The 68,950-nt window shown below is 51.1% G+C and overlaps 2 protein-coding genes and 1 long non-coding RNA gene across 8 annotated transcripts in view; all 3 read left to right on the top strand.

The window, feature by feature from the left end:
* Nucleotides 1-1,577, top strand: part of LOC120240214 — a 3,896-nt gene extending 2,319 nt beyond the window's left edge. The window contains exons 3-4 of the long non-coding RNA XR_005530595.1: nt 1-112; nt 1,392-1,577. The exon at nt 1-112 is cut by the window's left edge and continues 29 nt beyond it. This is a non-coding gene — a long non-coding RNA (uncharacterized LOC120240214). The remainder of the gene's footprint in view (nt 113-1,391) is intronic.
* A 10,413-nt stretch (nt 1,578-11,990) lies between these two features.
* Nucleotides 11,991-52,275, top strand: SPTBN2 (spectrin beta, non-erythrocytic 2). Of its 2 annotated transcripts, none has more exons than XM_039244758.1 (37): nt 11,991-12,057; nt 19,309-19,487; nt 23,956-24,107; nt 24,558-24,731; nt 25,552-25,643; nt 25,802-25,882; nt 26,214-26,329; nt 29,049-29,161; nt 29,295-29,482; nt 30,723-30,840; nt 31,400-31,558; nt 31,888-32,190; nt 33,437-33,590; nt 33,823-34,693; nt 36,629-36,766; nt 37,132-37,888; nt 38,771-38,973; nt 39,349-39,439; nt 39,663-39,809; nt 42,196-42,459; nt 43,846-44,070; nt 44,381-44,470; nt 44,817-45,077; nt 45,163-45,293; nt 45,526-45,730; nt 46,257-46,631; nt 47,311-47,555; nt 47,651-47,789; nt 48,052-48,136; nt 48,411-48,607; nt 48,926-49,068; nt 49,160-49,235; nt 49,316-49,366; nt 49,589-49,809; nt 50,329-50,502; nt 51,044-51,086; nt 51,395-52,275. In XM_039244758.1, exons 2-37 carry the CDS (start codon nt 19,331-19,333, stop codon nt 51,626-51,628), a joined length of 7,173 nt encoding a protein of 2,390 aa, XP_039100689.1. In that variant the 5' UTR covers nt 11,991-12,057; nt 19,309-19,330; the 3' UTR covers nt 51,629-52,275. The 2 variants fall into 2 exon arrangements, with proteins under 2 accessions (XP_039100689.1, XP_039100690.1); XM_039244759.1 differs by lacking the exon at nt 11,991-12,057 and adding an exon at nt 12,687-12,743.
* A 5,966-nt stretch (nt 52,276-58,241) lies between these two features.
* LOC120240159 (RNA-binding protein 4B) lies at nt 58,242-68,171 on the top strand. 5 transcript variants are annotated; one of them, XR_005530590.1, is made up of 5 exons: nt 58,242-58,411; nt 59,071-59,494; nt 64,663-65,336; nt 67,153-67,314; nt 67,967-68,171. XR_005530590.1 is itself a non-coding variant. In XM_039244834.1 (4 exons), the coding sequence occupies exons 2-3, from the start codon at nt 59,083-59,085 to the stop codon at nt 65,325-65,327; spliced, it is 1,077 nt and encodes a 358-aa protein (XP_039100765.1). In that variant the 5' UTR covers nt 58,242-58,411; nt 59,071-59,082; the 3' UTR covers nt 65,328-65,336; nt 67,967-68,171. The 5 variants fall into 5 exon arrangements, 3 of the variants coding, with proteins under 3 accessions (XP_039100765.1, XP_039100764.1, XP_039100763.1); XR_005530589.1 differs by having other exon boundaries at nt 67,153-67,375; XM_039244834.1 differs by lacking the exon at nt 67,153-67,314.
* The last annotated feature ends 779 nt before the right edge of the window (nt 68,172-68,950 follow it).

Raw genomic sequence — 68,950 nt, 5'->3', positions numbered from 1 at the left:
ACTGCTTGTCTCAGAGTCCTGTAGAATGGGAACATTGACATTACTGTGAAAAGCCAATACCATCCAAAAACAAAGGAGCCAATGAACATGGCCTCGTCTCCCAGAAACTAAGGTTTGAATGAGCCACAGCTCCCAACCCTTCTCTAACCCATCAATGTGTGCTCCATCCTGCTTGAGGTCTAGTAACTAATATACTATTGCACTCCACATTATTTAAATGGTTTTTACTCAGACCCCATCCTCAGAGCAGTAGAATGTCAGAGCCAGAAGGGACTGCAGAGGTTATCAATTATCTTCAATAGATGAAGAAATTTGAGGCCCAAAGAAATTAAATGACCTGCCCAACGTTAAGGTCACTTTTGTCAACCAGGTCGACCAAGGAGCTTTTGGATGCTTCTCTGGACATTCTCAGCCTGGTGTTCAGGGTCTTATGATCAGTGTTACCATGGGCCCAGTATTCCCCAGTCCTTAGATTTTGTCGCGTATTAATTCTGCTTGCATTCCTTCCCCCACCTCAGGATTTGGAATACTGTTGCATGTCTGCTTTGGACATCCTGTTTATTCTGAAAAGAAACCCCATCTAAAGAGCCCCAGGTTGATTCTGACCCAAACCCAAGGGTTTAAGCGGAACCAGAACAACCTAAAGAATGCCCCCAGGTGAACATTGACATTTTAGGAACTTTTGAGCATTCTTTCCCTTTTGAATGTGCCCTCTCTGTGTATATGATTCCTAGACACCTTGTAGGTCTACCTTGTTCTCAGGCTCCCCTAGAGCATTCAGAGGCCCTGAAGAGATTGACCATAGGAACTTAAGTGGAAACTATCCTTGAGATCCACCTTATTAGGCTGATGCAAAACTATATCCATTTGAGAATTCTCTTTCCCCCTGGGAAACAATTAAAAGAGGCTGTTTCCCATACATACAACAGGAAAGGGTTAACTGTTTCTCTCGGGTCCTGAGCCAAGTCTGTCCCCTACCAGTTCCCATAACCGGGTTTCCTGAAATGGAGCAGGTCCCAGGTGCCTCTCCACTAATCACATCCTTGGAAATGGGGCCAGGAAGCTCAGATTAGCTCATCCCTTCACCTTCTTGAGGCCTTCTCCACCTGGAGCACAGAATCTGGGGCAGCTTCTCTACTTACCTCCCTCTGCTTCCCTATCCAGGGTCAGACAGGGATGTGCTCACGGAGGTATGTTAGGTTGTGGGGGCACTAAAAGCCACGGTGGTGCTGACTTTTGTGCCAATTCTTAGACTACAGCATTTGTCCTTCCTCATTCTAATACTTATGGGCAAAGGAAAGATTCTCCCCCAAGACAGTACTAGAGTTTGTATAACTAGAGTATTTTTTTCTTCACCCCTTTTCCCTATGTTTTCTTCCACTACTTCTTAGAATGACTGACTATGGTACCAGATAGCTTCCTGTTTTTCCTGGCTGACAATCCCCCTGTGTACAGAGTCTGATGCCTCATCCATCAGTAGCAGGTTCTGGGCCCAACCCAGGAGATTTCATTCCTTCCCTGTTAGTGTCTAATTTCTACTCTTCCTTGATAACCAATAAAATCTGTATCACAAAGCTTGTCCTGCTCTCTAATTGGCTTTTAACTGTCTTTCTAGGCAGGTCTGGATTTGTCCCACTAGGCTGATGTCCACTACAAGGGAGGTATTCTTTGTGGCATAGAAGCCTTGGGAGTGGAAACAGCAGTGTATCTGGTCACACACAACTGAGTAAACCTATAGATCCAAAGGCAAAATGATCAACTTTATAGATGAGTAGGCTAACTGGGGGAAAAAGGTTCTTCTTCTAGGAGCCCCATTCAAGAGCACACTGGCTCCACATGTTTAGCCTTGGTTCTGCCTTTGTATAACTATAGTACTCTAAGGACTTGATCGTGGATATTGGTGTATGGGGTCTTTAAAGCTAGTAATATGGGGCCGTGGTGGAGCTGATTTTCCACTGATCTCTGAAGTTGACTTGATTTCATCCATTCTAGCTTTAAAGCCACTACTATCTTCTGGTTCTGCAACTTCCTTTCTCACCAGCTGAAAAGAAGTTATGGGATCGAAAGTCTAAAAGGGAGAGGATGTCTGAACTTTTTTCCTATTTTACCACTCACTTTCAGTGTTAGGTTTCAGTTTTCCTCAACTAAAATAGGAGAGTTGTCCAAGGACTATAGTTAAAATAACATCTGTGAAACAATTTGAGAGTCTTAGAATCTTTTTTTAAAGATTTTTTAAATTTTAAGTGATCTTTATACCCAACATGGAGTTCGAACTCATAACCCTAAGATCAACAGATTCATGCTGTACCTGAGCCAGCCAGGCACCCCTAGAATCTTTAAATTAGAGGAAATCTTAGAGGTCGTTTCACCTAGTATTTCCCAACCAGAGGAATAATTGTTTTTTTCCAATTCATTTCCTTTATCTCCAACCCTCCTCCCGAACAGCCTATCTCTACCTTCTTTCTCAACCCCTTCCTAGTATCCAAGGTAGAGAACTGATCTAGTTTGCACAATATATTTCATGTGCTTAGGGTTGTGAAATACTGCTCTAATTCAGCTCCCTGTTTCATGTAATAGTCATTCTAACAGCCCCAACAAGTTGATAACTCGCTTTTACTTGAATAACTCGTGTTGGGAAAGTTGCCACCTCAGAGGCAACCCACTCCAGTTTTAGACAGCAGTGGTTTGGCAGGGAGTTTTTCATTATTTGAACTGGAACTCCCCCACTATATCTTCCACCCGTTAGTCCCTGCTCTGCCCTTTGAAGCCACAGGGAAGTCATCTAATCCCTTTATAAAGGGCAGAAGGGAATACCCAGGATTGTTATTGTTAACCTGTCACAGTGGTTCAGACCTGGCCTAAATGATTGTATTACAAATGTCCTGTGCTTTGTACACTAGCTATGTTCCTAACACATTGTGTAAACGTAGTTGTGTGTGACTCAAATCATTTTAGACACACTGAGAAGTTGTCTAAAAGCAACCCTGTTACCTGTCCTTTCACAGACTGAAGAATTTTGTTGTAATGCAAAGAACCTCCCCCATTAAACTTTTCTGCAAATCTGGATTTTTCATACATCATGTTTTACCTAAGCCAAGATTTGCCTGGGTACAAGACAAGCAAAATAATGACAACAGCAATAGCTAACATTCACTGAGCCTTTTCTGTACCTGACATGCGTTAATTAATTTCTCACCACAACTCCTTGAAAATGATCCCCGGTTTATGGGTGAGGAAACCAAGGCTTGAAGAAGTTAAATAACTTATCCAAGATCACACACTTAGAAAATGATGGGCCAGGATTCCAACAAGGTCATAGGACTCCAGAATCTTGTGTCTTAACCACCAGGAAGTTTCAGATGCCAATAATAATTGAAATGACTGGCTACTTAGGTGCATAGCTCAGCACAAGTAAATTAGGCTACAATACAGAAAACTGACCTAAAATTGTTGCAGGTTCAAAGATGTACACTAATGCTACTCATTTTGGGTTCCGGCACCCAAAATCTACTCTTTTGTAGGTTTCCTGCACAACCCACATTTTTCAGTGCCATTTGATCAAGGAGCTCCAAAGACTTCCCTTCAGCTGTTAGTATGAAGCAGATGCTGCCAAAATTTATTTCAGGCAGAAGGGTGTGATCAGACACTTTTTCACAGGATTTGTGTATTCCCAGGGGTATGTGGCATAAGCTTCTTAGAAGAAAGAAGTGGTTCATCATTGACAGGGACCATCAAAAGTACTAGAATCATGGTTGATCCCAGTCTGCTCCCAGATGGGTTGAAATCGCTCAAATGTGTTTTTAGGTCCCGTTTTTAATGGTGTTTAGGTTTGCAAGATAAAAATAGTTTGGGAGGGATGGTCCATAAATAAAGCGCTGTTTTGAATCCAAACTGGACAAAGATAAATGGATGTAATAGTCCTGTGTCCTCAAATCAGTTCCAGTTTCTCCAATTTTAGTCAACAACAGCAAGCCCTCACAACATTGCTCAGCTCAGAGCACACCCCTCAAGGCTCCTGGAACCTCGGACTTTCCTACACTAAATAAGGGAGCTCCAGGTAGTACTCTTCTGTCCTCTGTGCCCCTCCTCCACCGGCCCCAACATCGGAACTCCCCGTTTGATGTGAGACTTTATCTTGGCTCATCTGCAGACTTTTGTTTTCAAATACATGATCGTTCTTTGCAAATCTCATCCCCAGCTGATGTTACGCAGGCCTCCTGGGCCACAGCTGTCTGGAAATCAGGCCAGTCCTTGTAAGACACCAGAACTCTCCTTGCAAGTCCACCTTTCTGACCTTTACTTTGTACACCAGGACACCAGGCTTGTTTATAACCTCAAGGCATAGACCCAGGTGAGGAAATACACAATTTTCCTTATTTCTTAACCTAGCTCTTCAGCCCCCATTCCTTCTAATGGCAGCAAAATAATGAATTTTGCCAATTCCAGACAACTCAATCATTTCAAGTTTTAAACTCAGTCTCTCAGGATTCTCCTTCCTTCTCCTCACAATGTTCTAGTCGGGGGTTCACATTTCATTCTGACATCAGGGAAGGGCACCAAGGTCAAGTGCGGACTTCTATTCCTCTTGCCTTACTTGGTTGCTCTTGGCCATTGGACTCTATCACCATTGCATCTGCTGCTGAGTTCTCTGGTGGGTTGCACCTGCAGCCTTGGTATAGAAAGGCACAGTGACCATTTTGCAAGGAGCTCAGTGGCTCCCATCTCAGCTCTTCCTGGTACTACTGAGCCTCCATCTGGCTCCTGGCTTGGGTCACGCAGCCCTTAGGCTCTACTGTGGGGTTCATTCCTCCCCCCCCCAAACACCCTCCACAGCAATCCCCACAGCCACCTGGCTCTCAGCTCACCTTCACACTCCTCTTGGAGGCTGGGCACCAAGGCACTTTTCAGATCTCCTCCAAATGTCAAGGAGCCAAGTAGACTTGGCTTAGAGAGTGAGAAGGTTGTGGGTAGTGAGGAAATGCAACATATCTCAGACCTGCTTTGCCTACATGGGTGACAATGCCATTTCTACTCTGCAGCAGTTGTCCCTTGGTAGCACAGGGGGCTTTGAAATGCTGGGTCTTCTCAGATTTCTAGGAATGGAATGGAGCATAAACCTCTTCTGCCTGCTCTTATTTGGTGGTGAGCACAGAAAACAGAGCCCAAGGTGCATCTAAACCCTCTCTCCTCTTTTCTCAGTCTTTTCCAATCCAGGCTTGGAAAGGATTGTATTTCTGTGTGGAGGGGAAACTCACATGCCCTTTCCATTTCACAGTTAATGGCATAAACTCTAAATTTTAGGTTTATCAGGTTCTGTCTCTTGATGTTTAAAAGAAACTTCTAAAAATCCCTCTCAAGAACCCAGCCCTTACAATTTAAAACTGGAGCTTTCAAGAATATCTCTTCTGCAACACAGGAAACAACAGGTGTTGGCGAGGATGCAGAGAAAGGGGAACCCTCTTACATTGTTCATGGGAATGCAAACTGGTGCAGTCACTGTGGAAAATAGTACAGAGGTTCCTCAAAAAGTTAAAAATAGAACTATCCTACAATCTAGCAATTGCACTACTAGGTATTTACCTAAAGGATACAAAAATACTGATTCAAAGAGAAACATGAACCCCAGTAATAAATTTATAGCAGCATTATCCATAATAGCCAAATTATAGAAATGATTTCACTTGTGGAGTTTAAGAAACAAAATAAATGAACATGGATGTGGGCAAGCCAAGAAATAAACTTTTAACTATAGAGAACCCTAACAGATGGTTACAGGAGGGGAGGTGGGCAGGGCATGGGTTAAATGGGTGATGGTAATTGTGATGAGCACCGGGTATTATATGTAAGTGTTGAATCACTAAATTCTACACCCAAAACTAATATTACACTGTTATGTTAACTAACTGGAATTTAAATAAAAACTTGGAGGAGAAAAAGAACATCTCCTCTGTGATACATTTGAAAAGGTCGAGTTAGGAATTCAAAAGCCCAAGACTTTGACTCTGATCATTCTGTATCATCCCTCTGCAGAGGATGCTGCATCTAGAAAGCACTTGCTGCTTCTTAATGATGGGAGATCAATTCAGGGTAAAAGAAATGGAAAATGCATTGTTTGATGTGAAAACATCTAGTTTTATCTTTGTATAACAAGGAGTCACCTTCTCTCCCAAAATCTTTTCTGTCACTCATTAATTTATTGCACAGATATCTACATGTCTGCTCTAGTAGGGACACAACCAGGAACTGGAAGTGCTCTCTTCTTTCACAAGTTCACGATCTAAGAGGGAACACAACCAATGGGTAGTGACAATCACATGCTGTCGGAAGGCCCCTATCGCAGACTTGAAGCCCATGGGAGGTTTTCTGGAGGAAATGATACCTACATTTAGACCTAAAGAGTAAATCCTAGCTGAATGGAAAAGGAAGAGTTTCCAACCAAAGGGAACACCATGTCCAAAATCTCACACACACTGGAAAAACTCCAACAGACTCCTTATGTCTAGGAGTGTCAAGTGAGCAGTGGTGAACAAAAGAGGCTGGAGAGGTAAGCAAGGTGTGTAAACTCTGTTAAGAATTCTGGACTTGATCCCAAAGGCATTGGGGAGCCACTGAAGGGTTTTCAGCAGAGGAGTGATCTGTCAGATTGTTGTATTAAAATGATGCTCTGGGGGTGCCTGGGTGGCTCAGTTGGTTAAGCGTCAGACTTGGGCTCAGGTCATGATCTCCTGGTTCATGAGTTCAAGCCCCAGTTCAGGCTCTGTGCTGACAGCTTGGAGCCTGGAGCCTGCTTCAGATTCTCTCTCTCTCTCTCTCTCTCTCTCTCTCTCTCTCTCTCTCTCTCTCCCCCTCTGTCTCTCTCTCTCCCCCTCTCAAAAATAAATAAAACATTAAAAATAATAAAAATAAAAGACTCTCTGGCTGCAGAGTGGTAGATAAGGTGACCCAGGAAGAATGCACAGAATGAGAAAAGGGCCTAGAAGAAAACAACACAATTAAGTGACAAGCAGAAAGGAGCTCACAAAAGAAAACGGAGAGAGACCACAGGGGCTAAAGGAAAACCAGGAGTGGGACAACCCTAAACCAGAGGAAGAAAATTTCAAGAAGCAGGCATAATGAGAGCCAACCACTGCCAAGAGAAGCGGTAAGAAAGCAACTGGAAATTAACATTGGATTTAGCAAATGGATTTCTGACAACCTTGTTTGAAAGCAGCTGCAGAAGAATAGAAGTTATGTTGCATTGGACTAAATCAATTGCATCAGTGCTCATTGTCTCCTTCACTCACAATCTGTCTCTGCACTGATGTGTCCCAAATCTGTATCAAAAGTTTAGATCTCCACTTTTAGCTTCACACCGAGGTACAATCGACTACTCAGTATGTCTACTTCATTGTTTCAAAGGTATCTCAGACCCAGCAGGTTCTGAAACCTACACTCTCCCCACCCAAACCTGGTCTTCCTCCTGTGTGCCTCGTCTCAGCAAATGGTACTTTCAGTCTTCCAGCCACACAATCCTCCCTCAACAAACCCTTTCCTCACCCTATATCTATCTAACCCACTGTCCCATCTTGTCAATTCTTTCTACCTATGTGTTCCTCTATCTCCACTGCCAGCATTCAAGTTCAAGCTACCATCTTCTGTCTCGTCTAAACCACAGTGGTAGCCTCCTCATTGGTTTCTCATATCAACTTGCACACCCCTCCAACCCATTCCCCACACATAAGCTGGAGTAATCATCTTGTTTTTTTTTTAATTTTTTTTAATGTTTTATTTATTTCTAGGAGAGAGAGAGAGACAGCGTGAGCAGGGGAGGGTCAGAGAGAGAGGGAATCACAGACTCCGAAATAGGCTCCAGGCTCTGAGCTGGCAGTCAGCACAGAGCCCGACACGGGGCTCGAACCCACGAACCGCGAGATCATGACCTAAGCGAAAGTTGGACGCTTAACCGACTAAGCCACCCAGGCGCCCCTCATCTTGTATTTTTTTAATGTTTATTTATTTTTGAGAGAGAGAGAAAGAGAGAGAGAGAGCATGAGCAGAGGAGGGACAAAGACAGAAGGGGACAGAGGATCCAAAGTGGGCTCCATGCTGACAGCAGAGAGCCTGATGCAGGGCTCAAACTCACAAACGATGACATCATGACCTGAGCCAAAGTCAGAGGCTTAACTGACTGAGCCACCCAAGTGCCCTGGAGTAATCTTTTTAAAATACATAGCTGATCACTTCACTTTTTTGCTTCAAATCCTTCATTAGTTTTTCCAGGACTCCAAAGGTGAAAAACAAAATTCTTTAAATAATCTAGAAAGCCCTGCACGATCTAGGCCTTGCCTATTTTCCCAGCCAGAATTCACCACACATTTGTCTTGCCCACTGTTTGCCCTCCCTTCTCTCCATTCCTCACATGCACCATGAATGCTGCTGCTCCAGGCCTGGTGTCCACATACCATGTCTCTATAGCTAAGAACACGGTTCAAGTGTCAGATGTCTGGGTTGAAAATCCCAGCTCTACCCCAGCCTGGTTAAACGACCCTGGGCAAGGCACTTCATCTCTCAATGTCTCCATTTTCTCTTTGAAATAAGGTTAATATTTACCTGTCAGAGTTTTTACAAGAATGAAATGAAATGATATGTGGAAGGTGCTAAAAATATAGTCCCCAATTAGTGTTAGTTACCACCACTGTTATCTCCCATTCTCAGCCTGGTTAACATTTCTCATATTTCAGATCTCAGCTCAAATGAGATGAGGGAGGTCACCCTTGACACCCTCTCTCCAACCAGGTTATAACTCTCTGTTAAATTCTCACCTAGCATCCTGAACTTTTCGTTCTTTACATTTTGTGATTATAGATCTGAGGAGTTATTTTATTAATGTCTGTCAACCCTACCAGAATATAAGCTCCAAGAAGATAGAAATATCCCATTTTACTCATCATTAGATCCCCAGATCTCAGCACAGTGCCTGGCCCATAAGCCAGATAGTTTGGTTTGTTTATTTATTTTGAGAGAGAGGGAGAGAGAGAGAGAGAGAGAGAGAGAGCGAGCGAGCACATGCAAGTGGGGGAAGGGCAGAGAGAAAGGGAGAAAGAATTCCGATGCAGGGCTCAATGCAGGACTCAAACTCAAGAAACCGTGGGATCATTATCTGAGCTTCAATCAAGAATCTGATGTTGGGGCATTTGGGTGGCTCAGTCGGTTAAGCGTCTGACTTTGGCTCAGGTCATGATCTCATGGTTCGTGGGTTCAAGCCCTGCATTGGGCTGTGTGCTGACAGCTAGCTCAGAGCCTGGAGCCTGTCTTCAGGTTCTGTATCTCCCTCTCTCTTTGACCCTCCCCTGCTCTCTCTCTCTCTTTCTCAAAAAATAAATTAAAAAGAAAACATTTTAAAAATAAAAAAAAATAAATGTTTGACTAAAGGGAAGGCAAGGTAGTGGAGCCAATGCATTCAAATCATTCAAGAAAACTGTGATCATAAAGAGTAAGGGCCAAACATAGAGGAGGATCAGGGTTTGTCACTTACTTTTTAAGCTGGCAGATACTTGAGCATGTTCAAATGCTTATGGGAAGGAGCCAGAAAAGAGAGAACTCACCAGAATGACTAGAAGCCATGAGACTGCAGGAGGGGATGGCACTTAGTGCAGGAGCCAGAAGAATCGGTCTCAGAGAGGAGAGACACCTCTTCCATGGTACAGGAATAAAAGAAGAAAATTCAGCTACATTCTGCAGGTTTGGAAGTGCTACCAAGACCTCTCTACGAATTTTGGTAATATAGACATCAAATCTGGATTCTCCAAGAAGCTCAGCATACTTGGTGGATTTCATTCCATGCACTTTTGCAACTCATGTAAAAAGGAAGCAGGTGTTCTTTTTTCCTTCATCAATGACTATACTGATGCACACAGAGCAAAATAACAAGTTTCCAAAGCAACTGAGACCAGCGAACTCAGCGTTCTCTTTATCGAGCATGCTTCCTCCCCAGATTAGGAAACAGTATAGAAAAATGATAATGTGATAAAATACTAATGGCTGACACTGGTTGAGGGCTACTATGTGCCAGGTGCTGTTCTAGTACTTTACCTACAATAACTCATCTGATCCCCACCGATACCATTTTGCAGGTAAGGACTGAATCCCAGAGACGTTAAGTAACTTTCCCAAGGTCATCAGCAAGTAGGTGGCAAAACTACTTTCAAACCTAAAGAGTCTAACTCCAAAATTGATTTTTTTTTTTTAAAGAATGAGAGCAGAGGAAGGGGCAGAGAGAGAAAGAACCTTAAGCAGACTCCATGATCAACACGGAGCCCAATGAGGGACTCCATCCCATGGCCCTGGGATCGTGACCTGAGCTGAAATCAAGAGTCAAATGCTCAACCCATTGAGCTACCCAGCCACCCCCAAAATTGATGCTTTACTCACTAGGAGAAGGGAAAGATCAAATTAGGAATCAGAAGACCTGATGTCTCTACTATGAACTAACTCTAAACTTGGGCATTCACTTAAGTGAACATCAGTATGCTCATCAACAAAATGAGAGTGATAGTGTTTCCCTTCATAAGGCTTTTTAAAGGATTATGAAATGCTGAAAATGGGAAATACTATATAGATGATCTTGTGAGTATACTGATCATAAGACCTAATATCCTTATCTTCTTATTGGGTCACAATCCAATAGCTGTTGTTGAGGCCCTTGGTTCCCATACCAGTACAGCAGCAGCAGTTTGAGTGTTCTGGTGCCTTTGGCAGATCAGCTGATTCTCATCCCATCAGCTTTAACATCCCCAGCCAGGTCTCCTTGATAACCAAAACACATCTTGCTGCCCCCTCCCCCCTGAACACACTCACCCCTACCCTTGGGAACAGTTGCAGCTTATGCTCTCACTTCTTTGATTCCATTGGCCAAAGGAGTGACTGTTAAAAAGTAAGCAGTAAATAGCCTGAACGGTAGCTACTGGTGAGGTACACCCCAGAAGGTCAAGTTCTAGTTTGGTGGTAGAAGCACTATTCTAGTTTAGTGGTGGAATCGGACTATCAGAGTTAGAAGAGAACTTCAAGGTCATGTTTTAGTGCAACTCCCTGACACTCCTCCCGACCCATTTTATACTAGGAAAACCAAGGTCAGGTAAGTGAGGTGATACAACCAGATAGGATTGGTAGCAGTACTTTTTTTTTCCTCTTGAAAACATTTTCAAATAATTTTAAAACAAATAATTTCACTTTGCCAAAATCATAACTGGGAAGTACTTCAATCACTTATAAATTTGTTTTGGTATATGTACCTTTTCAGAAAGGAACAAAATCCTAAAATTCCGTTACCCATAAATAAAACCTGAAACCCAATAATTCACGCAAAGCGCATGCTTCACATTGCCCTTACTTGGTCATTTAAGGCATCTTCCAGGCGGAAACAGGCCCACATCTTCAGGGACGGCATAATCTGATGGTTAAATTCGGATTGCTCTGCAAAGCCCAATCTATTATTACTAGTTCATCTCTGAGCTTCCTTTCCTAGTCTGGAAGAACAGTATCCACCTCCTAGAGCTGAAGTGGGGGGTGGGGGTGGGGGAGTGTCACATGAGATAATGCACTTTTAGCACCCAGCGGGCACTCTATAACTTTATTATTATTTGAGCGTAATTGTTTTCTCTCTCAAGCAGATAGCAGTTCACCTTGCTTAACGACCATAGACCTTCGACCACTCAGATGCTACTAAACCAAGGAGAAACCCAGCTGTGCCAGGCCTAGAAATGTCCATCCCCACCCCCACTCCCTTTTAAGACAGTGAGTAGGCCGGAATTCTCCTGGCTGATAAATGAGAGGAGCCGAGAAGGAGCAGAGAGAAGCTGCAGTGATGACTATTCTGAGAATCTGATCTGCGAGCAGGCGAATCTCCACCACGTACACCATGGAGACGCTTTGGGAAAGAGAGCCGGCCTACCTGCCTGAAGAAGGATGCTCGAGAGAGGGGATGGATGACCGAATTGCTTAAAGGGAGATGAACTGGAGGTGCCCAAAGAGGAAAATCTGAAACGGAAAACAGAGGCTGAATTTGGGGAAACCTGGGCGGTGAGTGACATTAAAGGAAGGATTGCGTGCCTCGGGGAGACAGATTTCGGAGGAAATGAGGAGTAGGGACAAAGGTGGGGGTCCTGGAGCTGCGGAGCCCGAGCCCCGCAAGCTGTGGGGGATCTCCGGATGGCCCAGCGGTGACCGGAAGGCGGCATTATCGGGGGAAGGGGGGGCACCCACAGGGAAGGTGGCGGGATCGGGAGCCGGCCGCAGAGCGGCCGCGGCGTTCGCCCCGGGGAAGGTCAGCGACCCCCGGCCGGGGGACTTGCGGAGAACTGAGAGGGGCCGCGGTTGCCATGGCGCCGGGCGGGGAGGGGGTGATCCGGGCCCCGCCCCGAGCCCCGAGGGGCCGCCGGCTCCAGATGGTCCCGGGCCTCCCGCGGGAGCCGGCGGCCTGCGGCAGGGGGAGGCTATTGTCCTCCTTCCGCGGCGCCGCAGTCCCGCCGCTCGCGCCCGCGCGCCGCCACGCGCCCCGCCGCCGCCGGCACCGCGCGCCCCCCGCGCCGCTCGCGCCGCTCGCGCCCGGTGACAGCGCCCGCCGCCGCTCGCCGTGCGCCCCGCCGCCGTCCGGCCACCCGCCGCCGCCCGCAACCGCCCCTCGCGGCCGGGCTGCGGGCGCGGCGACAACCGGTGCGCCCCCGCCCGCCGCGCTCCCGCTTGCCCGGCCGGCGCTCCGCACCGAGGTATGTGCCGGCGCCCGGGCCCGCTTTGTCCCGGCGGCGGGGCGGCGCGCTTTGTGCAGCCGCGTGCGGGCGGCGGGGTTGGGGTCGGGGTCGGGGTCGGGCCGGCCAGGGGAGCCCGGGAGGGAGGATGCGGCGCCTGGCCCTCCCTGCCGCCGGGTCCGGGGACAGGATGGAGAGTCATGTGCCAGCCACCCAGGTACCGCGGGTGAGGGTCAAGGCGTGGGGGACGCGGGCCTTTCCGGAGCGAAGGGAAGAGTCTTGCAAGAGTTGGGACTGACAAACGCGTTGAGGGATCGGGTCGGCTGGGCTGCGAGCGTCTGACAGCGCCGGCTGTTCCCGGAGGCTCCTCCGCCGACCGGCCGGCGCTGATCCAGGTGCTGCAGACACGCTCTGCCATCTGTGCCCGGCGTGTGCGAGCGCCCGGCTCCCTCTCGGGAGCTTGTTGGGGGCTTCTCTGGAGCTGAAGGGGCTCCTCCTCACCTCTTTGGTAGCTAGCTCCGTGCCCTCCTTTATGCTTCCTCAGTGTGTGCGAGAGGGGACGCAGCTGGCTGTAGTGACCAGAACACTGGCAGAGAGAGAATGAAGCCCCTTCGGGCGGTGGGAAAGGAGCGGTGTAAGGTGTTTCGGTGTCCCAGACATCCGGAGGGCTGAGAGTCCACCCCGCACAGAATTCCTGGGCAAGGCCTCCTGGCTGGAGGGGGGGGGGGGTACCAACTCCAGCATGTAGTGTCCACTCTGGGGCCGAAAGACCCCATGGCGTTGCATGCTCGTCTGCGCTGCAGGCTGGTCCCTCTCCTAACCTGCTGCATGTTGTCTCGTGGGTTGTTTCTCAGCTGCCCACCTCCTCTCCCTGGAGCAGACGCAATTCCAGCGCTGGAGAGCCTGTCGGTTCAGGCAGGCATAGGCAGGGTATCCACAAACCAGTTTTCCTTGAAGGTGAAGGGGGCAGAGTGAGTTCCAAATATGTCTTGGCTTTGGGTGCTGGACAAACCTCTTGGCCAATTCAGAAGAGGAAAGGATTAGAGAGGAAAAAGTTAATACAGATCTTAGTCCCTTGGAGAAACTGATGTAACCCGTCAGTTACCGCTTGGGGGAGGGGCATAGCAAGGGAGTGAAAATTAGTCTGAATAATCCTGCCCTGAGTAGAGGATTCTAAAGAAGATCAAGCAAAAATTCAGTGCCATTCTTCAGCTCAGTCCCTAAGTTCCTCGGAGCAGAGTCCCTGTGTTTCACCAGAAATATAGCCTTGAGGGAAATGGGTTAGAGGTTTGTTTCTCCATGAGGGTCTCCTGAGTGCAAGGGTCTCCAAGATTGCCCTGAGTGCATCTTCCTTTTGCTCTCCTAGGATCCCTGACTTTATTTGTGATCTCTTTCCTTTTATGTCTCTGCCAGTCCACTCATACTTTGAGTCAAATAAGATTTTTTACTTGGCCAAGGTCCCCATTATTTCTCATTTATTATTCATCCTGCTGTCATTTGTTCAACTCGGCTACCTCCCCCCACTCCCCCCAGCGTCTCCAGCCTTATCGTCCTTCTTCTGTACATTTGTGATTCGCCTGTGTTGGGGCATCAGCTCTATTTGTCTCCTTAGATCTAGAGACCATTCCATCTTCACTTCCTCTCTCGCCGCCAGAGGCTTCCGGCTCTTTATGGGTCTTGGGGTTTCTCAGGGAAATTATATTTGAGTTTAGCATTGGATAGAGCCTAAAGCCACCCAGAAGCCAACCTCAGGTCACACTCACCCCTGAACCTTTGTGTCTCTCCAGTCCTCCTAGCCTCCCCTAACCAACAGTGGCCCTTGAAGTGTAGTCCCCAAACCATTACTTTAGTGTCAGCTGGAAACAGGTTAGAAATGCACATTTCTGAGCCACATCCCAGATCAACTGAATCAGAAACCCTTGGGGCTGGGGTGGGGGGGGGGTGGCTGCAGGCAGGCCCAGTGGTCTAAGTTTTAATAGCCTTCCAGGATCACTGGAATTCATGCAAGTCTGAGAATTCGTGATCCTGAACTGTAGAGCTTAACCCCGAGAGTACTCCAGCAGGTCTTCTCCAATCCCGTCTTTCCTTGAGTTTTTCTCCAGTTCTCAGAAAGACATCGATTTGCTGGAAGAAAGAAAAAGAAAGAAAGAAAGAAAGAAAGAAAGAAAGAAAGAAAGAAAGAAAGAAAGAAAGAAAGAAAGAAAAAGGAAGGAAGGAAGGAAGGAAGAAGAAAAAAAGAATTACTGTTGAGTCACTCACTAATTCTTCACTGAATACCTATTGTACTGAGCTTGGAAAAGACAAAACATGAGTAGAATGGTCCTTGTCCTCAATGGGTTAAAAGTGGAGCAGGCAGAGAGACACATAAACAACTAAGTGTAATACAATGTGATGAAAGCAATAATAGCCACATGCTGAAGTGCTGTGGGAGCAGCAGAGGAGGGAACCAGCAACTCTCTCCGAGGGAGGTAAAGAATTAATCAGGAGCAGGATGTGGCCAGAGTAGGAATTAGGCGACAAGACAGGCTCTAGCCGGGGCCAGGATTTCTAGCTTTATATGCCAGCTAAAACAGGAGGAAAGAGGAACTGGGGCGTCTGCCCCTGAGGATCGGCATGCGGCTGAACAGAGTCTGCATCCAGCAACGCTTGGGTGGAGAATGGAGCAGGACCCCAAGCTTGCAGCTGGTGGGAGTTGGCTTTATTCTGGCATGAACAATGTAAGCTACTTGGGTCTGGCCTCGAGGTCAGTGGCTAAGAATAAGGTGCTGGTGAAACTGTAATCTGGATTAGCTGCTGTACCGTCCTATTGCCAGAGTTCAGGAATCCATGAGGGGAATACAGAGAGACAGGGCGGCATGGGGCTGGTGGACAGGCCGACTCTGGAAATGTGAGTATGGAGACCCAGATCATAGGTGAGGAATGAGATACTCAGTGAAAAGAAACCAGAGCGGGGTCTATGTAAAGAAACTCAAATAGAAAACCGTAGGAACCTAGAGATGGGGGTAGGGAACAGAGAACACAGGGTATCGTCCAAAAGGCCAGGAGACTGCAGAGCCCAAATGCATAAAAACCAAATCTCAGAGGCCCTCGGAACCACCGTGCTGAACAACACCAGAGAGCACCATTCACGTCCAAGTCCATGGGAACAAATTCCTTGGAGTGCCAACATAAAGCCCTATCGGGATCCGTGATCTAAGGACACCTGTGTCATCTTCGTTCCTTATCTGTATGACAGGATCCCTGGAAACTCAGGACACAAAGCGTGTATGTCCAAATTTTATTTGGCCAAAGGAGCATTTAAGAGGCTGAATTTTTATTTGGGAAGAAGGAGAAGTTCCAAATGCATACTTCCCCTCCCCCCAAGTTGTAGGATTCCATGGAAAGGCTCTAACAACCAGACCTTGCTGGGATGCCTGGATCCCATGCCTGGGTCCCTTGGGAGGATCAAGTTGGATCACCAAAAGGAAGCCAGAGTAATACATGTTTAGGTTTTGTACAGTTTTGGGGGGCCCCAGGGATACACAGTGGTTTGGAGACAGGATTGGACAGTCTGCTTCTTTAAAGTGTCTGCTCTTTGTGGAGCACAAAGATCTAAAGCAGGATTCGAAAACCTCAGAGGCCTTCAGGGCCCAGGCAGGTAACAAAAGTACATGGCGTGGCTGGAAAAGAGACAAAAGGGAATGGTGGGGCCTGTAGAGAACTGGAAAGTACCTTCAGGCCCACCTAAAGGAATCCAAAATCAAATATATAGTTTTTTCAGTTTTTTAAAAATGTTCCTTATTTTTGAGAGGGTGTGAGCGGGAAAGGAGCAGAGACAGGGAAACACAGAATCCGAAGCTGAGCTGTCAGCACAGAACTGTGAGATCATGACCTGAGCCAAAGTCGGATGCTTAACCAACTGAGCCACCCAGGAGCCCCTAAGTTTTATTAATTTAAGTAATCTCTGTACCCAGCGCGGGGCTTGAACTCATGACCCTGAGATCAAGAGTCACATGCCCTTCCGGCTGAGCCAGCCAAATGCCCCCAAAATCAGTTATTTGCAAACAGCTTATTGGACATAGTCCTGGGGGCTGGCTTCAGTAGGTTGTGACTCCTGATAAAAGGAAAGGGGTCATGGGAACAAAAGGTTAAAGGGCATTGCATGTAGGAGTTTTTGTAGGGAGGTCTGAGTGTATGAGTACTTGAAATGTCAATCCCGGGGGCGCCTGGGTGGCTTAGTCGGTTAAGCATCCGACTTTCGCTTAGGTCATGATCTCGCGGTTCATGGGTTTGAGCCCCGCGTCGGGCTCTGTGCTGATTGCCAGCTCAGAGCCTGGAGCCTATTTCAGAGTCTGTGTCTCCCTCTCTCTCTAACCCTCCCCTGCTCATGCTGTCTTTCTCTCTCTCTCCTAGAAATAAATAATAAAAATATTAAAAAAAAAAAAAAAAAAGAAATGTCAATCCCGGAGCTAAGTGTGAGTGTGGCTACAGGTGAGGAAGCCTTAATCTGAAGGGCTGAGAGAAATGTAATTAGCGCTGGTCCTGGGGCTTGAGCTGCTTCCCTGTTCCAGCACCTGCCAGTACTAGGTGACTCTGGTTCAGATCACACCTTGCCCACAGCAGTCTTTGCTCAGGGTGACTCAACTCTGCCCTAGAATTTATTTTTACATAAATATTTACAGAGCAAATTCAAAGAATCTGTTGGGTTGGGGATTAGGAGAAATGATGGATTTTGAATGAGAAAGTTGTCCCAGGCTAGTGGAAATTAAGCTCTCTTTCCTATTACAGGGAATGGAAAACTGAATCTAGGAACCTTAGATCTTAGCTCCCTCGTACCTCATTAATGCTACTCCCAGGGAAATCCTTGTGCCTGCTTTCTCTTGCACAGAAAGGGGAAGAGCAGACAATCCTGGCTTCGTGTAGGTCAGGTTCAGGTTCAGCTTCATGGAACCAGTAAATGACAGAAGCCAAGCTCTGCCTTTGTGTGCCCACGGGAACACACCTGCCTATCTTCCCACAACTCACCACGCATCCCTTCTTCCTTCCCCCAAACTGCACACGAGGTTCTCCCGACCGACCTCCTTTCCAGAACCAGAGACTGCCAAGACCATAGCCTCGACCCTAGGACGTAGTGCTAAGGGGTTAAAATGTGTTTTGTTTGAGAGGTACTAGGAAAAATAGAAATGCAGAATTGGGGGTTCTAATAAAGTTACAGACCCAGCCCCCTCCATTCCCTTGAATGGCTGCTGCATGCTGAATTACCCCGAGAACTTTGGACGGTAGAGGTTTTTGTTGTTGTTTTTTTAAAATCCCTAGCAGCTAATCTGAAGCTCATTTGTTAGTTTTGAAAAGGACAGAGTTTGTTTGCATAACGTAGAGTCGCAAGGAGTGCTGGCAAGCATATGTGGTCCTAATTTCCCTAGCCTCTGCCCTAGAAGGGAGCCATGAGTGCTGATCTCTCCCATGGAGAGCTCTGAAGGGCTCCAGTAAGTTTGAACAATGTGTAAATGTTGTGATTAAGAGCTTGTTCCCCAAAGTGAGAAAGAACCTCTCTTTAAAACCCAGCTCAGAGCGCCTGGGTAGCTTAGTTGGTTAAGCGTCCGACTTCGGCTCAGGTCATGATCTCACGGTTCGTGGGTTCGAGCCCCGCGTCAGGCTCTGTACTGACAGCTCAGAGCCTGGAGCCTGTTTCAGATTCTGGTGTCTCCCTCTCTCTCTGACCCTCCCCTGCTCACGCTGTCTCTCTCTCTCTCCTAGAAATAAAAAAATTAAAAAAAAAAAAACAAAAACCAGCACTGCTCCTTCCACCTGTGTGACCTTGAACCATGACTTAACTTTCACCGTGCAGCTTCTATGAATGGGGATGACAATGAACCCTTGCCCCATGGGGGTTGTGACGGGTGATGCATGTAAATAGCAGGGACACATATCACAGCTGACACTTATCTAGGTATATCCTGTACAAACAAAAGGAAACAAAGGGGAGAGAACCATACTGTGTCCTCCTCTGAACTCCTGGGCACTTTGTCTGTACTTACCTAACAGTGCACCACGGTCTTCCCGGTGTATCATAAATGCCTCTTAGCTCAAGAGCAGGATTAGGGTCTTTCCATCTCAAATCACCCACTGGGTATAGGAGGCCGTCTTATGTGGAGTGGGAGCTCAGAACAGTTTGTGGAATCAAGGAATCAAAGAACTCCAGTTTATACTCACTATTGCCCATGGGGTCCCATGCCTGCTCCCTTCGTTACCCTGGTTTGTACACTGCTGTGCTGAGCCACCCTATTAGCCGTGGCCACTTTCAGCCGCCAGCCTTGCCCACCTGTCCCTCTCTGGCCTGAGACTCTGGAGCCCTTGCTCTCCACGGCACCACTCTGGGTGCCATCGTGTTTCACTCCATGTTCATCTCTTGGTTCCTGTCCTGCTTCCCCGCCATGGCTCCCCGTCTCTCCCACCCAGGGCTGATTTTCATTGACAGAGGAACCAACCACAGCCTTCGGCCCTCAGGACAGCAGAGCAGATCTAGGGCAAGAGAAGAGAAGGACATGGTGAGTAGTGGGTTCCGTGGTCCTGAGATGCCCCTCACCAGCCACGTTCCCCCTTGCAGGAGCGGGAGGCCACCTACCATCATGAGCAGCACCCTGTCACCCACAGACTTCGACAGCTTGGAGATCCAGGGCCAGTACAGCGACATCAACAACCGCTGGGACCTGCCCGACTCGGACTGGGACAATGACAGCAGCTCAGCCCGCCTCTTTGAGAGGTCTCGAATTAAGGCCCTGGCAGGTGAGGCCCAGGGGAGGGCCAGGGGAGATGCTGAGGAGGCTGAGGAAAGAAGCTTGTCGGGAAGAGTCCAACTTTCTTTCTAAACTGCTACACTAGAGCAGGAAATCCAGATCACCCCCATCAAGCCCCTGGTCCCCAGCGTAGCACCGAGAGCAAACATCATACAACCAGGAATATTCCTTAGCTTCCCTTCCCCCAAGCACAGGACTTGGCTCTGTCCCTGAGTCACGCGTGGTTCCTAGTTCCTTTGCACTTACTACTCCTGCTGTCTCCACCCACCCATCTCCCTTACCTTCGATCCCCTTGCTGTGTCTTCCTTGGTCTTCACTGTCCCCTCTCACACCCGTCCTCCCTCCCAGTCCATTATCCTCCCCCCTCCCTCCCTGCCGGTCCCTTCCACCTGACACCTGTTCCTCCCTTTATTTCATCTACCTGTTCCCTTGAAGCAGGTACCCTCCACCCGCTTCTGGTTTCTACAGCCGCCCATTCTCCCGGGTCTGCTCTCCACCCACCACGGCCTCAGCCCTCCCCTAAGGCTTGGGCTCTTCCCTCAGCTTCTCTGAGCGCAAACAAACCCGTCGGACGGGCCTCCCCGCGTTCCGGGGAGGGGTTGTCATGGCAACAAGAGCGCAGCTGCCACCTGACACCACCAGGGGCTGGCGTGGGGCTGAGTCACCCACACACCCTAAGGCCACCAACCCCGTCTGGCTTCCCTCCTTCATCCCACCCTTGTCTCTTCTGCCCACCTGCTGGCCTCCCAGCCCAGCGCAGTGGGAGAGGCCGCAACTATTAATCCCCCCCGCCCAGAGGCAGTGCTCCCAGCATGAGTGGGTGGCCTGCTGGAAGAAGGGAGACACTGAGGGGGTGGTTCCCAAACCGGGCCGCACTTTTTACAGGATCACCCAGGGACATTTTTACAAATACAGGTTCCCAAGTCCCTCCCCTTCTCAGCCCCACTGAATTAGGATCTTTGAACATATGGTCCAGAAGTCAGGATTTTTAAAAAGCTCTCCAGGTAACTCTTCTCAGGCAGCCCAGCATCCATCTGAGGACCCTTGTGTGATGGCCTTAGCTCGGGCCATCCCTTATCATTGTCTCCTGGACCTCACTGCCTTTCCGGTGGGGTCTTCAGGCTGGCTTGTGACACACTCCTGGCTTGTGTTTCTAGAGATGAGAACAGTGGGTTATGGACAGTGTCACCTCTTCGAGGAAGGTTCCCTGGTACCTTGGTTTTGGATGTATGCTGCCTCTCGAGCTGTCATGGTGTCGGGGTGCACATGACTCGTGCCACCCCAGACTGTTTCGATGTCTGCGCACATGACACGTGATACCCAGGACCGTCCCCATGTCCGCTCACACAGGCCACATGCCACCCGAGCTGTCATTTCTCCACCACCAAACTGGGCTCTCCTGAAGAGGCATCTCAGTATGGGCTTAGCCTCGCACTGCAGCTTGCACCTACGAGTGCAAATAAATACCGGCTGAATGAAGACAGCAAAGAGGCGAGGGTGGGCTGTGAGGGACGGGCGCTGAAGCCCAGAGAAAGGCAGGAAGAGGATCTGGCAGCTGTGGCTTTGGGGCTAAGGGGGGGGGGGGGGGGCCTGGAATGGCCTGGCTGAGGAGGGCCTGGTGGGCCTAGAGGCAGGGAAGAGCCGGAACTGGAAGTGGCGACAAACAAGTAGGGAAGACACTAACACACCTATTTCACAGATACAAGCCTGGCTCCTACTGAGCTGGTTTTGCCTCTTCAAGGATTTCTCTCTCTGTGCTCTGGGAGTTGGCGATCAAAGCTCACGGCCAGAAGGGGGACTTCCCGGAGTCACCCCAAGAGGGGCCAGCCTTGTCACACCTGCAAACCCTCGGGCCGCGGGGGTTGGCTTCGGGGGCCCACGCTGTGGCAGCCGGAGTCGGGGGGGGGGGGGGACGGGGAGGGGAAAAGGTGGGGGGTGCGCCGAGGGCAGTTCCCCGCTCGCCCCGCAGGGCCGGGCCCGCCACGGCCGGCCGCGCTCCGCCTCCCGCCCCTCCCCCGGCACCGTCCGACCTGTTTGTCGGGAGCGGCCTCCGTCTCCTCTCGCCCGCAGCCAGGTCTGCGCCGCCGACTTGCCCGGGAGCTCAGGCGCCCCGACGGCCGGAACTCCGTTTTCCCCGCTCGGCGACACGCTCACCGCCTTTGAGCCAACTCGCCGCCGGGAGCCCGGGCGCTCGGGGACCCCGGGTTCCGGGGGCGGGGGGGGGGGGCGGGGAGCGGACCGGTGGCGCCCCGCGCAGGGCATGGGCGCAGGGCCCCGGGCCGCGTGAGAGGCAGCGGGCGGCATGAATGGGAACGGAGTGAGCGGGGCGCACGGGCCCGGCCTGAACGGGGCGGGCGACTTTTACTATGAGGCCGTGGAAGGGGCGCAGAGCCCTGGGGGCCTCCTGCTGTCGCCAGCCGCCTTCATCAACCCGGCTCTGTACGCCAGCGTGCTGGAAGGCCGCTTCAAACAGCTTCAAGGTGAGCTGCGGGGCCGGGGGGCCGCCGGGCGGGAGCGGCCGCAGCCCAGGCCGCCGAGTGGGACGTGGCCCGTGCTCAGCCCACGGGCAATTACAAGAGGCCACGAAAAAACTTGGTGCTGGCAGAGTCGGGAAAGGCTTGGGGCCCCGGATGAAGGGACAGTGAGCGTGGTGGCGAGGGCACACAGGAAGGCACCCAGGCAGTGGGCTGTCGCTGCTGAGGGTTCGGAGGTGAAGCACCTGCTGGGTTAGCTGGAAGGCGAGAGGGTGGTGAGCGGGGAGGCCCAGCCACCTAGGGCTCGTCCCTGTTGCCCTGGGTTTCCGAGTGGGCGTCCCAGCCTGTGTGAGGGAGTGTGTCAGACAGGCTCAGGTATATTCTGAGCAGGCATGTGTTCATCCTGGCATCGATGTTTCAGTGTATTTCTGGAACCCACGGTGTTTTGGGGTGTGGGTGGGTGTTGTGGGACACCTTGTGAGGTTCTGCTTAATCTCTGGTCCTTGGCTTTGCCCAGTTTTCTCCAGGCTGCCCCTGTTTCCGCGTCTTCCTCTCTTACTCTACCTGTGGGCCAAAATGGCCTCACCCCAGTGCGCCTGGCATCAGGGCAGTCTCCACGGATGGAGTAATGGCCGATGATCTGGGCCATCCTCAGCTCAGAAAGGGCCCGTAGACCCTGAAAGCTGGCCCTCAGAGCAGGGGCCCAACGGTCCAGTTGTTAGGACCCCAAGGTTGGCCTGGGTACAGGGGTTAGAGGTAAGAGACAGAAATAGACGTGGGTGTGTCGTTATGCTTTATGGGTGAGGTGCACAGGAATGTGAGATTCAAGGATGAGTCTTTTTAGTTTCTGAGATGCTGGTGCTGAGAAGGGAAACAAAAGTGACTCTTTGGGCCCTGGCCACTTGGATTGGGTCCTCACACTGGGCTTCTCTGGAGAAAATGGGCACAAATCCTCACGGCCGGAGCAGCTCCCAATAGCCTGTGCTCTTCCCTCGCTTTCTCATTTACAACGTTTAAAATTTTAATTTTTCTGCAGTACCTAAAAAAGCATGCGTTTATCAGCAGCCCTTCTGGCAGACCAGGCAGCAAGGCATTTCCTCACCTTCTTTGAGATCTGCACCTAACTCTGCCTGAATTTCCCCCCTGTGTCTTCGTAGGCTCAGTGTTTTTCCTATTTCCAGCTTTCAAGATTGTTTTCCTTCTTTGCATTGGAATGCCAGTGTCCTGGGACTAGATTCCCTTGCAGCCAATCGAATGAACCCTTCCCAGAAGCAGAGAAGGCTGTCTTTTCTTTAAATTATCCCAGGAGAGTAAGCTGACTCAGGAGGCTTACAGCCTCTATAATGTCATGTCCTTCTAATGACCACTTGGAAGAGCCGCTCGCTGCTGCTGTTGCTGTTGCTGCTGTAATTTAAGTCCACGCCCTCTCCTTTGTCCATCACCAAACAGAACAGCCACACCTCCCTTTGGTCCTGGTTTTCCTTCTGGTTAGATCATGCCTGGTTAACTGTAACTCATCAAGGAGTAACTCACCATGTGTGCCAAGCTTCTTACGTACGTCGTCTCATTTAATCAACACAGTGACCCGTTGAAGTACAAAGTCAAGTAGTATGCCATTTTACAGATAACAAAAGTGAGGCCCTGATGAAGTAATAGTGTTTCACCACTGTTACAGGACAGCGCCCTGACCCCAGATCCCAGCCCTGCCCCGTGTGTCTCACTGCCTCTGATTTCGTTCATCCTCTCTTCTCAAAGCCTGTTTTCTCATTTTTATTTTTCACCTTATGAGCTCATTCCATTTCCTTTACTTCCTGCTTTTTAAGTTAGGGATTTTTGTCTGGGGCATCTTCCTGCCCCTCCTACGTTTCCGACCTCACTTCTGGCCTCTCAAGCACCCGGAGCCCCCCCAACCCCGTCAACTGGTGTTTAGAAGCAGGTGCACTGTACTTGAAGGCTAGAAATGACCCCATATCGCTGCCACAGATGAGCGAGAAGCCGTGCAGAAGAAAACCTTCACCAAGTGGGTGAACTCACACCTGGCCCGGGTGACATGCCGGGTGGGAGACCTGTACAGCGACCTCCGGGATGGACGTAACCTCCTGAGGCTCCTCGAGGTGCTCTCGGGAGAGACACTGGTAAGCTGTGGTCACAGAAGGAGGAGGGAGCCCAAAAAACAGTGGTCAAGGGGACAAGCTGAGAGTCACCCTTAGAAGAGTGACAGCACACAGCGGAAAGCAGTTGGCTGTCACCTGCTCAGAGGATGGTTTCGTTTTGAGAGGCTTTGCTACATGGATTAAATAGGGGCATTGCTTCATGGAGACAGGAACAGTGGCCCCATTGAAAACCGTTCTTTTCCCACCCACTCTGGGTGCAATTAATTCCCTTGGGAATCTTAATCTGCCCAAGCCTGATCTGGAACCTCAGCTCTGGCTGTGTGAACTTTGGCCCAGCCTCGAGGGCTGTCTGTCCCTGTGTTCCTGAGCGGGTCACGGGGAGGGTGTGCAAAGGAGGGCCTTGGGAAGGCTAGGAGGGAAGGAAGAGGAGGCCCGTGGATTCATGTCATTGTGCCCCCTGTCTGTCAACAGCCAAAGCCCACAAAAGGCCGCATGCGGATCCACTGCCTGGAGAATGTGGACAAGGCGCTACAGTTCCTGAAAGAGCAGAAAGTGCACTTGGAAAATATGGGCTCCCACGACATTGTGGACGGAAACCATCGTCTGACCCTTGGGCTGGTCTGGACCATCATCCTTCGATTCCAGGTACCCCGCATAGTGTCACACAGAGTGTCCCTCACACATCGGTGCGGTACCACGAACGGGCACTGCCGGTCCCTGGCACGATCGGTATAAACAGGAAGGGTCTAGAACCCCGTGTAGCACTTTGCGGTTGCTGCGATATCCAGGCACCAGATCAAGGGACTCTCCTCCTTAAACAGGGTAGAGACCAGTGTGGGTGTTGTCAGACTTCTGTGGCACCTTCCCTGCGGCCCGGTCTGTTGACTGGTCACGTGTAGTAGGACCACGTGTTAGTCCACAAGGAGCTGGAGATCTTATAGACTGGACCTTCACTCCTGAGAGTTCGAGAACTGCATTGGGGGCCTGGTCATGGGTCCACTCCTCTGCCTCAAACTCTGCTTGCCTCCCTAAAACAGTCACTCTACTGTTCCTTGTGCTCTGAGCACAGACAGCCCAGCGTCCCAACACCATCACGACTGTCCTGGTTGTCCCCTTACTCCCTGGGTGTAACCTCTTTGGCTCCTCCCAGCCCTGCGCAGAGCTCCATCCATGTCCCCTTTGAAACTCAGCTGTGAGGCACTCGTGGGTCCCCACCTGGAGGAGGCAGCACCCTTCACTTTGAGGAACATCCACTCTTCTGACATCCTACCCCATCCCGATGCCTCAAATCCTTTTGAACCAATGTTTTGTGGTCACTCGCCCAGAAGAAATGGTCCCAGGCTCTGTTCCTGCACCCTGTCACAGGAGTCTAACATGCCGTTTCCTGCTGTGCATTTCTGAGCATCTCCAATAACTCCAGGAGCCCCTGTTCAGGGAGTGAGGATCTTCTTTCTTTCCTCCTTAGATCCAAGACATCAGTGTGGAAACAGAAGACAACAAGGAGAAGAAGTCGGCCAAGGACGCCCTACTGCTGTGGTGCCAGATGAAGACCGCAGGGTGAGGCTGCCCAGGGACCGTGGCCTTGGAGGGCTGGATGCACTGAGGCTGTGCGGAAAAGGAGGCATGGGCTCCAGGAACCAGAAGCTGGGGATCCATCCTTGAGTGGCAGACCGGGGCTAGGCCCTACTCACTGTTCGTCCCGGTCTCTGTATTAGGTATCCCAATGTCAACGTGCACAACTTCACCACCAGCTGGAGAGATGGGCTGGCCTTCAACGCCATCGTGCATAAACACCGGTGAGGAGACAGGGTTAGCGAGCCTGCCCGAGCTGCCAGTGGGTTTATGGCCCAGTAGCACACACACGCACGGGCAAACAGTGAGAATGGCCACCCAGCAGTTATGAGGAATGAATATTCAGAGCTGGGATGGGGGGCACCACACAGCACGGAGGGTAGCGATGGGAGCCAGGGGGCAGGGGGAGAGGTGGGAGCAGTGGGTGTGGGTTTAGGGGGCCTGGTTCTGGACAAAATGGAGTTGGTGACAAGGATAAAGAATAAGGGCAGCTTTACTTCTCCTCTCGAGGAGCTCATGTGCTCTCAACACCTTCTCTATTCCCCCTCGTTACAGGCCGGATCTGCTGGATTTTGAGTCACTGAAGAAGTGCAATGCACACTACAATCTGCAGAACGCTTTCAATCTGGCCGAGAAGGAGCTGGGGCTCACGAAACTGCTGGATCCCGAAGGTGGGGCAGGACGATCTTCCAAAGATGCTGCAGGATAGAGATAGAAGGCAGATGATGAGTGGGCGCCTGGGACTGGGCGGGGGGTGGGGTGTGCATGGAAGGTGACTGCCAATGGATATGGGGTTTCCTTCGGAGGTGATGTCCCAGAATAGATAGTGGTGTGGGCTGCACATCCTTTTGAATACACTAAAAAGTGCTGAATGGTATACTTAATAAAAAAAATTTCTTTTTAATGTTTATATATTTTTGAAGGAGAGGGAAAGAGCATGAGCTGGGGAGGGGCAGAGAAAGAGAGAGAGAGAGACACAGAATCCCAAGCAGGCTTCAGGCTCTGAGCTGTCAGCACAGGGCCTGACGCAGGGCTCAAACTCATGAACTGTGAGATCATGACCTGAGCCGAAGTCGGACGCTTAACCGACTGAGCCACCAGACGCCCCATGAATAGTATACTTTAAAAGGGTGAATTTTATGGTGTAAAATTTATATCTCAATTAAAAAAAAAAAGCTGTGGGAAGACGTGCAGCTCTGTGGCAGAAAGAGCCCTGGGATATGGTTCCATCCCAGCCCAACCATGGAGCAGCTCTAGTGCCCATCACTTAGCCTCTCTATGGCTTAGTTTCCTCGTCTCTAATATGATATTGGTCTATGTGGTTTCTAAGGACCTTCTCATTCTAAACTTCTAGGTTTCTAAATTAAGTTGCATGAAGTTTTTTTAAAATTTTTAATGTTTATTTATTTTTGAGAGAGACAGAGCATGAGCAGGGGAGGGGCAGGGAGAGAGGGAGACACAGAATTCGAAGCAGCCTCCAGGCTCCGAGTTGTCGGCACAGAGCCCGATGCGGGGCTCGAACCCACAGACTGCGAGATCATGACTGAGCCGAAGTCAGATGCTTAACCGACTGAATGACCCCAGCACCCCTAAGCTGCATGACCTTGAGGACTCACCAGACATGGGCCTTAGAGTCAGCAGCCCCTGCTGACTGGCCCCTATAGTTCTGACCTTAACGCTGGTGAGACTGGCCATAGCCACCAGGTTCTTATTTGGCACCTGGCACTGCACTTGATGCTTCTATTAACTTACTCCTCACAACACTCCCTTGAAATCGGTGCTGTTATTATCCTCCGTTTATGGAGGAGAAGATGAGGACCTATACCAGGGTTAAGTGACTTTCCCAAGGTCATACAGCTGGTGGAACAGAGAGTCAAACTCCAGACCTGTTTGCTCAGCCTCATCTCTGGGGAGAGCAGAGGGCAGTCTTGGAGCTTCCAGAAATGGGAGGCAGAGAAGGGCCAAGTGCCTTCCTAGCTGGAAACGCTCCTTCTTAAGCTTCCTGGGCAGACTGGGGTCTCAGTTCTTTTCTCCCTGTTTCCCATCTCCCCATAGCCCCTCTCAGCCCAGAGCGACAAATAACAGCTAACTGGTGATAGAAGGAGAGCAAATACAGGTTCCCGGGAGAGCACTTGAGAAGAACGTTTGCACAAAGCTAGGTATCCTGTAACTTGACAAGGACATGGCCAGTGGCTCCTGCCTGCCTGTGGGCTTTCAGAAGCGGTCCGAAGGGCTGCCGGTCCGGTAGTCTTCCCTTTAGGTAGGATGGACTCTGCCGAATTAAGAGAACCCAGGGATTTCAAGTCCTCACCAGCCTTCACCCTTGTGGTAAAAGCTGATTTCACCCGAAGGACATTCACCTCCTTCGACCCATAGCTGAACTTCAGGATTGAGGTCAGAAATAGCTGTGTGCAGGGGCGCCTGGGTGGCTCAGTAGGTTGGGCATCCGACTTCAGCTCAGGTCATGATCTCACGGTTTGTGAGTTCGAGCCCTGCGTTAGGCTCTGTGCTGCCAGGTCAGAGCCTGGAGCCTGTTTCAGATTCTGTGTCTCCCTCTCTCTCTGACCCTCCCCTGCTCATGCTGCCTCTCTCTCTCAGAAATAAATAAAACGTTAGAAAAAAAAGAGAAAGAAATAGCTGTGCCCATGCCCAGAGATGGCCCTGACAACTGCTGGCGCTCACCAGGCCTATCCCTCTGAACATCCTGGGTGCAGGGAGCTTACTTTGTATCCTCCATCTTGCTGCCTCTGAATCCATTGACTTCTTTTTTTTTTTTTTTTTAATGTTTATTTGTGAGAAAGAGAGAGAGATAGAATGTGAACAGGGGAGGAGCAGCGAGAGGGAGACACAGAATTGAAGCAGGCTCTAGGCTCTGAGCTGTCAGCACAGAGCACGACACGGGGCTCAAACTCACAAACCATGAGATCATGACCATGACCTGAGCCAAAGTCAGACGCTTAACTGACTGAGCCCCCAGGCGCCCCTGAATCCACTGACTTCTTAGACATCTTTCCAAGTCTTAAGGACCAGCTCTATCCCCAGACAGGAATACTGTTTCTTTTCATACCTTTCTTCCTCTAAACAGCTAAATTTGGTCTCTGCTGGAAAGGCTGGGTAAAAACCTCCTAGGGTTTCTGCATTTTGTCCCCTGCTTGTTTCTAGGAGAGGAGGGGGGGAATCTTAGCTTTTTCATGCCCTTTTTGTCCAAAGGACTTATCTGTCACTTTGCACTTAAAGGAGCTGGAAAGAAGTCAGCCTTGGAGGGCTGGGGGCTGGGGGTGAGTGGTGCCTGGGACCGGAGTGAGTGATTCAAGCTGCAGGTGTACCTCTGGGAGGCAGGTTCCTAATCTCTGAACATAAATGCCTGACCCGGGTGATCCTTTTTCTCAGATGTGAATGTGGACCAGCCAGATGAGAAATCAATCATTACTTACGTGGCTACTTACTACCACTACTTCTCCAAGATGAAGGCCCTGGCTGTGGAAGGGAAAAGGATTGGCAAGGTACTCCCCACCACGGGACGGTCGGCACAGAGGTCCGGCCCGGAGGCCTCCCTCCCCTAAAGCAGAGACAGGGTGGGGCTGCAGGGCTGGGCCGGGGCCCCGTGGGCAGGACGGCCATGTCGCTGTGTCACAGGTGCTGGACCACGCCATGGAGGCAGAGCGCCTGGTGGAGAAGTACGAGTCCCTGGCGTCAGAGCTGCTGCAGTGGATTGAGCAAACGATTGTGACCCTCAACGACCGGCAGCTGGCCAACTCCCTGAGCGGGGTCCAGAACCAGCTACAGTCCTTCAATTCCTACCGCACGGTGGAGAAGCCACCCAAGTAGGTGCCCGGGGACCACACCATGCGGCAGCATGCCTGCCCCGAGCCGTGCTCATGGCAGAAGGAGCCTCAGTTAGGGTGGCCTTTTGGGAGGGAACTTTGGCAGAACATAAATGCAGCGAAGGCTCATTTCTCCCAGCTCAAGTGCCAGAAGCAGTTCCAAGATCAATGTTTAAAATGATTATCCATTTTTGAAAAATCACGCTGTAGAAATGCTTGCTCCGGTAGAGCCAGTGCAGTCTCCTCGGAGGAGATTCCTGGCTGGGTGTTGGGGATCCCCCCAGCCCAGCCCAGGGACGGGGGGATTGGAGCTGATGGGCAGGTCATCACCAGCAACACGGGAGTGCGGCTGGTGACTTGCACATTGCAACAGTTCTTGCAGTCTATTCACCTATTCTAGAAATTTTTTTTTTTCAAGTGCAGAATTGCCGTTAGGCACTTCGATACCGTGCGTGCTAAAACTTCCGTTTTTCTGTTTTTGAGCTCTTTTGGAGTTAATATGTTTCAGCTCCAAAACGAATACTGATCCAGCAAACATCTCTTCCTGCACATTCCAGGAATGATTTAAGATGTGCCCTTTGACCCAGAAAGGCCTCTTCTGGGCATTGAACAAAGATACAGGTTCCAGGATGGGCACTAGCCTGACCTTTGTCAAAGCAAAATGAGTCATGGGCAAACCCGTGAAATGAAAGTTGAAGAGCTGCATTTGTTGACATGAAAAGATGTTCGCGAGAAGTGAAAAAACTGCTTTGTAGACAGCTAGATGTTCAGGTTCAACGTACCTGAGTTCAAATCCTGGCTTTGCCATCGAGCAGTCCTGAGCATTGGGCTCCTTATTTAGCCTCTCTGCGCCTCTATTTTCTCATCTGGAAAATGGGGATAATAAGAGAAAGCAGAGAATAGTGAGAACCAAATGAGAGGGCCTGGCTCACAGTAGGGATCGGGAGGTCCTCGGCAAACATTAGCTGTGGTTCTGATATAATCCCATCTGTGTATTAAAAAAAAAAAATAAGAAGAGGAAGCACATGTATGCCAAAGGATAACTGGTCATTTCTATATGGTTTTCATTTGCTTTAAAATTACGTTCTTTTTGCCTGCCGGTATTTTCTGGCTTTTGCACTGAGGCCATGCGTTGTTCTATGAGAAGAAAAGCAACCCAGGACATTTTATTTCAAGACGTAAAGGGTTCCTGTGCCTAAGTGGCCTTTGCCTCTGACCCCAACCTGGCCTCCCGCCTCAGGTTCACCGAGAAGGGGAACTTGGAAGTTCTGCTCTTCACCATCCAGAGTAAGCTGCGGGCCAACAATCAGAAGGTCTATACGCCCCGGGAGGGCCGGCTCATCTCTGACATCAACAAGGTGCGCAGCCTCCCTTCCCATCCCACAGATGTCCCCTCCTTGACACCAGCCCCCACTACCCCAGCTGGAACATTTGTCCAGGCTCCCCGCGGCCCTCCCCGGGGCAGACATGACTCACACATACTCTCGTACGTCCTGCACATCCCCCCTTCCTCCTCCGTCCGTCTCTCCCCACAAGCGCACAGAATAAAATGACACCCCAGTTCCTTATCTGGTTCAGCATGCCCCCAGTGTGCTCTCTCTACTTTTATTTTTTTTCACAGACCACGCTGTGAGGTTACTATAAGTAATAGGGTTCACCTGTGGTCCCACCACCACAAACAAATCCTGTGGCTTCCAGTCCTCAACCACAAGCAGGGGAGCTTCCACGCAGCTCCGTGGCACGCACGCCGTCCCACTTCTCATACTGCCGCACACAACTGCCTAACCGACCACGTCCGCAGATCCACTAGACCGAGCTTCCCTGGGCTCCTCGTGGGCCCTCAGTCCCGATGACCCCTCCCCACGCTCACTTCCTGAGCCCTGGTCCCTTCACACCTATCCTGTCCCCACCTCGCAGGCTTGGGAGCGGCTGGAGAAAGCGGAGCACGAGCGCGAGCTGGCCCTGCGCACCGAGCTGATCCGCCAGGAGAAGCTGGAGCAGCTGGCCGCCCGCTTCGACCGCAAGGCCGCCATGCGGGAGACCTGGCTTAGCGAGAACCAGCGCCTTGTGTCCCAGGTAGAACCCGGGGGGCTCAGGCCTGTGCGGGTCGGGCAGGAGAAATGGGAGAGTGCTCGGTGGATTCAGAGCCCTGCGATGTGAGGAGCTCATGAAATCAGGAATCCATCATGCCGATAAGAAGACGAAGAATCCCTGGTATGGGGGGTGGGGGGCAGAGGTTGGCGCAGGAGAAAGGGGTAGTGAGATAGGATGGAATAGGGAGGAGACAGAGCCACCTTGTGGACTTGACATCTTGCAGTGGAAGCGCTCCGGGGAGCAGAAGGGGAGGGTGAGCAGAAGGGGTGGCCCTGAGTCCCCCAACTTCCCCTGCCTGCCCTCCGCCCCAGGACAACTTTGGGCTGGAGCTGGCAGCCGTTGAGGCAGCAGTGCGGAAACACGAGGCCATCGAGACGGACATCGTGGCCTACAGCGGCCGGGTGCAGGCTGTGGATGCCGTGGCCGCAGAGCTGGCCGCCGAGCGCTACCACGACATCAAGCGCATTGCCGCGCGGCAGCACAACGTGGCGCGGCTCTGGGACTTCCTGCGGCAGATGGTGGCGGCCCGGCGGGAGCGGCTCCTCCTCAACCTGGAGCTGCAGAAGGTGTTTCAGGACCTGCTCTACCTCATGGACTGGATGGAGGAGATGAAGGTAGCAGCGGGACGGGGGCGGAGGTGAAGCTGAGCAGGGCAGTGACAGTGTGACTGCGGGCCTGTTCCCTTGGTGCACCTTGGTGGCATATGTCTCAGTGCAGGGCCCTGACCCCAGTTCAGATGCACAGAGCCAACTGGGCCCTGTCCGCATGGGGCTCACATTCTAGTGGGAGGAGGCTGATGATAAAACCCATGGGCCTCACCTGGCTGGCTCAGTCGGTAGAGCATGACTCTCGATCTCAGGGTCATGAGTTCGAGCCCCACCTCAGGCATGGAGCCTACCTAAAACAAAACAAAGCAAAACACTCCATGAGCCTATCAAGAAACAAAAGAGCAGGTGGACATAAAGCCCATGAGGAAAAGTGAATAGGGCCATGTGATAAACTGGTCCAGAAAGGCCTCTGAGAAGGTGCCATTGAAGCTGATATCGGAATAACCCAAGGAGCCAGCACAGGGAGGTGGGAGCAGAGAATGTCTCAGGCAGAAGGAACAGCCTTGGACCTGCACAGGCGTGCCGTGTTCAGGAAGAGCAGGATGGCGGTGGATGACACAGGGTGGGAGCAGTGAGCTCACCCCGGGCCTTCCTGGCCTGCTCAGGGGTACAGGTCTTGTTCAAAGTAATGTGGAGCACTGAGGGTGATTAGAAGGTTTTGGAAAGGAGAGACATGATTCTGCCTTAATGTTCTTAAAGGTCACAGTGACCATGAGGTGAAGGAGGACCGCGGGCAGCCGGAGTGGGAGCCAAAGGGCCAGTTAGAGGCGCTGTAGTGACCTGCGCAAGGGATGGGGATGAGGCTGGGTCTGGAGAGACCCCGAAATGCTGGGGTGCTGGGGGCTAAGCCACGACCGCAGGAGGGTAGCGATAATCTAGGGCCGAGAAGGTGAGTCAGAACGGAGATTTCAGGAGCAAGATTTAGTAAGAAAGTCGTTCTACGGGAGGGGAGTCATGTACAAAACGGCCGGGGTGCCCGGACAAGGCTGGGGTGTCACTGTGCGTGCGCGAGGGAGAGCTGTCACACGGGAGCAGGTGTGCCCATATGGGTGTGGGACCCAGAGCCCCCCGCAGAGGTTCAGAGGAGCCTTGGATCCAGGAGAAGGGAGCAAGCTCAGCCCACGTGTGTGGCGGGGCTGAAGGAGGCCTGGCGGGGGGGGGGGGGGGGGGGGGGGGGGGGGGGGGGGGGGGGGGGGGGGGGGGGGACCGGGCGGCCCTCGGAGGGCCGTGGGCATGCCACCTGTCCTGCCAGGGCCGGCTGCAGTCTCACGACCTGGGCAAGCACCTGGCCGGAGTGGAGGACCTGCTGCAGCTGCACGAGCTGGTGGAGGCCGACATCGCTGTGCAGGCTGAGAGGGTGCGGGCTGTCAGCGCCTCCGCACTGCGCTTCTGTGACCCAGGGAAAGGTGAACACGGGTGGGGGGGGGCGGCGGTAAGGGGGCCGGGGGGGGAGGGGCTGGGGAGGCGGACATTAAGAACTGAAGCAGCGAGGCCAGGGGAAACCGGGGCCGGGAAGGATGACGGGTGGATGGTAGGGGGCCTGCGCAGGGACGGGGGCGGGGATCTGTAACCAGGGATGGGGAGGGGCCGCACGATGGCCGGGTCACAGCTCTCAACCCTCCACCCTGACCTTTGCAGAGTACAAGCCGTGCGACCCGCAGCTGGTGTCGGAGCGGGTGGCCTCCCTGGAGCAGAGCTACGAGGCGCTGTGCGAGCTAGCGGCGGCGCGGCGGGCCCGCCTGGAGGAGGCCCGGCGCCTCTGGCGCTTCCTCTGGGAGGTGGGCGAGGCCGAGGCCTGGGTCCGGGAGCAGCAGCACCTGCTGGCCTCGGCAGAAACCGGCCGGGACCTGACCGGCGTCCTCCGCCTGCTCAACAAGCACACGGCGCTGCGAGGCGAGATGAGCGGGCGGCTGGGGCCCTTGAAGCTTACGCTGGAGCAGGGCCAGCGGCTGGTTGCGGAGGGCCACCCCGGGGCGGCCCAGGCCGCCGCCCGCACGGCCGAGCTGCAGGCGCAGTGGGAGCGGCTGGAGGCCCTGGCGGAGGAGCGTGCCCAGCGGCTTGCCCAGGCCGCCAGCCTCTACCAGTTCCAGGCCGACGCAAACGACATGGAGGCCTGGCTGGTGGACGCGCTGCGCCTGGTGTCCAGCCCCGAGCTGGGGCGCGACGAGTTCTCCACGCAGGCCCTGGCGCGACAGCACCGGGCCCTGGAGGAGGAGATCCGGGGCCACCGGCCAGCCCTGGATGCGCTGAGGGAACAGGCCGCGGCCCTGCCTCCCGCACTGAGCCGCACACCCGAGGTGCAGGGCAGGGTGCCCACGCTGGAGCGGCACTACGAGGAGCTGCAGGCCCGGGCAGGCGAGCGGGCGCGGGCCCTGGAGGCAGCCCTGGCGCTCTACACCATGCTCAGCGAGGCCGGGGCCTGCGGGCTGTGGGTGGAGGAGAAGGAGCAGTGGCTCAATGGGCTGGCCCTGCCCGAGCGCCTGGAGGACCTGGAGGTCGTACAGCAAAGGTAGGCCCCCCGCACCCTCCCCCACCCCTGCCGGGTCCCTCGGGATGGCCTTGGCCTTGACCGGGAGGCCAGCGTGTGGGTGGTGGGCCCCGCCATGAACCGCCTGCTCCTGCTACAAGCCTTTGAGTCTTAACGGTTGTGTTTTCGTTTTAACGAAAAATGTTTTCAGAGAAAACGTTAGGGGGCCCTGCTGGCTCAGTCGGTTAAGAGACCGACTGTTGGTTTCAGCTCGGGTCATGATCTCATTGTTTGTGGGTTCAGGCCTCACATCCAGCTCTGTGCTGACAGTGTGGAGCCTGCTTCAGATTCTTTCTCTGCCCTTCCCCAGTCTCTCTCTCAAAAATAAATAAACTTTAAAAATTTGTTCAGGGGCGCCTGGGTGGCTCAATCGGTTAAGTGTCCAACTTCGGCTCAGGTCATGATCTCACAGTTTGTGGGTTTGAGCCCCGCGTTGGGCTCTGTGCTGACAGCTCAGAGCCTGGAGCGTGTTTCAGATTCTGTGTCTCCCTTTCTCTCTGACCCTCCCCTGCTCACACTGTCTCTCTCTCTCTCTCTCAGAAATAAATAAAACATCAAAAAATTTTAAAAAAATTTGTTTAAAGGAGAAAACGTTATGCAACAAACTCCTATATACCCAATCCCCCAGATTCAATAGTTGTCAATATCTTGCTATATTTGATTATTTTTCCTTTTAAAAATTAGCAAATCCCCACATTATCAGTTTCACTTGTACATTCTCCAGGATGTGTCCTCTAAAATATGAAGAAGTATTCTCAGATAGAGTAAATTATTTTGTAACTGTATGTGTGGATTTAATAGAGCTGAGGCTTTGATGTTATAAACCTATAGGCAGATACACTGATTAATCTCTTATGAAACAAGTTTATTTACAGAATAATGCATCTTAGAATCATTCAGAAAGGACATTTTTCTTATAGAATCACAACACCATTATCACATAGAAAAGAAATAGCAATTCCTTGATATCATCTATTTCTCATTCCATAGTCAAATTTCCTGGTGGCTTAAAATATGTATTCAAAGATTTTTTTTTCTTAGCTTTCAAGATACTCTATGACAGGGATCAGCAAACTATAATCCTGGGGCCAAATCCAGCCTGCTGCCTGTTGTTTTTTTTTAAATAAAGCTTTATTGGAACAGAGCCATACTCATTCATTTACATATGCTCTCTGGCTGCCTTTGCACTACAATAGCAGAGTGAAATACTCTTGATGGAGAGCTTACAGCCCAAAGGCTCAAAACATTTGCTCTCTGGCCCCTTACAGAAAATGTTTGCAGACTCTGAAAATAGCTGATGTCCCTAAAAGTTATGCTTCACATCTTTATCATGCAAACAAATATTTGTGGTTATCAATTCATTTTTTAACACATGTTAATGGGAGGGGACCCAGGTGGGCAGCAAAGGGGTTCCAGGAGGAATGGGTAGGTTCCCAGAAAGGGTGAAGCTCTGGGCCAGGAACTTGTTTGGCTTGTGCCACTGTTCGTGCTGTTCACTCTGATCATCTTCTTTTTTTTTTTTTTTTTTTGTATTTTAAATAACACTTTATTGAGCCCTAATCCACACATTATATAGTTAGTAAATTTAAAGTGTATAATTCAATGGGGTTTTTTTTGTTTTTTTTTTTTATGGTTTTTATCTTTTCTTTTATTGATATGATGCATCACATTGATTGTTTTGCGAATGTTGAACCAGCCCTGCAACCCAGGAATCTTGAGTAACTCCAGAGAGGATTGCTTTTCTCCTTGCTTGGGGGGAACTGAGGCTCCCCACGTGACCCACAGATGCTGCAGGCATTGTATATAAAGATGTGCAACCTCAGGCCTCCTCAGAGAGGAATTTTCCTGGGCGTGAGGGGAGATGGGCTGGTGCATCACCACTCCCACAATCCACGGCCACCTCTTCCACCCTCTCAGGTTCGAGACCCTGGAGCCTGAAATGAACGCCCTTGCAGCGCGAATCACTGCTGTGAATGACATTGCGGAGCAGTTGCTGAAAGCCAAACCCCCCAGCAAGGACAGCATCGTCAACACCCAGAAGCAGCTCAACCACAGGTGGGATTGGGGAGGGCGACTAAGAAAGGATGCAGCAGACGGGGATGGCAGCCACAGGGGGCTCTGCAGGGCACGGAATGGAGGCTAAAAACGAGCAAGGAAGGCCGTCTGGAACATGTTGCGGGGCAGAGGCGGGAAATGGGGAGAGAAACGAAGGGGGTAGAGGTAGTCCGAAAGGGCTTGTGCCTGGACAGGGAGCAATGGAGGAGGCAGGGGAGGATGCGCAGGGAGCGGCCGGCTCTTTAACAAGCAGAAGCAGGTGGTGGAATATGCCGAGGCGGAGAGAGACAAGAAGCTTCTAGGTATGCCTAAGCCAGCAGGGAAGCTGAGCAACTCTAGACACCAGACCCTCCCCCCACTCGCAGGTGGCAGCAGTTTCGGACCCTGGCAGACGGCAAGAAGGCAGCTCTGACGTCAGCCCTGAGCATCCAGAACTACCACTTAGAGTGCACGGAGACCCAGGCCTGGATGAGAGAAAAGACCAAGGTCATCGAGTCCACGCAGGGCCTGGGCAATGACCTGGCCGGGGTGCTGGCGCTGCAGCGGAAGCTGGCGGGCACCGAGCGGGACCTGGAGGCCATCGCCGCTCGGGTGGGCGAACTGACTCGAGAGGCAAATGCCCTGGCTGCCGGCCACCCCGCCCAAGCCCCTGCCATCAATGCCCGGCTTGGAGAGGTACAAGCTGGCTGGGAAGACCTCAGGGCCACCATGCGCCGGCGAGAAGAGTCTCTGGGTGAGGCGCGGCGGCTGCAGGACTTCCTGCGCAGCTTGGATGACTTCCAGGCTTGGCTCGGTCGCACGCAGACCTCTGTGGCCTCTGAAGAAGGGCCAGCTACCCTGCCCGAGGCGGAGGCCCTCCTGGCCCAACATGCAGCCCTGCGGGGTGAGGTGGAGCGGGCCCGGGGCGAGTACAGCCGGCTCCGGGCCCTGGGTGAGGAGGTGACCCGGGACCAGGCTGATCCGCAGTGCCTCTTCCTACGGCAGCGACTCGAAGCCCTGGGCACCGGCTGGGAGGAGCTGGGCCGCATGTGGGAGAGCCGGCAAGGCCGCCTGGCCCAGGCCCATGGCTTCCAAGGCTTCCTGCGGGATGCTCGCCAGGCCGAGGGTGTGCTTAGCAGCCAGGTGAGAGCCCTGGGACCCAACGGCCCACCCAGGAAAGAGGGGGAGCTAGGGGTGGGGAAGTGCGGGGGAGAGAGGTGGATGGGGAGGAAATGGCAGTGGGGGGTGGTTGAAGAATCTGGATGGACAGAGAGCATGTTAGAAAAATACGGGCGGGGTGCCTGGGTGGCTGGGTTGGTTAAGCATTTATTTGACTCTTGGTTTCGGCTCAGGTCATGACCTCACGGTTCATGGATCTGAGCCCCTCTCTCAGGCTTTGCGCTGACAGCATGGTGCCTGCTTGAGATTCTCTCTCTCCGCTCTCTCTGCCCCTCTCCCACTCACACATTCTCCTTCTCTCAATATAAATAACTAAACATCCCAAAACAAGTTCATTTTAAAAAGAAAGAAAGAACAATGTGGGAATAAAGAAAAATGTAGGTACCTGGCTGGCTCATTCAGTAGAATATGTGACTCTTGATCGCAGGGTCGTGAGTTCAAACCTCACACTGGGTTAGAGCTTACTTTAAAAAGAAGAAGAAGAAGAAGAAGACGACGACGACGACTAACTAGAATAAAAAAGATGTCAGTATAACTTACCAAAACTGACTTGAGCAGAAATAGAAAGCCTGACCTGTTGCGTAATTGTCCAATCTATGGCCAGAAATAAGGTGCAATAGGATTTGGGCTATTAAGGTCCTCCTGCCCGGCCCCCTCGTAACTTTACAAGATGGCAGCATAATCAAGCACCCCCACTCATCCCCCCAGGCTGTCTTCAGAGCCCGACCGGCTCCTCTCCTCTCCCCAGCTGGCCTCCATGTCTGATAATGTCCTTTCAGGAGAGCCCTTCTGAAAGGTTGACAAGTGCTTTTGAGAAGTGAGTTCTGTACCTCTCTTCCCACACAGGAATACGTTTTGTCCCACACGGAGATGCCGGGGACACTCCAAGCTGCTGATGCCACCATAAAAAAACTGGAAGACTTCATGAGCACCATGGATGCCAACGGAGAGCGGATCCGCGGGCTACTGGAGGCCGGGCGCCAGCTGGTGTCTGAAGGCAACATCCATGCAGAGAAGATCCAGGAGAAGGCTGACTCCATCGAGAGGAGGTACGGTAAAGACAGTGGGTAAATGAGCGGCCCGGGGGGATGGGGGGAAGTGGGCGAAAACAGCATGGCCTGTTTCATTGAAGAAGAAGCTGGAGAACGCCGCACAGGCAGACAGATGGTGGTGGGGGCTGACAAACACTAAGTGATTGGAGAGGGACTAAGCCATGAGCCGGGAAGCCCTGCCTCCCCCACACCAGGGGAGATGAAGGCCACTGGAGTAGCTGGATGCTGGAGACCAGGATTCCTGGGTTGTCCTGCAGCACTCCCAGAAGGCAGTGTCCCCAAAACAAAAGGACTGAAGGCTTCCAGGCTAGTTAGAGGCTCATAACCCTTTGCCAGCAAGTTCAAGGGTCTCACAAGGGACTGTCATTACAGACACAAGAAGAATCAAGAAGCAGTGCAGCAGCTCTTGGGCCGTCTTCGGGACAACCGAGAGCAGCAGCATTTCCTACAAGACTGTCACGAGGTGAGGCCCTTGGTACCCCCATGGCCCTCCCACATCCCCTAGCCGTCCCTCTGCTAAAACGCCCTGGCTCTCTGAGCCGACAGCAAGTCCGCTGTGGTATCACCGAAGTGGACCCCTGCGTGGCTTCTCCCCACATCCCTCCCAGCTCACCTCGCCCCCTCATGCGCCCCTCCATCTGAAATGCACTCTGCCCTTCTCCGTCCCTGCTCTGCGCGGGGTCCAGCTGAAGCTCTGGATTGATGAGAAGATGCTGACAGCCCAGGACGTGTCCTACGACGAGGCCCGCAACCTGCACACCAAGTGGCAGAAGCACCAGGCGTTCATGGCTGAGCTGGCCGCCAACAAAGACTGGCTGGACAAGGTAGACAAGGTGAGTGGTGGGACAGCAGCAGCAGGAAGAGAGCCCCGGGGCCTCTTCTGGACAGGATCGTGGCCACAGTGCAGGGAGGGATCCTGGCGTTAGTCTGTGGTTCTTCCAGGGTTAGAGATCTCAGGGCCTCTGGTGCCAAACCTCCAAAGTGGAGAGTTATGGTCTGGGGAACAAAGGTCTTTGGTCTATGAGACGGTGACTCCAGAACCGTGGGAAAGTACAAATTAGTAGCACGGGAGCCAAACTGCAGCCTTGGGTCAACACAGTAACTCTCCCTGGGTCCAGAGCAGGATGACGTTCTTTAGCTGGGGTCAGCAAACTTCTGCAAAGGGCCAGATGGTAAATATGTTCAGCTTTGTGGGCCACACATTTTCTGCTGTGACTACTCAGCTATGCCAGTGTGGCGCAAAAGCAGCCCTCGAGAATACAGAAATGATTGCGTGCAGCTGTGTTCCAATAAAACTTTATTTATAAAAACAAGTGGTGGGCCACACTGAGCCCACAGAGCACCTTTTGCCAACCTTTGCTTTTGAGTCTTCTTCTTCCTGATACTTGGTACTTGGTACCACTTCCTCAAGAGCTGAGCACAGGTAAAACTTTATTTCAACTCAGCAAGTATTCCTGGGCAACAATATGCATGCTCAGCTCTCTGCTAGGTACTGCAACGTATATAAAAAGACACTTTCCTTCCCTCAAGGGCATGATGGTTGGGGAGAGGAGGGGACCAGCGTATATCCGGTGTTTCCATTTATTCAGCAAATATTACTTGCTGCTACTATATGCAAAGCATCGTATTAGGCACTGAGAAGGAAGTTCCTTAGGCAGTTCCATTGTGGGCTCCACCCTTGAAGAATGACACGATAGCCAGGATATGAGATGTATACACAAATAAATTAGATTAAATCCAGAGCAGAATATAGCAAATGCAGTAAGAGAGGGCCGGATAGAACCTAGGCCCTCTGTGTGTGCCCGTAAAGCTGTTTACAAGGAGAGAGGAGGTACGGAAATCCTAGAGGCAGGAGCCTCCAGGGTAGTCCATGAAGGATGAGTCAAAATTGGACAAGCAGACATTGGACAAAAAATGTTTCTATGCAAACAGGAAGCCCAAGTTGCGGAAGTGGGGTAAGGAGCAAGGGGTAAGTCAGTCTGGCAGGAGGACAGAATGCGCGAAGGGGCCCCATGGTGGAAACGGTGGGAAAAGCCTGCTAGGCCAGGTCATGAAAAGCCTTGAACACCACGTAAGGGCTGTGCGTCGAAGTGTGGCTTGTGCTGAAGGTTTGTGAAGTTACCCAAGTAGTGCCAGACTCTGACACTCATCGTGGAAGCCGTGCACAAAATGGCCGCATGGCAGTGTCTCCTTCTGTGTTCTCCCAGAAGCAGACCCTGAAACAAGGCTTCCAGTGAAGGCCACTTTATGGGAGACAAGCACCAAAAATACCAGTAGGAGAGTGCGGTGCTGGGATGGAGAAGGAAAGGCATTTGATAATGGGCCCACTGCCGTGCCAGTCACCCCAGTGGGCCCCTGGCACTCAGTCCTAATGGGGCCCCGTGGGAGACAGCGTAGAACGCGCATCCACGTTATCCCAACCAAAGAACAAGGATGCTGAGTCTTCGTCCACCAGCTCCCTGTCTGTCACTGGTGGCGGGCTGCTTCCTCGGGCAGTGACTCCCGGGCGCTTCCGGTCTGCCTTGCCTGCAGGTCAGGAGACCGTGCCTCCCCCGCCTCTCCAGCAACGAAAGTCCTCAAGCAGAAAGGCCGGGATTGGGAAGAGCAGGTGGGACTCGTGTGTCCATAAGCCAGGGGAGGGGCAGAGAGACTCGCTGAGAAACAGGAGAAGATGGCAAATATGCAAGACCGTGCATGGCATAACCCCAGAAGCGACAAGCATGAGGGAGCCCAGAGTAGGAAAGGTCTCCATGGCTTCTTAGTTGAAATGAGGTGTGAGCTGGACCTTGAACAAGTAGGGTGTAATCGGCAGCGGGGGATGGAGGGGCTCGCAGGGGTCTGAAACCTTTGAGAAGAGCATGTTACGGAGAGTACGCGAAAACCTGGAATTATTGCCTAACTTCAGGTTCCTCCTGCCCTTTAGGTCCCTGATCTGCTACCAACCCATAAAGTTCAGCAATATCTAATTCTTTTATTTTTTTTGTACTGTTTATTTACTTTTAAGAGAGAAAGCACAAGCAGGGGAGGGGCAGAGAGAGGGGAGGACAGAGGATCCAGAGCAGGCTCTGCGCTGACAGCAGCGAGCCCGATGTGAGGGTTGAACTCACGAACCATGAAATGGTGACCTGGGCCAAAGCTAGATGCTCAACCGACTGAGCCACCCAGGCGCCCAGCAGTATCTACTTCTGACACGGACACCTTCTTTGTCCCACCACCCAGGAAGGGCGGGAGCTGACCCTTGAGAAGCCAGAACTGAAGGCCCTGGTGTCCGAGAAGCTGGAGGACCTGCATCAGCGCTGGGACAGGCTGGAGAGCACCACCCAGGCCAAGGCCCGTAGCCTCTTCGATGCCAACCGAGCCGAGCTGTTTGCCCAGAGCTGCTCCGCCCTGGAGAGCTGGCTCGAGAGTCTGCAGGCCCAGCTGCACTCGGACGACTATGGCAAGGACCTCACCAGCGTCAACATTCTGCTCAAGAAGCAACAGGTGCTCTGCAGGCCTGTGACGGGGATGGGGAACCGCAGCAGAGAGGAGGAGGGAGTCTGTAGCTCTTGAGATCTGGGAGGTCATTCTCAGGCCTCACAGATAATCTCTTTACCGGTATTTCTCAAAGCAACGTCCGTGGGCCACTGTCTCAGAATCTTGGGGAGCATGTATGAGTCAGAGTGAAGCCAGAAGATAGAAACCATGCTCTAACTTGAACAACGAAACTTTAGTAAAAAAAAAAAAAAATAGTATCAATTAGTAAAAGGTGGTTAACTACCAAAGGGTAGAGAGATATCGAAAACATTTTTCTATAAAAGTAACATTTCGGCCTTTGTAGGTCATAAGATCTCTGTCATAACTTTTTTTTTTTCTGAGAGAGACAGTGTGAGCAGGGGAGGGTCAGATTGAGAGGGAGATACAGAATCTGAAACAGTCTCCAGGCTCTGAGCTGGCTGTCAGCACAGAGCCTGACACGGGACTCGAACTCACGAACCGTGAGATCATGACCTGAGCCGAAGAAGTCGGACGCTTTAACTGATTGACCACCCAGGCACCCCACTCTCATAACTATTCAACTCTGTTCTTGTAGGGTGAAAGCAGCCATAGGCAATATGTAAAATAATGGGTGTGGCTATGTGCCAACAAAACTTTATTTACAAAAACAGGCAGGGAGCTGGATTTGCTGATCCCTGCTGTAAAGAGTACAGAAATAGCAAATGCAGGCAGCAGCTACTACCTCTAGTGCTGAGGAGGGGTACCCAAGGAGGAATGATATGGCTTCCCCCACCCATGGCTGAGTTTCAGACCTCCTTGGAGAGGGCTGAGGCCCATGGGGTAGATATTGCAGAACTTTGCTGGGGTATCATGGGACCAGGCCGGTCTAACGCTGGCAGGCCAACATTGGCCCGCAGGAAGTTGCCACTGGGAAGCCAGCAAAATTTGCTGGAGGGCAGTGAGAGCCGCTGGATTTCCTGCACACCATGGGCAGTTTTGCTATAGAAGCAAGAGGAAAAGCACACAGGAACGATAAATTGCACCTTCCCCTGTTTGCATTGTGCTGTGCCTCTAGCGCCCTCTAATGACAAAGCCTAGCATTGCACCAGCTGGTGAAGGAAAACCGTCTACAGGGTTCAGTCCCAATGTCTTAAAACAGGAAAAGATGTACCTGGAACTGAGGTGAACTTGGATCCGGCCCAGTTATCACATCCCCCCAGACTCTTAGGTATATTAGAGTGTGAGGTCCACTGAGCTAGGCCATGAGGAGATGCTCTCCCTGCGGTGAACCCCGGGGATAAGAAATCCTGATTGACCACAGGAAGACTGGAGTCTCCTCTGGGCTTGAAGGCAGATGCGTGGTGACAGCACCCCTTCCTCCCCGGGCTGCAGATGCTGGAACGGGAGATGGCCGTGCGCGAGAAGGAGGTGGAGGCCATCCAGGCCCAGGCGACGGCGCTGGCCCAGGAGGACCAGGGTGCGGGGGAGGTGGAGAGGACGTCGAGGGCCGTGGAGGAGAAGTTCCGGGCGCTGTGCCAGCCCATGAGGGAGCGCTGCCAGCGCCTGCACGCCTCCCGCGAGCAGCACCAGTTCCACCGGGACGTGGAGGACGAGATTGTGAGTCACTAGCGTCCGGGCTGGGGTAGAGTCATCATCATGGCAAATTGCTCCTTGCAGTTTGCTTTCCAGTCTCCTTCCCCGATGCTGGGGAGATGCCAGCCTCTCTTCCCTTTGGCATCGAAAACAGACTCTCAAGGGACGCCTGGGGGATGCCCTCTAGGTCCCTCTGCCCCGGACTCAGAGATGACCGTTCCCAGCACGCGCACACCAGGAGCCCTAGCAGATCTCTCCCCAGGGCAGCACACCGCCCAGCCCCAACTCTCACTTCGCCCTCTGGACCTCCACCGACCCCCTCTTTCCCATCCAGCTGTGGGTGACAGAGCGGCTACCCATGGCCAGCTCCATGGAACATGGCAAGGACCTGCCCAGTGTCCAGCTTCTCATGAAGAAAAACCAGGTGAGGCCGAGGCTGAAGGCGAAAGAAAAGGTCTCAAGAGCCTCCGAGACTTGGAAGGTTTTTTTTCTTAAAAAAAAAAAAAAAAAAAACGGGTTTCTCTGGCTCCCCCTCAATCCTGGTGTCATCCTAGACTTCACTGCTTGGCCTCTTCTCCCCCAAGGAGGGCGGGTTCCCCTTGTAGCAGACCAGGCGTTACCATCCCCTTCTTAAGCCAGAAGAGGCGGGGAGTGAGGAGGACTCAGGAAGAAAGCAAGCTGAGAGTAGGGGGCTGGCTGTTGAGCAGGGGGAAGCGGGGATGTGGTGAGGGGCCCCGTTTCAGAGCGCCCGTTTCTGATGCCGTGGACAGACCCTGCAGAAGGAGATACAGGGCCACGAGCCGCGGATCGCGGACCTGACGGAGCGGCAGCGCACGCTGGGCGCGGCGGCGGCAGGCCCAGAGCTGGCTGAGCTGCAGGAGATGTGGAAACGCCTGAGCCGCGAGCTGGAGCTTCGAGGAAAGCGACTGGAGGAGGCGCTGCGGGCCCAGCAGTTCTACCGCGACGCCGCCGAGGCCGAGGCCTGGATGGGCGAGCAGGAGCTGCACATGATGGGCCAGGAGAAAGCCAAGGTGAGAGGCCCGGCAGAGCTCAGGCTGCGTGGCCGCCGCTCTCTTCCCCAGCCCCCTGCTCCCTGACGCCCACTGTCGTTCCCAGGACGAGCTCAGTGCCCAGGCGGAGGTGAAGAAGCATCAGGTGCTGGAACAAGCCCTGGCCGACTATGCTCAGACCATCCACCAGCTGGCAGCCAGCAGCCAAGACATGATTGACCACAACCACCCAGAGAGGTGAACCCAGCGGGGCGAAGGGGGAGAACGGCTCCTGGGGGGAGCGGGAATGGGTTCCCGGGTGGTGCCTGGACTGCGGAGCCTTCTATACTACGTCTGTACAGAACTACCTAGAAAGCTAGGCAAGCGGAGCCTTGGCAGGGAGTGAGGGGGTGGGCAGGGGATCTGGAAGCAATAGAACGGGAAGGGACCAGAGCCCTGTGCCCTGAGTCCTGCCTCCCCTGCCCGGCAGCACGCGAATATCGATCCGCCAAGCGCAGGTGGACAAGCTGTACGCCAGCCTGAAGGAGCTGGCGGGGGAGCGGCGGGAGCGCCTGCACGAGCACCTGCGGCTATGCCAGCTCCGCCGCGAGCTGGACGACCTGGAGCAGTGGATCCAGGAGCGCGAGGTGGTGGCCGCCTCCCACGAGCTGGGCCAGGACTACGAGCACGTGACTGTGAGTGGGGGGGGGGGGGGGGGGGTGCCAGCAGCTCTGGGAGGTGTGGAGGACCTGCCCGGAGGCCAGCGCCTCCTCCTGGCCGAGCATCGAGGGGCAGGGGGCGCGAGAGCAGGCTGAGCCGGGCGCTGTCCGTGGGCACCTCATTTGAAGGGCTGCACGCAGATGTGGGCAAAAAGGAAATTTCCAATCACTCTTCCAACAGAACTCAGCGCAGGGGACGTCCTCTACACTGTTTGGGATTTTGGACCCCCCATTAGGTGGAGATGCATGGACCATAGTTAGGGTATCCTTGCTTGAAGGCCAAAGATTCCAAGCACCCCTAATGTTTTCCTGGAGTCTGGGGGCATCACTCACCTGTGGGGTAAATGAGAACCAATTGTCCTGCTGAAGAAACCTATTTTGGCCCGTGTGGCCCATGGAGAGAAATAGGTTCTCGGTTTTGGGGCCAGAAGCCTCACCCACTAGGCACGGACTGCATCTACCCGTATTAAAGTGCTATCCACGTAACTGCTTCCTCCTCCAGATGCTCCGGGACAAATTCCGAGAGTTCTCCCGGGACACGAGTACCATCGGTCAGGAGCGCGTGGACAGCGCCAACGCACTGGCCAATGGGCTCATCGCTGGGGGCCATGCCGCCCGGGCCACCGTGGCCGAGTGGAAGGACAGTCTCAATGAGGCCTGGGCTGACCTGCTCGAGCTGCTGGACACGCGGGGTCAGGTGCTGGCAGCGGCGCACGAGCTGCAGCGCTTCCTGCACGGGGCGCGCCAAGCGCTGGCGCGCGTGCAGCACAAGCAGCAACAGCTTCCCGATGGGACCGGCCGCGACCTCAACGCAGCCGAGGCCCTGCAGCGCCGCCACTGCGCCTTTGAGCACGACATCCAGGCCCTCAGCGCCCAGGTCAGACCCAAGCATGGTGATGGTGAGGGGTGGCTCAGAGGAGACTTTGTGGGAAATGGTGGGATGTGGGACTTTGTGGGGATGGCATCCTCTGGAGGGACGCTTAGGGACGAAGGTGGTGGAGTGGCTCCAGGGAAGCCTCTCTGGCCAGGGCATATGTAGCCACGGCATTCACACCTTTAATGACCAGCCGTCCTGAGGGCCTGGGACACTTTCAGATGGTCCCAATGGCTGGATTCTTCACATCGTACTAAAATCTGCCTGTTGGTCCCTCCCAGGTTAGAGCTCTAGACCTACACCTCAGAAGCACAGATCCTTCCTCCAACTGTTTAAACCCAGGCAGCCACTCCCCAGATCCCTTTGTGGCTGAAAACCTCATTCTAGCAATCTCTGGGGCCCCTCATGTCCTGGACAAGCCTCCAGAAGCTCAACTGGCCATTGGTCTGTTTAAAGGGCTGCCCCCGCCAGACTCCCCAGGCCCCATGTTGAGACCCAGCAGGGCAGGGGGTGACAGGGCTTACTCTGGGCACCGGCCTTCCTTTTTCCCAGCCCCCACCCTCTGCTCTGCCTCCTGCGTCTCTGGCTGGTAGAGAATAGAGACCAGGACCAGAGAGGCCCCTGCTCCTTGGAGTCCCCCAGCTCTGCCTCACTCTGAGCCGGGGGGGGGGTGCGCCCACAGGTCCAGCAGGTGCAGGATGATGGCCATCGGCTCCAGAAGGCCTATGCTGGAGACAAGGCTGAGGAGATCGGCCGCCACATGCAGGCGGTGGCTGAGGCCTGGACCCAGCTTCAGGGAAACTCTGCCGCCCGCCGCCAGCTGCTCCTGGACACCACGGACAAGTTCCGCTTCTTCAAGGCTGTCCGGGAGCTGATGCTGTGGATGGATGGGGTGAACCTGCAGATGGATGCCCAGGAGCGGCCCCGGTGAGGCCCACGCTGCCCCGCAGCCTCCGAGGGTTGCAGACTGGGGGCTGGGACAGGGTCGTGGGCAGCGGTAATGTGGTCTCTGTACCCCCCAGGGACGTGTCTTCCGCAGACCTGGTCATCAAGAACCACCAGGGCATCAAGGCGGAGATAGAGGCCAGGGCTGACCGCTTCTCCTCTTGCATCGACATGGGGCAGGGGCTGCTGGCCAGGAGCCACTACGCAGCTGAGGAGGTGGGCGAGGTGTGGGTGCAGCCAGCCATCCTCACGGGGGAGGCCTCCGTGCCGGTCTTTCCTGAGTGTTCCTCCTTCCTCTCGTTCTTCCTTCACAGAGACCCCCCCTCCCCTCAGTGCTGCTCAGGACTTCCCCGTTCCAACTTGCCCCCGGAACCACTTGCCTCCTGAAATCAGAAATCTCTGGTTCCCTGCGGGAGTCCTCCAGGGACCCCGGAAAGGTCCCACTGGGTGCTAACTCACGTCTCTGCCCCCCCCCCAGATCTCAGAGAAGCTGTCTCAGCTGCAGGCACGGCGCCAGGAGACAGCAGACAAGTGGCAGGAGAAGATGGACTGGCTCCAGCTCGGTGAGCCGCCATGGGCACCGGGGAATTGGCCAAGGGCACCAGGCCCCCGGAGAAGGGGCTGGGGTCTTGTACATGGTAGTTTCCAGAGTAGGCAAGACCAAGAGGCCTGAGCATGGAATTCAAGGTGCCCGCCCTTGGCACTGCCTGGCTCTGCCCTGTGCTTCTGCTCTGGGGCAGTAGCTTCCTCTGTTGTCCCTGTTGTTGAAGGGCTGTGGTGACGGTGCCCTGCTGGAGCTCTGACCTGCCATTCCCCCCTGCCCCCCAAAATCCGCAGTTTTGGAGGTGCTCGTGTTTGGGAGAGATGCGGGTATGGCAGAGGCCTGGCTGTGCAGCCAAGAGCCGTTGGTGAGGAGTGCTGAGCTGGGCTGCACGGTCGATGAAGTCGAGAGCCTCATCAAGCGGCACGAGGCCTTCCAGAAGTCGGCGGTGGCCTGGGAGGAGCGCTTCAGCGCGCTGGAGAAGCTCACGGCGGTGAGGAAGGCCCGCCCCCTCCCACTGCCCCAGGCCCGGGCTCTCCCCTGCTTGATGTCCCCACTGCGCCAGAGTCTCCCGGACGTGAGCCACCCGTGCCTGTTGTACCCCGGCTCCAGGAGCCCTCAGCCCCCCCCGGGTGACACTCACAGACACCATCTCCCCCATTGCTTCAAATCCCCACCTTCTTTTGGAATCTTATTTTCTATCCTTTCTGTTCCATCAGGCTAGAGCTGAGGCATTTCCGCTTTCCCCAGTGCCCTCCCTGGTCCTCTTGAATGCGACCTTCTGTGCTCTGACCCCAGAATGTTTTGACAGCTGGAAGAGCAGGAGAAGGAGCGGAAAAGAAAGCGGGAGGAGGAGGAACGGAGGAAACGGCCCCCTGCCCCAGAGCCCAGAGCCAGTCTGACTGAAGGCGACCTGGTAGACAGCCGAGCAGCTCCCGATGCCACCCGGGATGGGTGAGAGCTGGGACCCTTGGGGACAGAGACCGAGGCTGAGGCTGAGCAACCCCAAGGACTTAACACTCTGTGTCTCCTTCTGCTATTCCAGAACCCGCCCCCGGCCGCCAGCATCTGCACAGCAGGCCAGCGTCAACGGAGTCTGCACAGATACAGAGTCCCCTCAGGTGACCCCGCTGCCCTGTGCCCCCATCAGAATCTCTGCTCCCCATCTTGCGCATCGTCTTACAGCTTCTTGTCCTCACAGCCCCTGTTGGAACAACAGAGCCTGGAGCAAGGCAGCTTCCCAGAAGGACCTGTGAGTTTCTCCCAGAGGTGTGGGTGTTGAAAACTGGGAGATGAAGGGATGAAGAGGGATGTGAGCTGGTGGTGGGGATCCTGGGGGTAGGAGAAGCCCGGTGCCCAGAGGAAACCCGGGGGCGAGAAGACCAGCCCTTGGACTTCAAGCTTCATGACATTCAGGCTAGGTTTTTCCCATCTCATCCTTTGACACTGACACCATTGTCCATTTTCCCCACAGGGGTCTGGCACAGGGGACGAGGCCAATGGGCCACGGGGAGAGAAGCAGACCCGGACGCGAGGCCCAGCCCCTCCTGTGATGCCCCAGAGCAGATCGTCCGAGCCAGCCCGGGTTGCCACTTTGCCCCCTCGAGGCCCAGAGCTCTCTGCCCAGGAACAGATGGAAGGGATGCTGTGCCGCAAACAGGAAATGGAGGCCTTTGGCAAGAAGGCTGCCAACAGGTATTGGCCCTGTGGCCACACAGCATCGGTGGCCTCTCCGGTTCCTGCCTTCCAAAGAGGCTTCCCCAGGGGCGCCTGGATGGCTCAGTCGGTTAAGTGTCCGACTTGGGCTCAGGTCATGAACTCACGGTTTGAGCCCTATGTCCGGCTCTGTGCTGACAGCTCAGAGCCTGGAGCCTGATTTAGAGTCTGTGTCTCCCTCTCTCTCTGCCCCTGCCCCACTCATGCTCTGTCTCTCTCTCTCAAAAATAAACAGTAAAAAAAAAAAAAAAAAAAGAGGCTTCCCTGGAACCTCTTCCAAATAGGCGGGGAAGAGGCTCGATGTAGGAGGAGGTTCTCTGGGAGGGAGAGGACCCAGGAGAAGGGCAGGGCCTCAGGTGACAGCTGGGAGTGTGTAAAGATGAGGGGCTCAATGATAGGAGTGGCACTGGAAGCCCTCAGACACCGAAGCTAGGGTTCTAGGCCCCACAAAGACTAGTCACCTGTCTCACCTCGTCACCTACACCACATCCCTCCCAGGTCATGGCAAAACGTGTACTGCGTCCTGCGGCGTGGGAGCCTTGGCTTCTATAAGGACGCAAAGGCCGCCAGCACAGGAGTGCCATACCACGGAGAAGTGCCTGTCAGCCTGGCCAGGGCCCAGGGCAGCGTCGCCTTTGATTATCGAAAGCGCAAACACGTCTTCAAGCTGGGGTAGGAAAGCCAAGTGCCCTCAGGATGGGAGGGGAGGTAGGGGTGACCCTAAGTAAAGGGGAGCCACAAGCTAGGAGTAGAGGGAATAGAGTTCCAGGGCTGGTTTGGGGACAGAGTTGTAGATGGGGGAACGGGAGGGGGTTCTGGCTGTATTCGGGCCGCAGGAGCACTGACGCCTAGGCCTGCCTGCTGACGATGTCGAGCAAAAACATGATTGTGAGTGGGAAATCTGAAGGAGGCCCATGTGCGGGGGCCTCCAGGGGCCCACCTCTGCCTGCCAGCAAGCAGCCAGCGCAGGGGGCACAGCCTGGGATGCAAGCGAGCTCACCGTGGTGCTCGGCGGCCAAACAGGAAGGGCCTGCTTTCGCACAGCGCTGAGAATGTGCAGAATGTGCAGGGCGCCTGCGCTGTGGGGCTCAGGGCTCAGGGCTGCAGCCACATGCCCTCCGGCCTGCTCTCAGGGTCACCAGGACTCCTCCAGCACCGCTGTGGCTGGGCCAGATTCTCAGCTCTGCCCTGAGGTTCCTCTTTCTCCCAACAGCTTACAGGATGGAAAAGAGTATTTATTCCAGGCCAAGGATGAGGTGAGCTGGCCCCTTCTGGCCCCACGTCTCTCTCTGTGCCATTCTCAGAACCTTCCAGTTGTAGATTCTCCTCTCTTCCCTCTCCTCTCTTTTTCCTTAAGTGTCTCCCTCTTGGTGATCAGAGAGGTCACAATGTGTCACCCAGATGTTTGTGAAGGCCACACAAAAACCTGTTCCCCGTCTTCAAGGGGTCATTTTCTCCAGTGAGAGGAAAGAGTCCCATCCCTTTCCTCCCCGCTCGCCTGCGGGCCGCAGCTTCTGCCCGGCTGCCTTGACGCTGACCACCTGTCTTTCTGTGCCCTCTGCAGGCGGAGATGAGCTCGTGGCTGCGGGTGGTAAATGCAGCCATTGCGACTGCGTCCTCTGCCTCTGGAGAGCCCGAAGAGCCAGCGGTGCCCAGTGCCGCCCGGGGCATGACTCGGGCCATGACCATGCCTCCAGTCTCACCGGTCGGGGCGGAGGGGCCGGTCGTGCTTCGCAGCAAGGATGGCAGAGAACGAGAGAGAGAAAAACGCTTCAGCTTCTTCAAGAAGAGCAAGTAGTTGGGGGCAAGACTCCCAGGCCAGCTTCTTCCCTCTATTCAGGAAACTGCCAGGGACTGTCCACAGGGACCACCCTCTTGTCAGGACAACTGCCTGCTGCTAGGGTCTGTTGCCAAGGTCAACCCATCACCAGGAACTGTTGGGAGGCGGGGTGGGGGGGGACAAGCCAGTGTTCCCAAGGGCAACGCTCCTCTTCTGCTATTTAATTCCAGACTGGTGGTGGGACCCAGGCAACCCCCAATTCCACTCCCACCTCCTGACTTCGTCCCTCTCCCCCCAGCCCTATGCCTCTACCCCGACTAAGGTGCGGACAGGCCGGAAGCCCCAACATGGGCCATGTGGGGAATGGCTGCCCCCGCCTCAGGTCATTCTCCCACCACAGCTAGGGCATGCCCCCTCGGTTCCTTGCCCCCGGGGACCAGCCAGGAACCTCTCAGAGCTGAAGCAGGACCTGGGGGCAAGATGGCCAGATGACCGAGTCAGGGATGCCGAAGCTCCTCCCCCTTCCCATCCTAACTCCTCCTCTGACTCGAGTGGCCGCTCCGTCTGCGGCGACACTCGATGGCTTCCAGGTGTGAGTTGTTCAGGGGCAGCCACAGCCTTGAGTCTGGCCAAGGAGGTGATTAAACAGCTCAGCTTCTGTTACTGCTTCTGGGTGTCTTTGCTTTCCCGACCACAAGCTCCCCTGCCTACGCCCACGTTCTTGCCTTTGGCTCTGGTCCCCTCTGTGTCAGGTCTCCGCGGTGCCCCCAGCCGCCAAGCCCTCAAAGAACCACATTATTCTCAGAGCCACCCTACTTTGGTTTCATTTCCCCATGATAATGGGTTGACTAATGACAATCCTCAGTTTTAGACCAAAGAAGTTCACCATGGGTCAGGATATTAACAAGCACTGTTAATGTTAAAGGCAGTGAACGACTAATTCCCCAGTGCACGACTTCACTCGTGACTCTCTCAACTGTTTTCAAAAATGAAAGACTGAATTGCCACAAGCAAGTCTCAGCCACTGCTCAGCCCAACAGGGGAGAGTGGAGCACAGAGGGGGTGATTATGGACCCCGTGTTCTCTCTCCTCCCCAATGGAGAGGATCAAGGGAGGTCAGACAGGGGTCAGATAAGTGGCGAATTCCCAATCCACTGTCCAAGGGGATGACATCACCCTGGGAAGCCACAAGGTACATTCAAAGTGTGGAAACACACACATACAACAGAAGATATTCTAAATCTGGTGAAGTATATATTAAAAAAAAAAAAAAAACCCGGCAGGTAGCTTTCTCCTTTGCCTTTGGCTTGGCAGTTGGAAGTTTCAAGCAACAGTATTGCCTTGGTGACCTCCTACAGGAAAAGCTTTGTTCTTTCATTTTTTTTCCCCATAAATACACAATCATTTCTTTTGGGGGCTCAGAGAAGCAGCCCTATCTTTAACTTTTTAAAAATTTTAAATTCCAGTATAGTTAACATACAGTGTTATATTAGTTTCAGGTGTATACTATAGAGATTCAACAATTCCCTTCATCACCCAGTGCTCATCACGACCATGGATTCCTTAATCCTCATCACCTGTTTCACCCATTCCTCCATTCCACCCCCCCACTAAGCAACTCTTATCTTTTTTAATGTTTTTTCTTTTAATTTATTTTTGAGAGTCAGAGAGAGACAGCACGAGCAGGGGAGAGTCAGAGAGAGAGGGAGATACAGAATCCAAAGACAGCCTCCAGGCTCTGAGCTGTCAGCACAGAGCCCGATGCAGGGCTTGAACCCACGAACCGCAAGATCTGAGCCGAAGTCAGACGCTTAACCACCCAGACGCCCCTCTATCTTTAACATAGTTGGCCTACGGCCCTGGCTGAGTAGACCCCCGACCATCATCAGCCATGACAAAGAGTCAGGTGTGTGCAGGCCCGGGCCTAGCACAACACAGCCCCAGAATGGTCTCCAGATATGAGATCTGGTAGACCAGATAGCTCACCGAAGAATTCTCCCTTTCTCATAAGAAAAGCAGATTCAGAAGAATTCCACAGTAAACGTGTTGGGTAAATGGGACCGAACACTCTGTCGCGGGACTCTACATCAGCATGAGCTTCTCTTGTTCTTCGGGTACAACTGCAAAATCTCCATTGTAGGAAGGAAGAAAAAGCCATACAGTGTAGACTGCTCAAGTAACCCGGGTATTTACACTCCAACATGGCAAGCCTGGAAGTTAAGAGGGGGAACAGTAATGGGAAATTTATAAGGAAATGTATATGGGAGTGAGAAATTAATGAAGAAATTATTGTTTTATTTTATTTATTTCTGAGAGAGAGACAGACAGACAGCATGAGCAGGGGAGGGTCAGAGAGAGAGGGAAATAGAGAATCTGAAACAAGCTCCAGGCTCTGAGCTGGCTGTCAGCACAGAGCCTGACACGCGGCTCGAACCCACAAACCGTGAGATTGTGACCCGAGCCAAAGTCGGACGCTTAACCGACTGAGCCACCCGGGCGCCCCAGAAATGATTGTTTTAACATGTAAAATGTGAACGTAAATAGGGCAGCCAAGTACAGCGGTCTCGCAGGATGCAGTCACTGTGAAAGGAAAAGTAACAGAGATGCGGTTTGAGCACCTAGGAGGCACCTGAAGCCTCCTGGGGACACGAATCCTTAAGAACAGGACATAGAAGAAGATAAGCATAAGGTCAGGAAGTAAGTCTTGAGAGATCCCTTTGGATATGAATGCAAGAAAAGTTCCAGAAAGAACAAAATGGAGAGTGAGGGATACGAGACAGGTTAGGGCACAAAAATACGGCAAGCGCAGGCACCACAAGTCATGGGGAAATACGGACAGATAAAAATGGCTTGAGAAAGGTGTATTTGTCATCTTACTGAACGCCACCTCCAAGAGTGAACGCTAGATCTGTGCTGTCCAAGGCAGTAGCCATGAACCACAAGTGGCTCCCCAGCACTTGAAATGTGGCTAGTCCAAACTGAGATGTGCTCTAAGTGTAAAATGCTCACCAGTTTCAAAAACGGAAGAGGGGGGAAAGTTTTAATATTTCATGAATACTTTTTATATTGATTATATGTTGAAATATGTTAGCTTTATCAGGTTTTAAAAGTATTAAACTGAACTTAAAGTGGTTTCATTTTACTTTTTAAATGTCATTACCAGAACATTTTACATTACATAGATGGCTGACATATTTCTGTTTGGACAACACTGCTTTTTGTTTGCTTTTTAAAATGTATTTACTTATTTTGAGGGGGGGAGGGGCAAACAGAGGGAGAGAGAGGATCCCATGTGGAGCTCGATTCTTCAAACTGTAAGATCATGACCTGAGCCAAAATCAAGAGTCAGACGCTCAACTGACTAAGCCACTCAGATGCCTTTGTTTGTTTGTTTTTTAAGATTTTATTTTTAAGTAATCTCTCCACCCAGCGTGGGGCCTGAACTCACAACCCTGAGATCAAGAGTCTCATGCTGCACTGACTGGCTAGCCAGGCTATCCATGAATGATGCTGTTTTAAATCGACTACACACCTAAACGTGAAGAGGACAAACATCACTGTTAATACAGAAAAATGTAGAATATATTTGTGACTCCAGGGGGAAGAAAAGAACGTCTTATATGAAACTTCAAAAGCACAAACTTTAAGACAAAAATTAATTAGATTCCATAAAAAATTAAGAATTTCTGTTCAATGAAGAATGCCATGGACAACGTTGATAATTTAGTGGAACGATAGAAAATATTTGAAACCAATAAGAGATTAATATCTAGAATACACAAGAAAATCCTGCAAGTCAACAACAAAGAGGAGACTGCAACCACTAATAAAGATGGGCAAAAGATATGAACAGGAAATTTACAGAAGAGCAAACCCAAAAAAACTCTTCTGGTTAAGAGATCCTTAAAATAATTAGTAATCAGAGAAATACAAATTAAGGCAACAGTAATATATCACTTTACACCTATTATACTGGTAAAAATTAGCAAACTGGATAATATCCAACATTGGCAGAGTTGTGGATATACAGGGCCCCTCACGTGCTGCAGGAGGGTAGACCGGTATAGTTTCTCCACAGAACAACTTGGTACTACTTAGACAAGTGAGTTCCAGGAGTACCCTATGACCCAGCAAACTAGCAATTCCACCCTGGGTTTATATCACCCCAAATTCTCACAGAGATCCAGTAGGGCACACATAATTAACATAACGATGTTCATTGTAACCTTGTTTATAATGGTGGGGAGTTGGAGGCATCCTAAATGTCCTACATGTAGAGATGGAGAGGTAAAATGTGATTGCACACTAGGGAATATTACACAGTCGTTAGATATCACACAGCAACACGGGGTGCTTAGCGGAAAAACGAAGACAATGAGCCAAGCGACACAATTTGCATAAAATATTTACATAATTTACCCAAATGCACAATGGGCAGACCTTGTTTAGATTCACGTTAGAAGAAACCAACTGCAAAACGACTTTTTGCAACAATCTAGGGGAAATTTTAATATAAAGATTAGATAATCTTAGCATAGTGCTGATGTTTTAATTAGAGGTAGATAGTGAAGTCCTTACAGGCAAAATGACATTACATCTTGGGATTGCTTTTAAAAACTCCAGCCACACACACACACACACACATATACACAGGGGACAGATAAGATAAGCAGAATGTGATAATTGTCAAAGCTGGGTAAAGGGTCCATAGGAGTTTGTCATAATATCCTGTCTCTATGCGTTTTTGAAGATTTCCCCAACAAAATATTTCTCAACATGGAAAAAGCAAATGTGCACTAAAAAGACATGTGTCGCAAGAACACAAACAATATAATACACATTAAACTCATTAGAATCGCTGCCTGTAAGGGAAGGGGAACTGAGATGAAAACAGAGTAAGAGTAGGGCTATAGATGGGGGGGAGGGACGCAAGGGAGACGGAACAATATAAAAACACAGGGAAGATGGTGAATGAAATGAAAACTTCAGAAGGGTGAAAAGTGTTAAAAAGACATTAGTTTTGGTGACCTCAGAAAACTTAGGGAAATTGGAAAGGTGGACAGAACCCAAAACACAGCACTAAGGGTGGGCAATAGTAGGTTCAGACTCTACATTTGAGAATAAATCTGGCCTGGAACACAGGGAAGGAAGCCAAGATAAAAAACATGAATAGTGAAGATGAGTGAAAGCTATTTCACAAATGGGTGAGGAAGTCCCTATACATGTTTTAAAAGTCTGAGTGTTGGGGGGCCTAGGGGCCTCAGCTGGTTGAGTGTCCAGTTCTTGGTTTGGGCTCAGGTCATGATCTCACGTTTTGTGGGTTCAGGCTCTGTACTGACAGTGCGGAGCCTGCTTGGGATTCTCTCCCCTTCTCTCTGCCCCGCCCTTGAGCATGCACGGTCTCTCTAAACAAACAAACAAAAAGTGAGTGTAGAGAAACTGGAAATGACAAAGGAGGAGGGAAGGGGAGAGGTAGATAGAATGCAGTGGGAGAAATCATGAGTTGTTTTAAATTTGGAAGGACAGTGCCTCTTCTGAAATAGCCTGAGAAACAAACAAACAAAGAATTCCGGGAAAAAAACTTATCAAAGTAGGTGGGGAGGAGGAGAGCACTCTGGGGAATTTGTGTCTGATGGTATCAGAGAAGCTTCTTTGGAGCTACCACAATGAAGAATGGTGACTGACAACCACTCTGGCATGCTCCACTCTGAGATAAGCTGGGTCCATCAATCTCTATAAACGTCTATTCTTTGTTCAAGGATGACAGTGAATAATCCACCTAATAGCTACTCTTTTGCCACCAGGAGGTGCCCTTGGACCACAGCTGAATTTTGAATGCTAGAAAGGGCCGGGGAGTCACAGTTGCCTGCCTAGACCTCCAGCAGCTTGGTGTGGACTTTCGAGACCCTTTCTCACCCCTTCCCTCCGTCCAAACAAGGAATTTCTCTGGGCCTCTGCACCAAGTATTCTTTTGGTGTGTTCACCACGGACCAGGGACTGTGAAGGACACACGATCAGAGCTAATACTCTACCTAGAGAAAGAAAACCAGCCCATATATATACATGAGCAAAGAAAATGTGGCTGATAAATGTAGCCTGGATAACAACGCATCTTAGAGCCTTCCCAGCTCTGCCATCTTTGGTTCTCTTTCCTCGCCAGTGGCTAACATGTTTGCAATGAAAAAAACTAAGTTACTTTTAAAGCTCTACAAAAACTGACTACGTTTGCTTAAAATATGACGCTTCCTTGTTTCTAAAATGTTTCAAAGCTACCAAAGAGGTTGGCCCGCTAAGAACCCCCGTTCAGAGGACCCAGTGAGATAACCCTTTGTCATCAGCTACCCGCCCCCACTCCCCCGCCCCCCCCAACTGGCCCAATAGCACGACCCATTGTGATGGCGAGCGACATCCCAGGCTTCCGATTACACCAAAGCAATGGCTGCGTCCGCAGCCCTTCTGACGCCGGAGCTCCGATCCTCCCCCAACCCCGCTCCCGAGGTGCTGATTGGCTAGTCGGGGCTGTGGGTGGACTGACCTCCGCTCCGCAGCGACGTCACCAGATGGCCCCGCCCCCGGGTCGGGGCAGCTGGGAGCCTAGCCTGGGGCAGCCATTTGTATGCGGCTGCGGGATTGGCCGCCCGGCTCCCGCGAGGGGGAGGGGAAGGCGGTAGAGCGCACTCGCGCGTGCGTGAGCTGGCGCGCGAGAAAGGGCCCGGTCGCGCCGAGGCTCGAGCGGCCGTCGCCATTTTGTAGGGTTCTCTCTGACGCTGGAGCCGCCGCCACCGCCGCCGCCACCCGGAGGTGCGAAGGGGTCTTGTGGGTGTGTGGGGAGCCCGAGGGTGGGCCGGGCTGGGCCTCTGGCGAACGGGGCCTGACCAGCGTTTGGGTTTCTCTTGCTGCGGGAGGTCCGGGGAAGACAACGGGAGGAGGCGGGGCCGGGTCTCCGGAGGGGGCGGGGCAGGGGTCGGGTCGAGTCTTTGTTGGGGCCAAAGAACTGGAGGTTGGGTCGCTGGGGGAGTCCTAGATTGGGGCCAAGGAAGCCTCTTTATTCTTAGAGTATCTTTGAAGGTAATACCGCCCGGAGGAGAGGTGCACAGATTTCCCTCCAAAACCTCGTTACCAGGGTCACTCTTGAACCTTTCTTGAGCTCTTCTCTTTCCTGCCCCCCCAAAACAGTATTTTAAGACCTAAAACAGCCAACCCTCTTATTTAGATGCTCCTCGTTTCACGGAGATGATACACTAGGCCACGCATGCCGACCCCCTACCTCCTGTTTGGGTGTCACATCTCACACCACCCCTAAAGTACAGACCTTCCCCCACTACTAAAAAAATAAAGCTTATGTGAGGGCCTTGAATCTCGAAGGTGCCAAGAACTTTAGAGGGTTAAACCAAAATGCTGTGCACCGGAATTCCCCACTCCACCCCTAACTTTTGGAAATCTCGTTTCTTCCCTCCCAGGCTCTCGTCAGGATGGTGAAGCTGTTCATCGGAAACCTGCCCCGGGAGGCCACAGAGCAAGAGATCCGCTCCCTCTTCGAGCAGTATGGGAAGGTGCTGGAATGTGACATCATTAAGAACTACGGCTTTGTGCACATAGAGGACAAGACGGCGGCCGAGGATGCCATCCGCAACCTGCACCACTACAAGCTGCACGGGGTGAACATCAACGTGGAAGCCAGCAAGAACAAGAGCAAGGCCTCCACCAAGCTGCACGTGGGCAACATCAGTCCCACGTGTACCAACCAAGAGCTTCGCGCCAAGTTTGAGGAGTATGGTCCGGTCATCGAGTGTGACATCGTGAAAGATTATGCCTTCGTACACATGGAGCGGGCGGAGGATGCAGTGGAGGCCATCAGGGGCCTTGACAACACGGAATTTCAAGGTGAACTGCTCTGGGGTCTGGGCTGCGGAACTGAGTAGTGGAGTCTGGGTCAAGACAGGCGAGAATGCAGGACCACGTGGCTGGCAGGGTGGGGTCTTGAGTTCTATCTTAGCCGGATATAAGAGATGGCGTGTTTACCACTCTTAAGTACAGTTTACTCTTGGAGAAGCAGACACTTCCCCCTTTCAGATTTCTTTGCCAAGCTGTTCCTTTAGCAGCTGTGTAGAATCACACACTGCGGGTTACTTTGTCCCCCAGTCTTCTTCATTCATCTGAGTTCTGCTGGAAGTTTAATCTGCCTGGGCAGATGAGCACCTCAGGGGAGAAGGGAGGATAAAAGTCTGTGGATTACCTGCTTCTTTTGTTATATTCAGGCAGCCTTATCTTTGAGAGTTTAAATGCTTAGGACTTTCTACTCTTTACTGCCTTGGGTGATAGGTTGTTGTAGGAAAGAGGAACGGAGACATCGCGAGAGTTCCCGGTATTAAAAACCTAGATGGTGAACCTGGATTTGGGGGAGTAGCTTTAAAGTGCTCAAATATATTCAGTCTGTGAACTATACAGGCAGCGTCAAAAACCATATTGGACTATTCTAGTCCACCTACTATTATTTAGTGGAAAAAATAATTTATTTTTAAATACTAGGTTGAATGAGATGATGATCTTATTTCTGAGAGGTTCCAGTAAAGGTGTTGTAGAGAGTATTGTGTAATTCTTTTTAAGTTTATTTTCAGAGAGAGAGAGAGCGCACGCGTGAGTGGGGGAGAGGCAGAGAGAGAGACTCCCAAGCAGGCTCTGCACCATCAGCCAGACATGGGGCTTGAACCCACAAACCATAAGATCATGACCTGAGCCAAAATCCAGAGTTAGACGCTTAGCTGAGCCACTCAGGCGCCCCTAACTTTACCAGTTGTAAAGGTACATATGTTCTCCTTAATACCTTGAGGTGTCTGAAGACTGCAGCTGTAGCCACTAGGCACACACGGCTATTAAATACATTTTAAAATTCAGCTTCTCAGTTGTACCTCACACACTTGAAGCACTCAGAAGTCACATGAGCCTAGTGGTGACTGTATTAGTGTAAATACAGAACATTTCCATCATTATAGAAAGTTCTGTTGGACAGTGCTGTTCTACAAGAACTTTTTTGTTGACAGTATCATCTTGGGCCACACATTTACAGCCACTTTCCAGGTTCATGAATTAACACCATTTTTTGAGTGCGACTAAAAGATTAGTTGAGAAGTATCTAGGCATCCTCTGCTAAACCTAGAAAACAGTGAGAAAAGAAAGGGGGGAAGAGGAGAATCTTCACTATCTGCAAATTTTCTTAAGGGTAAGCAAGTTTGCAGATCGTGTAGGTTGCAAATAGCGGGCATCAAATCGCTCTGGCCTCAGCCAGTGGTGCCCTGGCCTTTAGGTCGTCTCTGGCATAGGGTGGAAGTCATAGATAACTTGCTGCCGTTAACTAGTCGTGTGACTTTAGACAAGAGTTTTAATCTCTCTGTGCTTCATTTTCCCCACTTATAAAACAGAATTAACGATGCCTGCAGTACCTCCCTCACAGGATGGTACTGAGGCTAGGGTGAGGTAATAGATGTGAAAATGTTTTCACAGTAAGCATTATATGATGAAAGGTGAGTGTTGTCTGCTCCAATGAGTGTGTTTCCATTATGGTTAGAAACTGACTTATAATGTGATAGTTAAGCTTTACTCATTTACCTATCTTGTTTGTTTTTCTTTTGTTATTTTGCAAAGCTGTTGCCCCGTAGACCGCTTTAAAAATATTCTTACTTTCACTGGAGACAAGACAGTGGACAATGTTGGGGGAAAAATGGGGGTTGTCTCTTGATGGGTAACAAAATGTAAAAGAATGCAGTTAAAGCTGGGGACAAACTCTGCAAAGATACCCTAGTAGCGTGATACTGCATGTCCTTACCTTTTTAATTCACAATCGAATAAAAAAGATAAGGGCAAAAGTATGCACGTGAAAGTCCATTAATTGGGAGGCGCTGGCTTGGGAAGAGTGTGTGTTTTAATAAACCGAGTTTAATTACTCTAGGAAGTAGATGTTTGAGTAACAGCGATCGATGAAATTCTTTAAAACGTCATCACTGCTTTGGAAAAGAAAAAAATCCTTTCTTTGGTTTTCAGGTTCTTAGCCGGGCTTCTCTGGAGAAAGTACCCTACTCTGAGTTACACATACAGACATTTTCATAACCAGCTCTGATTTTTTTTACAGATGACAAGAGAAAGTTTAGCATTGGATAACGGTTTTAAAGAAAATATCTATGTACCAATTTGTCACATTTTTAATAAAGCTTTTTTTTTTTTTTTTTTAAGTCAGCTCCTAGTGAAGGTGGCCTCTTAAGAGTGCCACTTTGAACATCTTTTGAACCTTTACATGTTAGTAGCTGCCATTTAGGCTTCTGCTGCGTTCGTGAGTTAGAAAAGGAAACAGCAGAACTCTTCTTACCTGGGTCTTGGCAGGACCTGTCTCCTGCCCACCTGTAGCAGTGAACTGAACCACCCGGGAGTTAGCAGTTTGCCTTGGAAGACCCTAACTAAAAAAGCAAGTCCTAAGTAACGATTCAAGCTGCTGAATTGGGAATGATGCATGAGTTCAGGAGTCTTGTTTTCCCTTCAGTATGTAAACAAGCACTAACCTGGAGTACTGTTGTGGGTCAGCTATACACCCGGCCTTCTCTGGGTCCAGGCACATGTTAGGAGCTCGGTACTTAGGACCCCAAGTTGCCCATCTCTCAGGATTTTGATAATCTTTTTTATTCCGGTTTTCAAAAGAAAATACTTCTATTAGGCTGGTTTTCTGGGAAATGTTGGCAGCGTATTTCACTAACTTTTGGAGATCTCAGAAAATCTTTTAAGATTTTGGCTTCTCCAAGTGTAGTGAAGTGGTAGAATTTAATCTTTCAATTTTCTTTACCCTGGTTCCTTAAGGTAATAGAGAAGCACAATAATTTTCAACTATAAGAACTTTAGAGGACTTAAATTGAAAGCCTAGTTTTACAACCTTTGGAACATTGTGTGGAGGAAAAAACCCTATCATTTCTATTACAGATCTTTCAGTTCTAGTTAAGAAAATATTTTACCTGAATCCTTTACAGCTACTACAGATGTAGATTTTGCCATAGATGTTTATAAACTTATGAGTTTTACTCTCAATAAAACAGGAATGAAGACTGGATGTAGTAATAGAAACATCATGCAAAAATTACTGAGTTTTGTTTCTCAAAAAAAATAATAACTAGGGCCAGAATCAAAAGCAAAAAAGCAAATTAAGTTGAGAAAAATATTTTTATGTACTTTTAGGTCTCTGAGTTGGCTACTTTTTAGCTACTTTTTAGATTGGCATGGTTTCTCCGACTTCAGAATCGGAGCAGTTTGTGTCTGTCACACAGGTTCATGTATGTCACTGTGCATGTTTGAAAACCAGGTAACTTGTGGTCTTCCAGTCTAAATCATAGGGAGCTGTACATTTGGGATATAAATTGGGGCAAAAAAAAGTCTGCGTTTCTCTTCTAAACGTAGTTAGCACAGGGCCCTTAATAACTTCTAAGAATTGGAATGGGAGTATTTAAATCTCTGAAAGCAATGGTGGCTAAATGCTGCTTTCAGAGAATTACTGCCATTTGGTATCTGTTGACTGTCAGTGGTGATGGTGGGTGCTGCCTCTCTGCTAGCAGCTAGAGCACTTTTGTTTCTGCTAAAGAAAAGGTTTTAACTCGGAGGTGGCAAGTACTAGAGATGGGGGTGGTATGAATCTTAGACACTGGGCGGAACTGGTTTGACTAAAGCGATGTTCCTGCGCTAACCCGCTCCCCTCTCAGGGTCAGTGCATGGCGCTGTTCTGGCCACCGTCCTGAATCGGGCTGTTTCCAACAGGATGGTGGAGCACGGGGCCTCCTATCTGCATAGCTGCAACCAGAACAAGGTCTGTTAAAGAGAGAGCAACTTGCCTATAGTGGAGGGGGGATTTATTCTGAGCCGCCTTTAAGAGTGACGTGAAATCCCTGTTCTGCTTCTCTAGTGGCTGCCTTTTGGCTACGATTTGAGAAGTAACTGACTTCATCTCCAAAGTCTTAGGCAGTTTGGGACTAAATACTGCCAAAAATACTCCCTTCCTCAAACTGCTTTTAAAGACCTTGGGTGCTTTCATCAGTTAAGGCTCCTTGGGCTTGGAGTTAACACAAGCTCAGGGCCAAGATTGTTTCTTCTCTTAGCTGTTCTGGTGCTGGTCATTTCCTGGAGGAGTGGATGTTGCTTGTTTGTATGGGTGCCCAGAGACCTTTAGTAAAATGCTGCATTTTTCTAACAAGTAGATAATCCCCTATGAAGAATCAGAATTGTAAACTACACTGCAGGATGAATGCTGAGCATTCCATTTCATGGGAACACACTGTCTCTAAGAAACCAGAATTGTTTCAGTATCTTTCTGATTGCTGTTGAGAGACCTTGGACAAGTTTTCATTTTCACAGTAGGCATGGATTCACCCTTGCTGAAAAACGTGGGGTGGGGTTGAAACCTGGAGGGTCTCCTAACTCCTAGAGGTACTGGAGGTGAAGCAGATGATGAGCCACGTATGATTTGTGTACCCAGCATAACCTTCTGGTAACACCTGCAAAAATGGCTGGACGAAACAAATGGACAGAAGATCGCTGTGGTTTTTAAGCTACAGTTAAATGCTCAGGCCGTGTATTGCCCTGAGTAAATCAGTGAAGAGGTTGGTAAGATGCTTTTCGAATTTGGCATAACCGAGGTTTTGTTGGCTAGTTGATTTGGAAGAAATGGCAGGTCTTGAATCGTTACAGTTACAATCAATCTTAGCCGTGAAAAGTGCTGAAAAGTTTTTCCGTTTCTGTGTTGGGGGGCAGGGGAAGGAAGGGAAAGTTGTGGACACAGAAGTAGGAGGGAATCCGGTCTACCTGATGTAAGTAGAAAGTATTGACTGGTCTTAGAGGACTCAGATTTTCTAGCTGGCATCTGTATTAAAAAGTAATATCGACACCTTTTGGAGGCGGTTGCTGAAATAGGGTTGCAGAGCATGTGTGTGTATGTGTACCTTAGGCCAACTAGTTTACTTTCATTTGGGGAGGATTAAAGAATGTCAGCGGGTTATAATATGTCTTCTTACATCTGTTTTCTCAAGGCAAACGAATGCACGTGCAGTTGTCCACCAGCCGGCTTCGGACTGCGCCTGGGATGGGAGACCAGAGCGGCTGCTATCGGTGCGGGAAAGAGGGGCACTGGTCCAAAGAGTGTCCGGTAGATCGTACAGGCCGTGTGGCGGACTTTACCGAGCAGTACAATGAACAGTACGGAGCAGTGCGCACGCCTTACACCATGGGCTACGGGGAATCCATGTATTACAACGATGCATATGGAGCACTCGACTACTACAAGCGTTACCGGGTCCGCTCTTATGAGGCAGTGGCGGCGGCGGCGGCGGCCTCTGCATACAACTACGCAGAGCAGACCATGTCCCATCTGCCTCAAGTCCAGAGCACAGCTGTGACCAGTCACCTCAACTCCACTTCTGTCGATCCCTACGACAGACACCTGTTGCCAAACTCAGGTGCTGCCACTTCGGCTGCTATGGCTGCTGCTGCCGCCAACACTTCCTCCTATTACGGAAGGGACAGGAGCCCCCTGCGCCGCACTGCAGCTGTGCTCCCCGCAGTTGGAGAGGGCTACGGTTATGGGCCAGAGAGTGAGCTGTCTCAGGCTTCAGCAGCTGCACGGAATTCTCTGTATGACATGGCCCGATATGAGCGGGAGCAGTATGTGGACCGAGCGCGGTACTCAGCCTTTTAAAAACTGGAGGTGAGAGTGGGGTGGGTGTGGTTAAGAGACTGTATTTAGTTTCCTTGAAAGAGACCTGTGCTGCATGGAGGAGGCTAAAGCCACCTGTTTGTTTGCTGTCAGGACACTATCCAAGTGGTATAAATTCCATAGCAGTCATAAATATTTCTCTAGCTTAGGCCAGAGGTTCACTTGGCCTATTGAGGTTTTTTAGTGTACGACTCCAACCACTTTGTTCCTTCTGAGAGAACAACAAACTCAGAATATTTTTTTTTTTTAATATTTTTATTTCTAGGAGAGAGGGAGAAAGAGACAGCGTGAGCAGGGGAGGGTCAGAGGGAGACACAGACTCTGAAATAGGCTCCAGGCTCCGAGCTGGCAGTCAGCACAGAGCCCGACGCGGAGCTCGAACCCACAAACCGCGAGATCATGACCTAAGCGAAAGTCGGACCCTTAACCGACTAAGCCACCCAGGCGCCCCCGAACTCAGAATATTATTTAATCAAGTGTAAGCAGTCTGGGTTACAGCACATAGTTAAGAGAACTTTTGTTGAGTCCCATCTGTACATGAGATCATTTAATCTCCACAGTAAGCCTTTAAGATGTTTTCTCTTTTACAGAGAGGGGAGCGAAGGCTCAGAGAGGTTAAGTACTTTGTCTGAGGTCATCTGATAATTGAGAGGTAGAGTTCAAATTCAGGCCTTGCTGACTTCAAAACCACTCTCTTTCCACTATAAAAGTCACTGTGGTGTAAGCTGAAGAGCACAGGTTCAGGAGTTAAGAATGAATGTCACGGTGAGAATTTTAACTACAACTTTAGACTTCTCACTTGCTAATAAAACTACTACTTAGGTCATTAGCCTTTATCAGAGGAAACTCTTCTAATATCCTAGATCTGTAAGCCAGGTAAAGGCCTATAAATTTTAGGTGTTTATTTCTAAGACCCTTGAAAGCAAAATGTTTTGATGCCACTGTCCCATGGAGTCCTTTCCTTATCGGTAATCCAGAGCATCTTACTCTGCATGGGCACTTTAAGCTCTATTTCTGCAAATTCTCTGTTACTATCGTTTAGAGCCCCAACACTTCTCATTTCTTATAGGAATTTTTGTTTTGGTTTTTGTTCAAGAGGAACCTATAAAGAACTAGAACAGGTAATTTTCTAAGGTGTATAAAATCCCACTGATGGTGACCCTAGAAATTTAATTTTTCCTACTTGAGAAAAGGTGTACCAAAGATGTTGGAATAATTAGTAATATCTAGAGATTAATAAATCTTTTCGTCTGAGTGGAAATGGCATCATGGCAACTTCCTGTTCTCATGGTTTTCCTTGTACTTTGAAATCAAGCACCACTTGAATTGGAGGCCTTACCCGAGAGGTTAAATGGAGTTACCACTGAGTTTCCAAGGTTCCTAACTTATCCTGTTGGTATAGAAGAAAATAAAGCAATAGGAATTTGCCCTTTTATGTAGTGAGAAGCAAATGATGGTTTGAACCTGTGATAAATTACATCCTGTACGACCATGACACGACTGGGATCTCCCGAGACCATTGTGTAGCAGTGTGTCTTCCTGTGCGTGTAGGTAATCTCATACCTTGTGTAGCTTGCCTAATTTTTACTTTCAGTGCAGCAGGATCTGCCATGAAGTGGGATATTTCTCTAAAGGTGGTATCATCTACCAGATTGACTTCTGTTTTTTCTCAAATGTGTTTCAAATTAGTGTACTGTGGTCTTAAAAGGGTATCACTAAGGTATTTTAAAGTGAATTTTGACTGCAAGCAGTGGTTGTTCAACTAACCTCTTTTTAGTGATGACTTTTAAAGAAACTTACCTTCCAGGTGTGAACCTCAAATGGACTGAATAACCCTGAGTTGGTTGCAGTCCCAGGAGCCTGATGTTAATGAGGCTGCCAGGATGAAATACTCCAGAACTGTTGGGGATCTGAATTTGGGTCTCACCCTAGCAGAACTGATTCAAGAACGTCACAACTTTTGAAGTCGGTTGGTACAGATCAAGACCCAAGATTTGGCCTTTTGTCTGTAATAAGTAGAGGAACTTGGTGTGAGTTAACTTCTTTTCTCCCTCAGCCATTGGTGTCTGGAGTTCCCATCATCAATGGAAGAATTAGAGAATTTTAGGATTTCTTCCTTTGATTTGGTAAGGGAGATGTGATCAACTAGGGGAACTACTAGAATTATGGCTCTAAATCTGTGGCAGTATGACATGTAGGTATGTTGGAGGGTAAATGAACCATTCCTTGATACCCTTTGTGATTGTTGTTTCTGCAATTTGTTTGCTATGAAAAATTAAAACAAAACAGATTTAGAGTAGTGCATTTGGCCATATTTGAGATCTTGGCATCTTCTGCTTTTTTCTGGACCTAAAAATTAAATTATGGTTTTGGATAATAGCTGTGTATGCCCTTTGTTGCTGTGACCGTAGCCTTGTGTCACAGAGGTGGTCTTGCCTAAAAAATGGTAAGAGAAAGAGAAAGATGTATTTTATCACCAACACAGCAGTCTTCCAGATATATTCCTTCTTATCCTATATATAACTAGAAGTAGATTCCTTGGTAATTACATGGGATGTAAGTTTGATCCAGTCTGACTTGGTTTTGTTTTGTTCTTTGTTTTTTTCCCCCCTGGAATACAGGACGGGACCAGGGCCCTTGTGCTCGGAGCCAAGCTGCTCTCCAGGCATTGTGTAAGCCTCTTGTGTTGTGCTCTCTTTCAGGTAGGATAATTGCGGACTGAACCCTCGGGCTGCGGTCATATATGAGAACTTGCTCCGCGCGGTCCCCTTTGCCGGGATGTTTCCATTGCTTCATGTTTCAGTAAACAAAGGAGTTTGTGACCAACTATGTTTTCTTTCTTAATTTAATTCTTCTAAGTTGACTTTTCTTTCCTCCTGATACTAGTCTCTGTAGCTTTTCATTCTATTCCTTATATTCTCAGCCTCTGAGCAGCCCTAGGTAAGGATTATGCTGGCAACCCCTTTTTCCTGTACAGTGGAACCCCTCTTATCTTGCTTTCCTTAGGAGTTGAACCCTTCTCCCTGTCTACCTGCAACATCTCCTTTCCCTTTAAAATGACCATGTAGTGGCAAGCGACCTTTTACTCTTCTCTGTTAGCTCTGGACTCTAACATTGAAGCTAATCTTCTGAAACTGCTAGGACCATTGGGGTTTTGGGGGTGGGGGTTGTTGTTTTGTTTGTTTTGTTTTGTTTTTTTATGTCTGACCTGTGATCGTGGTACAGCATTAGCTGAAATTTAGCCTTGTTTTATTCCACTCCTCCCATTTTTTTTTTTTTTTTAATATTTTGACAAATAAACGTTTCTAACACTTAAGTACCTTTTTGTGTTTGTGCTGTTATTTACTACCAGTATCTTCTGGTTCTTGCATCTTCTGCTGCTTCCTTAGTTGTGCTCAAACTATAAAATTTGGTTGAGTATCTGGGGCGCCTGGGTGGCTCAGTCAGTTAAGCGTCCGATGTCAGCTCAGGTCATGATCTCACGGTTCATGGGTTTGAGCCCTGCGTCAGGCTCTGTGCTGGAGCCTGTTTCGGATTCTGTGTCTCCCTCTGTCTCTGACCCTCCCCTGCTCACGCAGTCTCAGAAATAAAACGTTAAAAAAAGT

Source organism: Hyaena hyaena, unplaced genomic scaffold (assembly GCF_003009895.1).
Source record: "Hyaena hyaena isolate Hyena2069 unplaced genomic scaffold, ASM300989v1 scaffold_248, whole genome shotgun sequence".
Lineage (NCBI taxonomy): Eukaryota > Metazoa > Chordata > Mammalia > Carnivora > Hyaenidae > Hyaena > Hyaena hyaena.
Note: the sequence above shows the minus strand (reverse complement) of the source record. Positions and strands in the feature narration are given on the sequence as shown.

Excerpts from the sequence above, each read along its gene's own strand:
- LOC120240159 (XM_039244834.1), top strand. The coding sequence starts at position 59,083 with ATGGTGAAGCTGTTCATCGGAAACCTGCCCCGGGAGGCCACAGAGCAA. Across the intron at positions 59,495-64,662 it reads TGACAACACGGAATTTCAAG|GCAAACGAATGCACGTGCAG; the intron begins GTGAACTGCTCT and ends TGTTTTCTCAAG.
- SPTBN2 (XM_039244758.1), top strand. The coding sequence starts at position 19,331 with ATGAGCAGCACCCTGTCACCCACAGACTTCGACAGCTTGGAGATCCAG. Across the intron at positions 31,559-31,887 it reads ACCAGCGCCTTGTGTCCCAG|GACAACTTTGGGCTGGAGCT; the intron begins GTAGAACCCGGG and ends CCTCCGCCCCAG. Across the intron at positions 32,191-33,436 it reads ACTGGATGGAGGAGATGAAG|GGCCGGCTGCAGTCTCACGA; the intron begins GTAGCAGCGGGA and ends CTGTCCTGCCAG.